We start from the raw sequence: 72,089 nt of genomic DNA on the forward strand, positions 1-72,089 counted from the left end.
TAATGATGGTCAATTAGAAATTCACAACACCCCAGAACAGTAGATTAGATGATGGTTGCTGTGGTTATGTGGTTGCTGGTAATGGTGATCACAGGGCCCACAGAGATGCATCCCCCGGGGCATTCCGCTGCTCCTGCTCTGCCAGCCAGAAGTGAGGTCAAAGATCCCCTAATGGACTAACCGGAAGTCCCAGAACTAGACGCTCTGTGCTGGACTTCTGTTGTTTTGGTCTACAGACCTCTGGCACAGAGTGTCTACACTATAGCAAATGTTTTATCCTTGGCTACTACACTTGGCCATGCAGGAGCTGAGGATGTCTGGTATGCGGCCACATACGCCGCATGTCATCGAAAATGGCTATGCGTGTCAGTGCCGACACACGTGTCATAGGTTCGCCATCAATGATCTAGATGCTGCTTCTTATCTCATAGTTCTCCTTGAATGTTTTCTAGCTTTCACTGCAAGGTCACTTGAGGAGATGAAGAGGCTCCCCACTCTCTGAGTTGGGTAGGAATGGGGACAGGATAGCCTAGGGCAGATTAATGACTCTCAAACTAAAATCTATGTCCAGATCACTGAGCATCTTGTTAAAATGCCAATGAAAAATCAAGGGAGCAGTAGTTTTTCTTACAGTCATAAATATCTCAAACCTATAATATTTTTACAGTTCTTAATTGGTAAAACCACGAATACTAAGAACCATGGATGACTTTTCTAGGGAGAAATAAGATCCCGTATACTAAATCATTATAAATTAGCCACATACAAAATTAGAGGTCCTGCTTTTCATTTACTTCAGAGCATGAGAACAAGAAAATATAAAATGCTACAAAGATATTTACCTGAAACCTATGTATGTATTTTATTGACCAATGTCACCCCATTAAAATTAACTTCTAAATAAATAAATAAAATAAACGTTAAGTTCTTCAAGATCATCTACTAATTTTTAAAATGTTAAAATGTTCTGAATTGTGTTATTCTAATGATTTGAATTAAAAATGAATTCAATTCCAAAATCTTAAATTTTCTCATTATAATCCTGCTCATTACCATAAGGAAAATAAAATGCTGTCTATTACAAAAGTTCCCACCAGTCTGCCTCATAATGTTTGCAATTATGGCATATTTTTCATTAGTGTACAAGGAGGAACAGATATATGCCAGCTGTGAAGTCTGTACTCAATAGACTTAACCAAGATTTTTTTTTTCAGTCTTACCATTGTGATAATTTTATTAGATTTCTACTTCATTTTCCTACTTTCAATCAATTAGGTAAATGCAAGGCCCTCTGCCCCATAGATTTATAGACAGAACACTCCCTTTTGCACTTGCAACCAATCCAAGCCCATCCACTCAAAGAGTGTATTTCCTTGAGCAAGTAAAACATTCAAGACTCATGTTTCCCCTCTGTGAAATGGGGATAATACTATCAACCTCAGCAAAGTTCAGAGGCATAAATGAGAAGGCACAAATATGTAAAGTGCTTAGCATTTTATATGGACACATTAACATTATCCTCTTATCTAGGCACTAAAATACTTAAATTCTCTTCATCCATTAACAGACCTTTGTGGGAGGTACTATTATCACCCCCCTTTAACAATGAGAACCCATCTGTAAACCACATTTCTGATTATTTTACAGGAGAACAGACCAGATGAAAAGGGATTAGCATTATGCTTTCCAGGGGCTTCAGCAAAGGAAGAAAACCCTAATGCTCTAAGGCAACCATTGCATGAACTGAATTTAAAATGTAGAAAAGAAAGGTTCTTAGCATAAGTAACTTTTATCATAGCTTACTTTCTCTACAGCAAAGAGAATTTTAGCAGAACTTACTTTTTCTAAAAGACTCCCCACATCTGGCCTTGAGGCTGGTTTCCCAGGCTGTGGCCTTGGGCTGGTTCTGCAAGGTTGCTGATGTTCCCAGAATGTTTCTCCCTGAATTAGTCCTGTAGACAAGCATTGTAAATGAGCTTGTTTCACTGCTTTGTTTTACTGCTAGTCTTCCCCTTCTCCCCATACCTCGATCAGTGTGTAATTTTGTATTTAAAAGCTGACTTCAAACTGTGTTTGGGGCCACATGATTTGAATGACTTAGGTCTCTGTGTGGTCGCTGCCTTTAAAATAAAGACTCCTTAATTTGGCTACTTAATTGTGTGGCAAAATGTCTGTTTCTTGCTGTTCCAATACAACATTTGGAGGTCCCAGCAATATCATGTTCTCTAGAAACATTCAGTTCTGCCACAAACGGGGGTCGCCAGCCTCCTCCGCCTGACTGCTAAGAACTGAAACCCAGCAGGGGAGTGCCCCCTGAGACGTTCCAGGGTCCACTAACCTTTACTGTCTGGCCAAAAGTCAGCTGTAGACAATTAGCATACCCATCCACCTATTTGGAGTCATTAGGAAAGCCTCCAGAGGTTAGTAGAGCAGATTTGCAATTTGCTTAATCTGTAATTTGTCTATAGCTATCAAGTCTGAAACTATTGTGATTGAGGATCAGATAAAATCACACCCACACAATAGGCTCTCCAAGGCCAAGATGTTGGCAGATAATAATCTGAAGTCTGTTTTGCCTGAAGAGTCCCGGAACACATTTAGATTTGTTCTCTCATATGTTTAACATCTGTTTGTTTTGTCGCTTTCATTTATTTTTACAAGTTATCCTAGAGGACATCTCCTGGTTTAGTCCTTCTCTAGGATCTCCTTTCTGCATTCTACACTGAAGAGAGGACCATTATTATCAAGGGTCTCTCTCTTTCTGATTTTGCTCCTGCCGAGATCATTCTTCACTTTTGTTTTGTTATTCTGTCTCTAAGCAGAAAAATCCCTGAGTGAATGGTGTGTGAATGACAAGCTCTGGTGCCTGAACCTAAGCTTCCTTTTTGTGGCTCTATGGTGAAAATTATGGGGTCTGAGTGGGCCCCAATCTGCAGTTCTGTGTTGATCCTCATAGGGCTTAAGGCAATTCAGACGTGGTCTGATCTGACTCAGGCCTTTATACTGACCTGCCAAATGTCAAGAGGTGCCTAAATTCCCATGAGGGACATGGCCAGGTGGGCATCTGAGTGGCTCCTCACAGGGCAAACCCTTCCCTTGTATGTCAAACTTTATCTAAACACTCTCTGTCCTTTAGTTCTCCAGGGTATGACCCAATGGGGGACATTTTAGAAAACTGGCACAAACCTTGGTTCATGATTCCTTTTGTGATCTTGGGAATCTCATTTGTACTCATATTGTTTGTAACAACGGGGAAAGAGCAAAGTAAGAGTCAAACTCCTCTTAAGTGTATGCTTAAGAATTTCAAAATTGGATTTTCTGATGATTATGGTGTAAAATTAAGCAGGGAGAGATTTCAAACTCTTTTTAAATTAGAGTAGCCCTCCCTTGGGGTAGGATGGGCAACACAGGGCTCATTAGATCCTAGAGATTTCAGAGCTGTATAGAATGTGGTAGCTAAGCCCCAGGATCACCCAGACCAGTTCCCACATATAAATCAGTAGAGGGCCCTAGTAGAGAATCCCCCTCCCTAGATGAAAGGCTGCACAGTCAGAGATGGTCATTATGTTTTATAAGCAATAGCCCCAAAATCAGAGAAGAAGGTCCCTGTTTTACAAGCTGTTCAGGAAGATTCAGAATTGTCCCCTCCATATAGTCCTCCTCTGTCAGCTCTACCCACCTCAGAAAGCCCAGAGCCACCAAGATGGACTAGAAGGCAAGGAAAGAAAAAGAAAGCAGAGTACTTTCTACCCTTAAGAGAAGCCCCACCAGCAGAAGGAAAGAAAAGAGAGAGCCTTATCTTGTTTAAGTTCCTTTTTCCTCTAGTTACTTATATAATTGGAAGTCTCAGACTCCCCCTTTCTCATAGAAGTTTAATAGGACTGCTAGAATCTGTGCTGTACACATATCACCCCACTTGGGATGACTGCCAGCAGCTTTTAGTCACCTTGTTCACTACTGAGGAGAGAGAAAGAATCAAATCAGAGGCAAAAGAAAGCTGTCATGCTAGGGAGAAATGACTCTGAAGAGGACAATCAGGACCTCCTTGAGAAGGTGTTCCCTATTGTCTGGCCTAAATAGGACCCCAACATCACAGTGGGACAGGAAGCTTTAAACACTTTTCAGCAGTCTCTGTTAGCTGAGATTAAGAGAGCTGCTAAAAAACCCATGAACTTATCTAAGGTGTTGGAAGTTATTTAAGTCTTAGGAGACTCCTGTAGCTTTCTTAGAGAGACTGCAAGAAGCTTACAGGGTCTACACACCTCTAGACCTTGAGGCTCCAGAAAGTGCTAGGGCAGTTAACTTAACTTTTGTGCCCCATTCAGCTCCAGATATCAGGAGGAAAGCATGAGTCAAGTAGAGATCAGTGTGCTTATTGTGAAGATAAAGGACATCAGAAGAAAGACTGTCCAAAAATAAAAGGAAAGTCACAGCAGACCTCAAGAGTCCCTAATCTAAAGGAGGATTGTTTGGGCCAGGGCTCCATACCTGTTAGCCCCCGGGAGCCCAAGGTAACATTGCAAGTAGAGGGCTACCCAGTAGACTTCCTCATTGACACCAAAGCTTCTTAGTCTGTTCTCACTGCCCCCCTCAGACTGTTCTCAGGGGAGCAAGTACCAATACAAGGTGCTACCAGGAATTCAATTCTTTGTCCATGGACTTCATGGCAGACTGTCAATTTAAGAGACAATACTGTCACCCATTCCTTTTTGATCATTCCAGACTGTCCTTATTCTTTACTTGGAAGACACATGTTAAGAAAACTGAAGGCTACCATCTCTCTTAGTCACAACTCTGCTGAATTCCATGCTGAGGCTAATAGCCAAGTGTGGTTTATGGTCCCTTGCTTTTTGTCAGAGGAATATCTATTAAATGTAGATACAAAGGAAGAACAAGAAGTTTCGAATGACTATTTACAGACTTACAGCATAGATTCCCTTCAGTCTGGGCAGAAAACAATCCACCTGGGCCTGGAAAGTAGTTGTTCAGCTTACCGCAAGTGCCATCCCCATATGGATGAAACAATACCCTATATCAAGGGAAGCTAAATAAAAGAATAGCCACCCATATTAAGAGACTTTTAGGCCCTGGTCAGTTGGCTCAGTGGTAGAGCATCAGCCTGGCATGTAGAAGTCCCAGGTTCAATTCACAACCAGAGCACACAGGAGAAGTGTCCATCTGCTTCTCTTCCCCTCCCGCAGCCAAGGCTCCATTGGAGCAAAGTTGGCCCGGGCACTGAGGATGGCTCCATGGCCTCCACCTCAGGTGCTAGAATGGCTCAGATTGCAGTGGAGCAACACCCCAGATGGGCCGAGCATTGCCCCCTAATAGGTATGCCGGGTGGATTCCAGTCAGACACATACGGGAGTCTGTCTGCCTCCCCCACCCCTGATTCTCACTTTAGAAAATACAAAAAAAAAAAAAAGAGAGAGAGAGAGAGAGAGAGAGAGACTATTAGAAGCTGGTACTCTTGTTCCTTGACAATCCCAAAGGAAGACCCTTTTACTGCCTGTTCAGAAGCCAGGTACCAATGACTATTGTCCAGTTCAGGACTTACGGGAATTAAATAAGCATGTTGAGACAATACACCAAACTGTGCCTAACCCCTACACTCTCTTAAGCCTGTTGTCACCAGACTTAAAATTTTACAGTCTTAGATTTGAAAGATGCTTTCTTCACTATTCCCCTGGCCCCTATAAGTCAGCCCTTCTTTGCCTTAGAGTGGAATGACCCAGAGGCAGGCATTTCAGGACAACTAACCTGGACCAGATTACCACAGGGCTTCAAGAATTCACCAACCCTCTTTGATGAGGCACTAGATCAAGACCTTCTTGCCTTACACCAGGAACATCCAGAATGCATGCTGCTACAATACGTAAATGATTTGCTTCTAGCTTAAAGCCCTAAGCAGAGAAATTATCAGGCAGCTACATCAAGCTACTCATCTAAGCCAAACTAAGCTAATAGAATTATTTAAGAAAAATTACTATTTGCCAGGCTTATAATCTATTATAGAAAGCATAGTGTCCAAGTGTTTAGTCTGTGCTCAAGTAAACGCCAAACAAAATAGAGAAGTTGCATAAAGAAATAGGGACAGAGGAGCTTTCACAGGTAAACATTAGGAGATAGATTTTACTGAAGTAAAGCCACCAGCACGGGGATGTATGTACCTATTATTTTTCATTGACACCTTTTCAGGATGGGTAGAAGCTTTTCCTACTAGAAATGAGACTGCAATAACAATCATTAAGAAATTGCTGTTTGAAATTATTCCCAGATTTAGCTTGCCCATTAATATTGGGTCTGATAATAGGCCTGCATTTGTGTCTAAGTTCTCACGGCTAGTAGGAGAGGCACTCAACATTAATTAGATGTTACATTGGGCTTACAGACCTCAAAGTTCAGGACAAGTCAAAAGAATAAACCAAACTCTGAAAGAAGTCCTGACTAAACTCATTTTAGAGATGGGTAAAAACTGCGTCAATCTCCTTCCCTTTGCTATTTTGAAAACACGATGTACCCCTGATAAAGTTAGGTTTACACCTTATAAAATTGTATTTGAGAGACCACCACCATTGCTCCCCAAGCTTAGAGCTGAAATGTTAGCAGAATTAAGAAACCAAGAACTCATTAAGTCTTTACAGGAGCTGCAGAAAACATAGGAGCAGATCCATAAGCAGGTGCGAGAAACTCTCACTTCGCCCAGTTCTGAGCCTGCTCCCCTATTCCAACCCGGTGACCATGTCCTCGACAAGAAGTTCATCAAGGAAGGACTGACTCCAGCCTATAATGGACCCTATTATGTCATCCAGACTACTCCAACTGCAGTGAAGGTTAACAGCATCCTGGCATGGATTCCACTCACAGATCAAAAAGGCCAACTCAGGATAGACCTTCACAGCTCCCAAGGACCCTTTAAAATTAAGATTAACTGGAGTCTAATCATTTTACTTTGCTTTTTGTATGTAATTGCCTATAGTATAGGAGGTTTATACAAAGAGGAAAAAATACAGGTTTAGAGAACAAAATAAGCCTCTATTGTGTATTCTAGTATATGTTATGCCTCAAATTTATTTGTATAGAGAAAATGAAGGAAGGCTATTAATGCAACCACCTAGCATGTTGTCTCATTAGAAATGAGTCCCAGGTCTTGTCCCCTTACTAGTAGGATTAGGGTTAGCAGGAACAGCTGCAATTGGGACTACAGCTTTAGTAAAAGGAGAAATACAAATAGGGCAATTAAGTAGTGTAATCAATGATGATTTACAAAATTTAGAACAATCTATCTCCAAGTTAGAAGCTCAAGTAGATTCCTTAGCTGAAATGGTTTTACAAAATAGAAGAAGCTTAGACTTACTTTTCCTTCTACAAGGAGGCTTATGTGCAGCATTAGGAGAAACTTATTGTTTCTATGCTAATAATTTTGGTGTAATTAAAGACAGTCTATCTTTAGTTAGGACAAAAAAAGAAAAGAGAAAAAAGAATTTGGACAATCAAAGAATTAGTTCCAGAGAATGTTTAATTAGTCACCATAGCTAACTACCCTATTGTCTGCTGCAATTGGTCCTCTTACTTTAATTTTATCTTGTCTGATATTGGGACCATGTTTAATCAATTTTATAACAAGGTTTCTTCAAGAAAGAATAAACTCTATTAAATTAATAGTAATAAGAAGTCAATATACACCTAACAAAAAAAATAGCAACAAAAATGAATCAATGATTTGATTAAAATTTAATTAAAACCAGTAGGGAATAAAATGTAGAAAAGGAAGGCTCTCTGCCTAAGTAACTTTTAGCACAACTTACTTTCTCTAAAACTGAGACTTTTAGTATACCTTACTTTTTCTAAAAGACTCCCTACACCTGGCCTTGAGGCTGGTTTCCCAGGCTGTGGCCTTGGGCTGGTTCTGCAAGGTTGCAGATGTTCCCAGAATGTTTCTACCTGAATTAATCCTGTAGACAAGCATTGTAAATGAGTTTGTTTCACTGCTTTGTTTTACTGCTAGGCTTCCCCTCTTCCCCATACCTTGATCAGTGTGTAATTTTGTCTTTAAAAGCTGACTTCAAACTGTGTTTGGGGCCGCATGATTTGAATGACTTAGGTCTCTGTGCGATTGCTGCCTTTAAAATAAAGACTCCTTAATTTGGCTACTTAATTGTGTGGCAAAACATCTGTTTTTCACTATTCCGATACAACAAATTAACTTCTATCAAACTAGAAAGTACCAGCTATGGAGAACTGAAAAAGCTCAAATAGCTTTCTGTATAGCCTGACCAGGCAGTGGTGCAGTGGATAGAGCATGGGCCTGGGACATAGAGGTCCCAGGTCTGAAACTGCAAGGTCACTGGCTTGAGTGTAGGCTCACCTGGCTTGAGAATAGTCTCACCAGCTTGAATGTGGGATCGCTGGCTTGAGTGTGGTGTCATAGACATGACGCCATGGTTGCTGGATTGAGCTCAAAGGTTGCTGGCTTGAGCCCAAGGTCACTGGCTTGAGCAAGGGGACACTGGCTCAGTTAGTGCCCCCAATCAAGACACATATGAGAAACAATCAATGAACAACTAAGGTGATGCAACGAACAACTGATGCTTCTCATTTCTCTCCCTTCCTGTTGGTCTGTTCCTCTCACTGTCTCTCTCACAATATATATATATATATATATATATATATATTTTTAAACTTTTATATATATATTTATTTATTTTTTAATATATATATATATATATATTTATAAACTTTTTGCTACATTTCAAAGTGAAGGCCAGGAAAACAATAAGCGAGAGAATAGTAAGCAAATTAACTGCAATCTTACAGTAGGGGATAGGAATTTTCTGTTTTGAGCCCAGGGAAGAGGTTGAGTGAGGGCAATTTGAGTTTTACAGGGGCTAATTTAACCCTAACACTTATGCTTTACCCCTACGTTCTGAGAAGATTGCCAGATATGCTACACTCCTTTGCCAGAAGGTAGTCTGCAGGGGTAAAGCAGAAATGGCTTGAAAAGAACCTTTCTTCCTTGCTATAGTTTTCCAAAAGGCTTGTGCTATGAAGACAAAAAGAAACATTTGGTATAAGAGTAAAGGACAAATAGGGTGACAGGTGTGGCACAAGTGGTAAAAGGAAGAAAAAGATTTTTCCCAGCATAAGAGCTGGAGGTCTCTGGAATGTCCTGTGAAGAGACCCACAGCTTCCCCCTTACATAGTTCCAGTAAAGAGGTTGGATTTCCATATTAAATGACAGAAAGGTAGCCATATAAGTCTCCATTTAGAGCACCTGAGCTCACAAGGTCCCCACATAATGAAGGACACAATAGCCCAAACACCATCAGATTTCAAGGAACTGGCTGGGGAGATAAAAGCAGGTCATCCATTGGTGGCTCAATTAAGAGGCTTTGGAAGGTGGTGAAGGCTTTTTTTGATTGTCAAAATGAGTGGGAGTCACGGATATTAAAAACACCCTACAATGTACAAAACAATCCTATACCACAAGAACTGTTCCAACTGAAATGCCAATACCGCCTGACCTGTGGTGGCACCATGGATAAAGCATAAATCTCAAATGCCAAGGTCACCAGTTGGAACCCTCAGGCTTGCTTAGTCAAGGCACATCCGAGAAGCAATAAGTTGATGCTTCCCACTGTTCTCTCCTCCCCATCCCCGCCTTTCTCTCTCTCTCAAATCAATCAATAATTTTTTAAATTTAAAAATAAAAATAAAAAAAGAAATGCAGGTATACTATTAAGAGAAACTGGTGGACAATGGACATCAGTAGAAGATAATTGGGACTAAAAGACCAAGGATCACTCTTACACTCTGTTTTATGCAACACTTCCTCAGCCCCACAACTTTGTGAGCAAGAGGACAAGTCCCAATATGACTGAGGTTGAATTCCCTTCACGGTGGTGGGATGAGACCTCAGAGTTGGATTTTGGCTGATTTAAAAGAAATAATACAGTATTTCTTACACATTTGAGCTTATTGAGAAGATTGGTATGCACTCCAGATATCCCATTTTGAAGAGTGTAATGAAAGGGGTTTCCTACAAGCACAGCCACCCTCGCCTTGCTGTCTCCCCATGCTGAGACTGCAATGGTGCTCAGGGTGCTTTCCTGACTGCATATGCTTCCCATGCAAAGAAGCCAATCCACCACATATTTCCATATTATGACATTTTTGTGAAAACGGCAGCAGTGATTATATTTTTTAAGTTTTATTTTTAAGCTATTTTATTTATAATCAATAAAATCTGGTTAAGCATGTGTATAAGCATCCATCCCACCTAACAATTGTCACATGTCACAACAAGATTGTCAAGAAAAGATTTTAGCATGCCATAAAAAGTGATATAAATTATTGCTTTAATGAGAAATGCCCACACACCACCTTAAAAGCTAAGTAAACAGCCACATATATTTAAAAAATAGAATTAGAGACATAAAGCATTTTCAACTTTTGTAGAAAAATATATTTGAGAAAAGAAATAAAACACTATTAATATAACACCTTCTTTAAAAAGTTTTAAAAAATGTTAAATTAAACCCTAAAGTCATAGTCAAAAAACTACTAAACCTGATAAATTAATTCAGCAAGGTTGCAGGATATAAAATTAATACTCAGAAATCAGAGGCATTTTTATACACTAACAATGAACTGTCAGAAAGAGAAATTAAGGAAACAATCCCCTTCACTATTACAACCAAAAAAATAAAGTACCCAGGAATAAATTTTTTTTTATTTTTTTTATTTTTCTGAAGCTAGAAACGAGGAGAGACAGTCAGACTCCCACATGCACCCGACCAGGATCCACCTGGCACGCCCACCAGGGGTCGACGCTCTGCCCACCAGGGGGTGATGCTCTGCCCCTCTGGGGCTTTGCTCTGTTGCGACCAGAGCCACTCTAGTGCCTGGGGCAGAGGCCAAGGAGCCATCCCCAGCGCCAGGGCCATCTTTGCTCCAATGGAGCCTCGCTGCGGGAAGGGAAGAGAGAGACAGAGAGGAAGGAGAGGGGGAGGGGTGGAGAAGCAGATGGGCGCTTCTCCTGTGTGCCCTGGCTGGGAATCGAACCCGGGACTTCTGCACGCCAGGCTGACGCTCTACCACTGAGCCAACCGGCCAGGGCCCCTAGGAATAAATTTAACCAGGGAGATTAAAGACTTGTACTCAGAAAATTATATAAAACTGATAAGAGAAATCAGGAAAGATACAAACAAGTGGAAGCATATACCATGCTCATGTTAGAAAGAATAAACATCATTAAAATGTCTATATTACCCAAAGCAATTTATAAATTCAATGCAATACTGATTAAAATACCAATGACTTACTTCAAAGATATAGAACACATATTCCAAAAATTTATATGGAACCAAAAGAGAACACAAATAGCCTCAGCAATCTTGAAAAGGAAGAATAAAGTGGGAGGTATCACACTTCCTAATATCAAGTTATACTATAAGGCCATTGTACGCAAAACAGCCTGGTACTGGCATAAGAACAGGCATATAGATCAATGGAACAGAACTGAGAACCCAGAAATAAACCCACAGCTTTATGGACAACTGATATTTGACAAAGGAGGTAAGAGCATACATTGGAGTAAAGACAGCCTCTTCAACAAATGGTGTTGAGAAAATTGGAAAGCTATCTGCAAAAAAAAAAATGAAACTAGACCACCAACTTACACCATTCAAAAAAATAAACTCAAAATGGATAAAAGACTTAAATGTAAGCCATGAAACCATAAGCATCTTAGAAGAAAACATAGGCAGTAAGCTCTCTGACATTTCTCACAGCAATATATTTGCCGATTTGTCTCCACAGGCAAGTGAAATAAAAGAAAGGATAAACAAATGGGACTTTATCAAACTAAAAAGCTTCTGTACAGCTAAAGACAATAAGAACAGAATAAAAAGACAAACTACACAATGGGAGAATATATTTGACAATGTGTCTGATAGGGGGTTAATAACCAAAATTTATAAAGAACTTGTAATACTTAATACCAGGAAGACAAACAATCCAATCCAAAAATGGGAAATGAATAGACACTTCTCCAAAAAGGGCATACAGATGGCCAATAGGCATATGAAAAAATGTTCAACATCACTAATTATGAGAGAAATGCAAATTAAAACCACAATGAGATATCACCTCACACCAGTCAGAATGGCGCTCATCAACAAAACAACACAGAATAAGTGCTGGTGAGGATGTGGAGAAAAGGGAACCCTCCTGCACTGCTGGTGGGAATGCAGACTGGTGCAGCCACTGTAGAAAACAGTATGGAGATTCCTCAAGAAATTAAAAATCGAACTGCCTTTTGCCCCACTATCCCAGTGTTAGGAATATACCCCAATAACACCATAGCACTATATGAAAAGAAGAAATGCACCCCCATGTCTATGGCAGCATTGTTCACAATAGCAAAGATCTGGAAACAGCCCAAGTGTCTGTCAGAGGACAAGTGGATTAAAATGCTTTGGTACATATATACTGTGGAATACTACTCAGCCATAAGAAATGATGACATTGGATCATTTACAACAACATGGATAGACCTTGACAACATTATGCTGAGTGAAATAAGTAAATCAAAAAAAACTAAGAACTATATGATTCCATACATAGGTGGGACATAAAAATGAGACTCAGAGACATGGACAAGAGTGTACGGGTTATAGGGTGTGGGGGAGGAGAGGGAGGGGGATGGGGGAGGGGAGAGGCACAAAGAAAACCAGTTAGAAGGTGACAAAAGACAATTGGACTTTGGGTGATGGCAATGCAGCATAAGCAAATGGCAAAATAACCTAGAGCTGTTTTCTCTGAACACATGTACCCTGATTTATCAATGTCACCCCATTAAAATTAATCAAAATTAAAAAAATAAAAACTGTTAAAAAATTTTTAATTAATAATAACAGATTATATGGTATAATTTATCTTTAGACCTTGTTATTAAAAAAAAAAGGAAGCAGCAGCATGAGTTCAGATTTCTGGCCTAAGGACAGTGGTCAGTAGAGAAAGGTGAAAATTCTACATGGAGATTAAGACCTTAGTTAAGTCCCATTTTTTAAATAAGCACTATACTTATTCTTTTAAAGTAGCATTCACTGAACACTTACTAATAAAAGATAGTATACTTTAAATACTGTTCTCACTTATATCTTCCTACTCTAAGAGGGAGATATAATTTTCCCCATTTTACAGTTAAAGAAATTGAAGACAGTGACATTAAGTAGCTTACACAAGATCACAAGGCAAATAAGTACTGAATCAATGTCAGCCAAGACTATTGGATTCAAAGCCCAGGATTCCAGCATGAGTCCTCCTTTCAAGCATCTCAGAATCAATATGGATTATTCCTAGTAGCCATTGAAGACTCTGGTAGTGACAATTAATATATGAACTAATAGGGCTATGTTTATTGAAAAGAGTCTTGGCTTCACCTTCCATACTACTTAGTATCTATTCCTTATCATTAATACTAATCACACCTTATTTTAATTGCTGTTTAACATGTCCTCCCTGCCAGCCAGCAAGACCACTGAAGGCAGAAAAAAGGCCTATCTTTACTTACCATTAGCCTCCACACCTAAGTACAGTGCCTGACACATAATAGGCTCCCAGTAAGCCTTTGTTGAATGAATAATTGCAGGAGCTAGGGCAGTCTTTGAGCTAAGGAAAGCATTGCATAGTGGTGGCACCTGGCTTAGTAAAACTTCATTGTCAATAGTTGGATCGATCACAATTAACTTGTAGATACCTATCGGTCAAAAATAAAAGACAGGTTCAGAGATTAACAACAACTAAAATGCCACCTACCTACAAAGCCATTGAAAACTTTACACAGAACTAATGGTTATGCCCCAAGTTAGGCATGAAATTCTTATAGAAATCTTTCTCCATGTTTCTTACATCACACTTACTTCTATTTCTAAATTGCATATATTTATCCTTTATCCCTGCCCACTGTAAAGCACCAATACATTCAACCTTTCTTTATCTTATTCCACCCAATGCACTTAGTATTGACTTGGAGCTATTATTAGTTTATGTAGTTTTTAATAATGGTTCTCCTTTATCTGTAGTATTGATTCAACCTTCAACTCATATTCCAAATTTATTTCCCACTATCCCCTCCCTTCACCTATTTTAATGTCATATAAAAGAAACTATCTGCTGATACCATGACAGTCTTTTTTACTTTGACCATACAGTTTATTTTGTACCAAATACATTTCATTTTCATGCTTAAACCCAGCTCAATTATCATTTCCTCCAGGAAGCCTCATTTTAATTTTCTGAATTAGGATATTGCTTTTTATTCTCTATGAAAGGTAAACTCCCAAAAGGCAAATGCCACATATCAATCACTACTGTGTCTTGTACATTGAGTAATACAAGACTTTCTACATAGTGGTGCTTCATAACTATAAGTTGAATAAATAAATGAATAAATAAAGTTTAAGTGAATTTCTATTCTGTTGTTCTTCTGTCTTCAACCTGGCTAAATGGAAATGGCATTAATCATAAATCCTAGTTCAAGTTTTCTCACAAGCTAGCTTTGAAATTTATGCAAATTAGTTAACCTCCATGTGTTTTAATTTCCTCATTTGAAAAAAGACATCACTCAAATGTAAATATATTATATAGTATAAAACACAAGGATAATTCCAAGTAGAGGAAATACAATTTCCTCTATTCTTTATAACGTTCAATCAAAGGATGACATAAAATAAGCCAAGGTCACTTTCACTTTAAAAATAGCTCTTCACAGCCTTGGCCTGGTTGCTCAGTTGAGTAGAATATCGTCCCAATATGCCAAGGTTGCAGGTTGCACACCCACTCAGGGCACATACAGAAACAACCAATAAATCCATAAATTAGTAGAATAACACATTAATATTTCTCTCTCTCTTTCTCCTTCTCTCTCTCTGTAAAATCAATCAATAAAAAAAACAAAATGGCTTTTTATTTTTATTTATTCACTTATTTTTATTTCAGTGAGAGGAGGGGAGGCAGAGACAGACTCCCGCATGTGCCCTGACGAGGATCATCCAGCAAGTCCACTAGGGGGCTATGCTCTGCCTATCTGGGACCATTGTTCCACTGCTTCAACCAAGCTTTTGTTAGCACCTGAGGCAGAGGCCATGGAGCCATCCTCAGTGTCTGAGGCCAACTCACTCCAATGGAGCCATGGCTGCAGGAGGGGGAGAGAGAGAGAGAGAGAGAGAGAGAAGAGCAAGAAGGGGAAGAGTGGAGAAGTAGATGGGAACTTCTCCTGTGAGCCCTGATTAGGAATCAAACCCAGGACATCCACACACTGGGCCAATGCTCTACCACGGAGCCAACTGGCCAGGGCCAATTTTTATTTTTTTAATCACATGTATAAATGTGTGAAGAGTAAACCTACAATGAATAAAATTCTATTCCTCGAAACATAAATCTGAGAGTCACTAGATTATGCAAGATTCTGAAAAACAAATTCAGTAATTCAGAAAAACCACTCTTAAAACAATTAGGCTATACAGAGATACATGAAAAATATACTAAATAGTGGTGCTTATATTTTCAATTATATTAGGTATTTTTTGAAAAATAAAAGCAGCACTATTAAGGAAGAATGCATATGTCTTAATTACCACACTCAAGAAATGTCTAGACGCGCACAGACATCCCAACCTTGATGGAAGGAACTACATTTACTCCAGTTCTGTGTAATCAGCAGTACCTGGCATGACATGTTGAATGAATAAGTAAAATTCACCAACTCATTATAATAAAAAATAAATAAATTTAAGCAGAAATGACTGATATGAAAAAAATCACTCATAATTTGAATACTTAACCAAAACTGACATTTCCCCAAATGTTATATAGTTATTTAGTTTGATAGGACTTTTGTGTGTCTGTGATTTTGTAATAATTTGAATTCTTGTTATAGTGAGAGAAGTTGGGGAGATAGGGAGAGATGGCATAAAGTTGACAACATATTTCTTATTGATGTATTGTTTCATTATATCTATACTAGCACTATGCCATGGGGTCTAGGGTGGCTCCTGAGATACAGACATCAGCTCATCATGCTAATTTAGAAATTACTGAATTTTATAAGTTTTTTTCTGAACCACTAGTCAAGAAATTTAGGTTATCTTTTTGTACAAAAGCAAAGAGGGTCATATAGACAGTTTTTAAAAGAATTGGAGTTTTAAAAAACATAAAATTGTAAGGGTTTTATAATCATATCTTATCCATGTGAACAAAAGAACAAATGTTATAAAATTTGAACCAAAGAACCTAAAAAATACAACTGCCTTATATTACTACACAAGTGAACTAAACATGCAATTTACATATTACTAAAAGTTTTCTATTATTACTACTATTTCCACTAATACTCCTACTAAATACTGCCACTATTATTTCTTATATATTGTTGTAGCCCAGTGGTTGGCAAACTCATTAGTCAACAGAGCCAAATATCAACAATACAATGATTGAAATTTCTTTTGAGAGCCAAACTTTTGAAAATTAAACTATATAGGTAGGTACATTGTTATTAACTTAATTAGGGTACTCCTAAACTGGCCTTTGCTAAAAACATCCTCAATCTGATTGAGCCACGTGTGGCTTGAGAGCCGCAGTTTGCTGACTACTAGATATGTAACCAGTCACATTCAGGGTTATACAGACCTGCCACATAATGCTATTATAAGAATCAAGTTTCCTGTCCTGTGGTGGTTCAGTGGATAAAGTGTCAACCTGGAATGCTGAGGTAGCTGATTCAGAATCCCAAGTTTGCCGAGTCAAGGCACATGTGAGAAGCAACTACTGCAAGCTGATGCTTCCTACTCTTACCCCTCCTCTCTGTCTCTCTCTCAAGTCAATAAATAAAATCATTTTTTTAAATCAAGTTAACTATTAAAGAATCAAATGATTCAATGGCTCTAGAGAAGAAAAACAAAATGGATTCTATCTCTCATCCTTTGCCACAAAATTAATACAAAAAGGAGAGTCAAATGTACCAGCAGCAAGCAAAGGAGGGCATGTAAAATCTGACAGGTGCCATCCACACACATCATAACTGTCAAGAAGTATTATGGGAATGAGATCAAGCAAATCCAGAAAACTCTGAAAATTCTCACAATAAACCCAATTAATTAGGAAGGAAGTAGAATCTGGGGGGTAAGATTAACCCAAAAGAAAAGGCAAATAATGCCACTCAAAAGCACAGTGTCTTGACTAATCTGAAGTGAACCACGGAATGACTCAAAGGACTTGCATTTGGCTATTCTCTTGTTAGGAGGCAGGCTGCACTCCTTTATCACCTCAAAAAAGGGGGGGGGGGAATTTATGAAAATTAAATTGAAAGAAAAAAACTAAAAAGAACTAAAAGTAGAACATAGTGAAGTTGTAGTGCAAAGATATCTTTTAGTAACACTTTAGCAAAAAGTCACATGTTGGATGACATTAGCAAAAATGAAAGAGTAAGGACCCCATAAATCATCTTCTCCATAAAACAATAAGAACATTGGCAAAAATAGTCAATTTATTCAGAACTCTGGAACTTAATCAAATTATTTCAGCATTGCAGAGATCATTTATTGAAGGAAAAAGAGAAAACACCTGAATTTCAGTAAAAACAGTGTAATTTATGGCATTTTAACCTGACCTGTTCCCATCGCCCTGTGGCCAACCCCAAAGTAGCCTTGAAAATCAACAGTCTGCAACCACAGTGAAAACCAGCAGTCCAGCAGCTACTAGAGGATACAAAATAGGGCAGGAACACTTTCAAAACTCCATTAATAAAGAATTGCCATTATTTGATCAATCTGGAACACCCCACTTATTAGGCTTCATTTTTTTACCAGACTCAGAGTTGTCCCAGTCTTCCTGGGGGCATTTTTAAGTTGTTTAATATTGTTGTTGACTAAGGAAGTGAATAACACTTGGGGTAAACAATAGTCTAAACAAAAAGCTTACTAAGGGAAATCAGGGGAATGAAATGTCCACAAGGAGCTTTGAAAAGCTTGAAAATAAATCTGGAAATCTAAATAGCCTATTAACATGTGTGGGGCTGTTTGCAAGACCAGCACTATGCACATATTCAGGAAAAATCTGAGAAGGCCCTAAGTTATCATCTTTGACTAACCTTGAAGCTTGGTGTAAGCAGGAAGTAAAGACTAAGGTGGAGTTATCAAAGGCCTCCTTGAGTATGGAACACATACATTACCACAAACATAGACAGCCTCTTGGCAGAGACTTGGAGACTTTCACTGCTTCCAGGCATTTAAGCAAATCTATCTAATTATTAGCTGGCCACTAAGCTAACTAAGAGACTCAATGGTCACACAATAAAGAATACAGCCTTTACAGATTTAGTTCAGAAGAATTGTTAAACAAACAACAAACACTGAAGAAGGGGGGAAATCTGATTTCCAGACTTATCACATAATATTATTTTGAATGTGTAATTTTTTAGGTGAGAGGAGGGGAGATAGTGAGGTAAAATCTTGTATGCGCCTGTCGAGGATCCACCCAGCAACCCCATCTAGGGCCAATGTTCCAGTATGAGCTATTTTTAGCTCTTGAGGATAACATACTCCAACATAGCTATCCTCAGCACCTGGATCATGCTTGAATCCATCAAACCACTGGCTGCATGAGAGAAAAAGGGAGAGAAGGGACATGAAGAAGCAAACAGTCACTTCTCAGGTGTGCCCTGACTGGGAATCAAAGCTGAAACGTTCATAAACTGGGCTGACTATCCACTGAGCAACCAGCCAGGGCCTTGAATGTGTAATTTTTAAGAACGACAATAAAAATATGACATTTAGAAACAGTTATGGGCCATAAACAGGAAACAACCAGTCAATAGAAACCATCCCAGAGAAAGGCCAGACATTGGACATACTAAACAAAGTCTGTATTAGTTTCCTAAGGTTGCCATAACAAATAATGATAGACTTGGTAGCTTAAAACAAAAGGTATTTAAGGAATCCAAGATGGCCACAGAGTAGGCAGACGCTCCAACTCCTACTTCCCAGAACCAAGGTGGATTACAATTTAAACCTGAGAACACTCATCATGAAAGACAAACTTTGGACTAAACTAAGATGATTCTATAGCCAAGGACCACCAAAGAACCCACACTGAGTCTGGTAGGAAAGGCAGAGATGTGAAAAAGGCTGCCCGGATCCCGAGAGTGAGGGGTGCCCTGGAGGGACTTTCACGATGAGAGGGCTTTCCAGTGAGTTGTAGGTCCTTCTCCCCAAAACCAGAACCCCAGCCTGGAGCTCTGGAGCCTGGAAGGGGCTTACAAACTATATTTGGTGGAGAAAAAGGCCTAGACACAGTTTGATAGAAGGAGGCAGGACACTCAGACCCAGGCTCTGTATTAAAGGAACCACACAGAGAGCGTCACTCACAGCCACATTCCCGGAGCTCCAGGAGGACACCCTAATCCCTGGGCTAAGTCACTCCCCAAATTTAAAGTGAACATTTTTCCTAGGAACAGCATCAACAGCAAAGAAAAGAAAGTGCCCCATCAACCCAAGGCTCCCCTACCTGAGCTAGAACAAAGGTGCTTAGAGCCAGGTGTCATGGTAGGAACACAAATAGGGCGTGCAGAGGTCTAAGCTACACCACTCATCGCATTGCTGAGTGCTCGCCGGGGGCAGGCAGGCCAGAGGCAGCTGGGCAGGGCTGCGGAAGTTTGATCGAGCACGGGCAAGCCAGCCCACAGAACTAGGAACCGCTGCTGCCGCTAGAGAAGTCCAGGCTCACACACAGTCCAGCTCATTGAGTAGGCACACCCTTTGTTGGGGCAGAGGCTCGAGCATCGGAGGAGTAGGTACACACGGGCACATGCAAGCCTGCCAGCGGGGCAGTCGCACAAACCTGCCCAGGGTGGGGTGCACTCTCAGTGTTGATCAGAGCCACCACGCAAACCAACCCAGGGTGGGCCGTGCCCTCGAAGGCGGTGATCTCAGCGAGTGCGTAAGGCCCGCTCTGCAGCAGATACAGAAGTCTGAGCCAACGTGTAGACCTCCAGAGATGAGGCAGTCGTAGAAGTGGTCCGAGCGGGTGTGTGCTGCCAGATCCACGGGGGTGAGACAGAAGCAGATGCCCAAGCCCGTGAGCAGGGGAGCCCGCAACACACACCGGCTCTCAGGGGTAGCAGAGGCTAGGGCAGCCACAGAAGCAGTACAAATGGGCATGCAGGCATGCATGAGCCAGATCAGAGCAGCGGAATTCCCTGAGGCAGGCTAAAGCCAGCAGCACCTGAGCTCAAAAGCACGGGACAACAGCAGCATTGGTGCCCTGGGAAATAGACCACGCAAAGGGAGCACAGAGGCCACATCCACTGGACCTCTGAAACTACACCATACTGAATGCTACCATACCTAATCACTGAATTACAGTACTGAGCCCAACAAGTAGCCAGCAATAAGAGGCAACAGAAATCAGATTTTAGGGAAACTTGAACTTTCAAAGAAACTTCTCCTAGGCCAAGAGTAGATGAAAGCAAACCTAGGAGTGCACCTGATATTTACAATGGCACCTGAACCCAGCAGAGGAAGCCACAAGGTCTGGATAACCTGTAGCTATCAAAAGGTGGATAAGAACCAGTCACAGGCAGTGACCCCCACTGATCTACACCAGGCTTGGCCAGGGAAGTCCAGGGAAACACAGACAAAATGAGAAGACAGAGAATTGCAATCCAAATGAATCAACAAAAGAAACATCCAGCAAATGAACTAAGTGAGACGAAAATCAGAAAATTACCAGATACAGGGTTTAAAATAATGATTACTTGAAATTGACACAAACCAACAGCAAAGAAAAAATTCTCAAAGCAGCCAGGGAAAAGAAGAATACAACATATAAAGGAAGGCCCATTAGATTATCATCAGATTTCTCAGCAGAAACTCTACAAGCTAGAAGAGAGTGGACCCCAATATTTAAAGTCCTGAAAGAGAGGAACTTTCAGCCACGAATACTATACCCATCAAAGCTATCCTTCAAATATGAAGGAGAAATAAAAACATTCACAGATACAGAAAAGATGAGGGAATTTATCATCAGAAAAACCCCACTCCAGGAATTACTAAAGGGGGTTCTCCAATCAGATAAAAAGAACAAAAAAATTAACAGAGCAACAAGTAAAAGCTCCAAGAAGAACACAATACAACCAAATTTAAACTGTGACAACAACAAAAAGAAAGAGGGGGAGAAGATGGAGATTAACAGTAGCAAAGGACGATGGAGTGCAAAAGTACTCACAAAATAGTTCGCTACAATGAACAGGGTAGGGACCCTTTTCATTACTCAAAGGTAACCACCATTGAAAAAACCACCACAGAAGCACATGAGATTAAAAAGATAGCAACAGAGGAAAGATGTATGGAATACAACCAAAAAAAAACAAAAGATAGAAAAACAAAAGAGAAGGATCAAACAAGACACAAAACTAACAGAAAGCAAGATATAAAATGGCAATAGGGAACTCACAAGTATCAATAATTACACTAAATGTAAACGGATAAACTCACCAATAAAAAGGCACAGAGTAGCAGAATGGATTAAAAAAGAAAATCCAACTGTATGCTGCCTACAGGAAACTCATCTAAGTAACAAGGACAAAAACAAATTCAAAGTGAAAGGCTGGAAAACAATACTCCAAGCAAATAACATCCAAAAAAAAGCAGGTGTAGCAATACTCATATCGGATAATGCTGACTACAAAACAGGAAAAGTACTCAGAGACAAAAATGGCCATTTCATAATGGCTAAGGGGACACTGAATCAAGAAGACATAACAATTCTTAATATATATGCACCAAACCAAGGAGCACCAAAATATATAAGACAGCTACTTATTGATCTTAAAACAAAAACTGACAAAAACACAATCATACTTGGAGACCTTAATACACCGCTGACGGCTCTAGATCAGTCATCCAAACAGAGAATCAACAAAGACATAGTGGCCTTAAACAAAACACTAGAGCACCTGGATATGATAGACATCTACAGGACATTTCATCCCAAAGTGACTGAGTATACATTTTTCTCCAGTGTACATAGATTATTCTCAAGAATTGACCATATGTTGGGCCACAAAAACAACATCAGCAAATTCAGAAAAATTGAAGTTGTACCAAGCATATTTTCTGATCATAAAGCCTTGAAACTAGAATTCAACTGCAAAAAAGAGGAAAAAAATCCCACAAAAATGTGGAAACTAAAAAACATACTTTTAAAAAATGAATGGGTCAAAGAAGAAATAAGTACAGAGATCAAAAGATATATACAGACTAATGAAAATGACAATACGACATATCAGAATCTATGGGATGCAGCAAAAGCAGTAATAAGAGGGAAGTTCATATCACTTCAGGCATATATGAACAAACAAGAGAGAGCCCAAGTGAACCACTTAACTTCCCACCTTAAGGAACTAGAAAAAGAAGAACAAAGACAACCCAAAACCAGCCGAAGAAAGGAGATAATAAAAATCAGAGCAGAAATAAATGAATTAGAGAACAGAAAAACTATAGAAAAAATTAATAGAACAAGGAGCTGGTTCTTTGAAAAGATCAACAAAATTGACAAACCCTTGGCAAGACTTACCAAGGAAAAAAGAGAAAGAACTCATATAATCAAAATCCAAAATGAAAGAGGAGAAATCACCATGGACACCGTAGATATACAAAGAATTATTGTAGAATACTATGAAAAACTTTATGCCACTAAATTCAACAACCTAGAAGAAATGGATAAATTCCTAGAACAATACAACCTTCCTAGACTGAGTCAAGAAGAAGTAGAAAGTCTAAACAGACCTATCAGTAAAGAAGAAATAGAAAAAACGATTAAAAACCTCCCCAAAAATAAAAGTCCAGGCCCTGACGGCTATAAAAGCGAATTTTATCAAACATTCAAAGAAGACTTGGTTCCTATTCTACTCAAAGTCTTCCAAAAAATTGAAGAAGAAGCAATACTTCCAAACACATTTTATGAGGCCAACATAACCCTCATACCAAAACCAGGCAAGGATGGCACAAAAAAAGGAAACTACAGACCAATATCTCTAATGAATACAGATGCTAAAATACTAAACAAAATACTAGCAAATCAAATACAACAACATATTAAAAAAATAATACATCATGATCAAGTGGGATTCATCCCAGAATCTCAAGGATGGTTCAACATACATAAAACGGTTAACGTAATACACCATATCAACAAAACAAAGAACAAAAACCACATGATCTTATCAATAGACGCAGAATAGGCTTTCGATAAAATACAACACAATTTTATGTTTAAGACTCTCAACAAAATGCGTATAGAAGGAAACTTTCTCAACATGATAAAGGCCATATATGATAAACCATCAGCTAACATCATATTAAATGGCACTAAACTGAAGGCTTTCCCCCTTAAATCAGGAACAAGACAGGGTTGTCCACTCTCTCCACTCTTATTTAATGTGGTACTAGAAGTTCTAGCCAGAGCAATCAGAAAAGACAAAGAAATAAAAGGCATCCATATCGGAAAAGAAGAAGTAAAGGTATCACTTTTTGCAGAAGATATGATCCTATACATCGAAAACCCCAAAGAATCCACAAAAAGACTACTAGAAACAATAAGCCAATACAGTAAGGTCGCAGGATACAAAATTAACATACAGAAGTCAATAGCCTTTCTATATCCCAACAATGAAACAACTGAGAAGGAACTCAAAAGAATAATCCCCTTCACGATTGCATCAAAAAAAATAAAATACTTAGGAATAAACATAACAAAGAATGTAAAGGACTTATATAATGAAAACTATAAACCATTGTTAAGGGAAATTGAAAAAGATATAATGAGATGGAAGAATATACCTTGTTCTTGGCTAGGAAGAATAAAAATAATCAAGACGGCCATATTACCCAAAGCAATATACAAATTTAATGCAATTCCCATCAAACTTCCAATGACGTTTTTTAAAGAAATAGAGCAAAAAATCATCAGATTTATATGGAACTATATAAAACCCCGAATAGCCAAAGCAATCCTAAAGAAAAAGAATGAAGCTGGGGGCATTACAATACCTGACTTCAAACTCTATTATAGGGCCACGACAATCAAAACAGCATGGCATTGGCAGAAAAATAGACAATCAGACCAATGGAACAGAATAGAAAGTCCAGAAATAAAACCACATATATATAGTCAAATAATTTTTGATAAAGGGGCCAAGAACACACAATGGAGAAAAGAAAGCCTCTTCAATAAATGGTGCTGGGAAAACTGGAAAGCCACATGCAAAAGAATGAAACTGGACTACAGTCTCTCCCCCTGTACAAAAATTAACTCAAAATGGATCAAAGATCTAAACATAAGACCTGAAACAATTAAGTACATAGAAGAAGACATAGGTACTCAACTCATGGACCTGGGTTTTAAAGAGCATTTTATGAATTTGACTCCAATGGCAAGAGAAGTGAAGGCAAAAATTAATGAATGGGACTACATCAGACTAAGAAGTTTTTGCTCAGCAAGAGAAACTGATAACAAAATAAACAGAAAGCCAACTAAATGGGAAATAATATTTTCAAACAACAGCTCAGATAAGGGCCTAATATCCAAAATATACAAAGAACTCATAAAACTCAACAACAAACAAACAAACAATCCAATAAAAAAATGGGAAGAGGATATGAATAGACACTTCTCCCAGGAAGAAATACAAATGGCCAACAGATATATGAAAGGATGCTCATCTACTTTAGCTATTAGAGAAATGCAAATCAAAATGGCAATGAGATACCACCTCACACCTGTTCGATTAGCTGTTATTAGCAAGACAGGTAATAGCAAATGTTGGAGAGGCTGTGGAGAAAAAGGAACCCTCATACACTGTTGGTGGGAATGTAAAGTAGTACAACCATTATGGAAGAAAGTATGGTGGTTCCTCAAAAAACTGAAAATAGAACTACCTTATGACCCAGCAATCCCTCTACTGGGTATATATCCCAAAAACTCAGAAACATTGATACGTAAAGACACATGCAGCCCAATGTTTATTGCAGCATTGTTCACAGTGGCCAGGACATGGAAACAACCAAAAAGCCCATCAACAGATGACTGGATAAAGAAGATGTGGCACATATACACTATGGAATACTACTCAGCCATAAGAAATGATGACATCAGAACATTTACAGCAAAATGGTGGGATCTTGATAACATGATACGAAGCGAAATAAGTAAATCAGAAAAAACCAGGAACTGTATTATTCCATACGTAGGTGGGACATAATAGTGAAACTAAGAGACATTGATTAGAGTGTGGTGGTTACGGGGGGGGGGGGATGGGAGAGGGAAAGGTGGTGGGGAGGGGCACAAAGAAAACAAGATAGAAGGTGACAGAGGACAATCTGACTTTGGGTGGTGGGTATGCAACATAATTGAATGACAAGATAACCTGGACTTGTTATCTTTGAATATATGTATCCTGATTTATTGATGTCACCCCATTAAAAAAATAAAATTATTATAAAAAAAAAATTCAACAAAAAAAAATAATAATAATGATTACTAGAATGCTGAAAGATCTTAGAACAGTGGATTGACAGAGTGAGCACATAAATAAGGGCATAACAAGCATCAAAAAGGATATTGAAATAATAAAGAAGAACCAGTCAGAAATGCAAATACAATATCAGAAATGAAGAATAAACTACAAACAATTACAAGCAGGCTAGATGAAACACAGGATCAAATAAGTAATTTAGAAGACAAGATGAACAAAAAAACAGAAGCAGAGCAGCAAAAAGAAAAGAGGCTAAAATAATCTGAGGAAACTCTAAGAGAGCTCTGTGACAACCTATAGAGAAACAACATCTGCATCATAGGAGTTCCTGAATAAGAAGAGAAAGAACAAGGGATAGAGACCTTGTTCAATCAAATCATACCTGAAAACCTCCTTAAATTGATGCAAGAAAAAGTCACACAAGTTCAAAAAGCACAGAGAAGTCCATTAAAGAGAAACCCAAAGAAATCCACACCAAGCCAAATAATAATTATAATACCAAAGCAAAGAGATAAAGAGAAAATATTAAAAGCTGCTAGAAAAAAAAAAAAGACTATCACCGACAAAGGAGCCCCCATAAAGATGATATCCAACTTCTCAACAGAAACACTTGAGGTCAGAAGAGAATGGCAAGAAATATTCCCAGTAATCCAGAACAAGAGTCTACAACCAAGACTACTTTATCCAGCAAGGCTTTTGTTTAAAATTGAAGGAGAAATAAAAAGCTTCCCTGACAAAAAACAAAAAAACAAAACAAAACAAAAAAACGTCAAGGAATTCATTACAACCAAACCATGCTGCAAGAAATGTTAAGCAGCCTGTTGGAAACAGAGCAAAGGGAAAAAAGAATATGGTAAAGAGGAATATAGTTTTAAAAAATAACATTATAGCCCTGGCCGGTTGGCTCCGTGGTAGAGCGTCAGCCTAGCGTGCGGAGGACCCGGGTTCGATTCCCGGCCAGGGCACACAGGAGAAGCGCCCATTTGCTTCTCCACCCCTCCGCTGTGCTTTTCTCTCTGTCTCTCTCTTCCCCTCCCGCAGCCAAGGCTCCAGTGGAGCAAAGATGGCCCGGGCGCTGGGGATGGCTCCTTGGCCTCTGCCCCAGGTGCTACAGTGGCTCTGATCACAACATGGCGACGCCCAGGATGGGCAGAGCATCGCCCCCTGGTGGGCAGAGCTTCGCCCCTGGTGGGCGTGCCGGGTGGATCCCGGTCGGGCGCATGCGGGAGTCTGTCTGACTGTCTCTCCCTGTGTCCAGCTTCAGAAAAAATGAAAAAATAAAAAAATAAAAAAAATAAATAACATTATATTGAGCGAAAGAAGTAAATCAGAAAAAACTAAGAACTATATGATTCTATACATAGGTGGGACATAAAGATGAGACTCAGAGACATGGACAACAGTGTTGGGGTTAAAGGGTGGGGGAAGGAGAGAGAGGGGGTTGGGGGAGGGGAGGGGCACAAAGATCATGGCTTTTCAGCATTGGCCATGTTCCCCCTTTAATCTATAGACAGACAGCAAATATTTACTTATGGTGTTTTCACTATAAAGATTGCTGTCTTATGGACAAATGATGATGAACTATTTCAGCAGTTCCTCCTTCTTCAGAGACTTATATGTCAACATAGAGCTCCATGTTTCATAGGACATACTCAAGCTCACTCCATGCTCCCTGGAGCTTTAACACAAGGGAATGCCCCCTTTTTTTTTTTTTTACTCTTTTATTTTCTTTTTGTTGTTGTTGTTGTATTTTTTCTTTTATTTATTTATTTTTTGTATTTTTTTAAATGAATTTTTATTAATGGTAATGGGATGACATTAATAAATCAGGGTACATATATTCAAAGAAAACATGTCTAGGTTATTTTGTCATTAGATTATGTTGCATACCCCTCACCCAAAGTCAGATTGTCCTTCGCCATCCTCTATCTAGATTTCTGTGCCCCTCCCCCTCCCCCTAACTCTCCCCCTGTCCTCCCTTCCCCCACCCCTGGTAACCACCACACTCTTGTCCATGTCTCTTAGTCTCATTTTTATGTTCCACCAATGTATGGAATCATGTAGTTCTTGTTTTTTTCTGATTTACTTATTTCACTCCTTATAATGTTATCAAGATCCCACCATTTTGCTGTAAATGATCTGATGTCATCATTTCTTATGGCTGAGTAGTATTCCATAGTGTATATGTGCCACATCTTCTTTATCCAGTCTTCTATTGAAGGGCTTTTTGGTTGTTTCCATGTCTTGGCCACTGTGAACAGTGCTGCAATGAACATGGGGCTACATGTGTCTTCACGTATCAATGTTTCTGAGGTTTTGGGGTATATACCCAGTAGAGGGATTGCTGGGTCATAAGGTCGTTCTATTTGCAGTTTTTTGAGGAACCACCATACTTTCCTCCATAATGGTTGTACTACTTTACAGTCCCACCAACAGTGAATGAGGGTTCCTTTTTCTCCACAGCCTCTCCAACATTTGCTATTACCCGTCTTGTTGATAATAGCTAATCTAACAGGGGTGAGGTGGTATCTCATTGTAGTTTTGATTTGCATTTCCCTAATAACTAATGAAGCTGAGCATCTTTTCATATATCTGTTGGCCATTTGTATCTCTTCCTGGGAGATGTGTCTATTCATATCCTCTTCCCATTTTTTTATTGGATTGTTTGTTTGTTTGTTGTTGAGTTTTATGAGTTCTTTGTAAATTTTGGATATTAGGCTCTTATCTGAGCTGTTGTTTGAAAATATCATTTCCCATTTAGTTGGCTGTCTATTTATTTTTATATCAGTTTCTCTTGCTGAGCAAAAACTTTTTATTCTGATGTAGTCCCATTCATTTATCTTTGCCTTCACTTCTCTTGCCATTGGAGTCAAGTTCATAAAATGTTCTTTAAAACCCAGGTCTATGAGTTTAGTACCTATGTCTTCTTCTATGTACTTTATTGTTTCAGGTCTTATATTTAGGTCTTTGATCCATTTTGAATTAATTTTAGTACACGGGGACAGGCTGTAGTCGAGTTTCATTCTTTTGCATGTGGCTTTCCAGTTTTCCCAACACCATTTGTTGAAGAGGCTTTCTTTTCTCCATTGTGTGTTGTTGGCCCCTTTATCACAGATTATTTGACCATATATATGTGGTTTTATTTCTGGGCTTTCTATTCTGTTCCATTGGTCTGAGTGTCTATTTTTCTGCCAATACCATGCTGTTTTGATTATCGTGGCCCTATAATATAGTTTAAAGTCAGGTATTGTAATGCCCCCAGCTTCATTCTTTTTCCTTAGGATTGTTTTGGCTATTCGGGGTCTTTTATAATTCCATATAAATCTGATGATTATTTGTTCCATTTCTTTAAAAAATCTCATAGGAATTTTGATGGCAATTGCATTAAATTTGTATATTGCTTTGGGTAATATGGCCATTTTGATTATATTTATTCTTCCTATCCAAGAACAAGGAATATTTTTTCAACTCATTGTATCTTTTTCGATTTCCCTTAACAATGCTTTGTAATTTTCATTATATAGGTCCTTTACATTCTTTGTTATGTTTATTCCTAGGTATTTTATTTTTTTTGTTGCAATCGTGAAGGGGATTATTTTTTTGATTTCGTTTTCTAATATTTCATTGTTGGCATAGAGAAAGGCTATGGACTTCTGTATGTTAATTTTGTATCCTGCGACCTTACTGTATTGGTTTATTGTTTCTAATAATCTTTTTGTGGAGTCCTTCGGGTTTTCGATGTATAGGATCCTATCATCAGCAAAAAGTGATACCTTTACTTCTTCTTTTCCGATATGGATGCCTTTTATTTATTTGTCTTGTCTGATTGCTCTGGCCAGAACTTCTAGCACCACGTTAAATAAGAGTGGAGAGAGTAGACAACCCTGTCTTGTTCCTGATTTAAGGTAGAAAGTCCTCAGTTTTATGCCGTTTAAAATGATGTTGGCTGATGGTTTATCATATATGGCCTTTATCATGTTGAGATATTTTCCTTCTATACCCATTTTGTTGAGAGTCTTAAACATAAAATTGTGTTGTATTTTATCAAAAGCCTTATCTGCATCTATTGATAAGATCATGTGGTTTTTGTTCTTTGTTTTGTTGATATGGTGTATTATGTTAACCGTTTTGCGTATGTCGAACCATCCTAGAGATTCTGGGATGAATCCCACTTGATCATCATGTATTATTTTTTTAATATATTTTTGTATTCGGTTTACCAGTATTTTGTTTAGTATTTTAGCATCTGTATTCATTAGAGATATTGGTCTGTAGTTTTCTTTCTTTGTGCCATCCTTGCCAGGTTTTGGTATGAGGGTTATGTTGGCCTCATAAAATGTGTTTGGAAGTATTGCTTCTTCTTCAATTTTTTGGAAGACTTTGAGTAGAATAGGAACCAAGTCTTCTTTGAATGTTTGATAGAATTCACTAGTATAACCGTCTGGGCCTGGACTTTTATTTTGGGGGAGGTTTTTAATAGTTTTTTCTATTTCCTCCCTGCTGATTGGTCTGTTTAGGCTTTCCGCTTCTTCATGACTCAGTCTAGGAAGGTTGTATTGTTCTAGGAATTTATCCATTTCTTCTAGATTGTTGTATTTGGTGGCATATCATTTTTCATAGTATTCTACAATAATTCTTTGTATATCTATTATGTCTGTGGTGATCTCTCCTCTTTCATTTTGGATTTTATTTATTTGAGTCCTGTGCCTTTTTTCCTTGGTGAGTCTTGCCAAGGGTTTGTCAATTTTGTTGATCTTTTCAAAGAAATAGCTCCTTGTTTTATTGATTTTTTCTATAGTTTTTCTGTTCTCTATTTCATTTATTTCTGCTCTGATTTTTATTATCTCCTTTCTTCGGCTGGTTTTGGGTTGTCTTTGTTCTTCTTTTTCTAGTTCCTTAAGGTGTGAAGTTAAGTGGTTTACTTCGGCTCTCTCTTGTTTGTTCATATAGGCCTGAAGTGATATGAACTTTCCTCTTATTACTGCTTTTGCTGCATCCCAGAGATTCTGATATGTCGTCTTTTCATTTTCATTTGTCTGTATATATCTTTTGATCTCTGCGCTTATTTCTTCTTTGACCCATTCATTTTTTAGAAGTATGTTGTTTAGTTTCCACATTTTTGTGGGTTTTTCCCCTCTTTTTTGCAGTTGAATTCTAGTGTCAAGGCTTTATGATCAGAAAATATGCTTGGTACAATTTCAATTTTTCTAAATTTGCTGATATTGTCTTTGTGGCCCAACATATGGTCAATTCTTGAGAATGTTCCATGTACACTAGAGAAAAATGTATACTCTGTCGCTTTGGGATGAAGTGTCCTGTAGATGTCTATCATATCCAGGTGTTCTAGTATTTCATTTAAGGCCACTATCTCTTTATTGATTCTCTGTTTGGATGACCGATCTAGAGCCGTCAGCGGAGTATTGAGGTCTCCAAGTATGATTGTATTTTTGTTAGTTTTTGTTTTAAGGTCAATAAGTAGCTGTCTTATATATTTTGGTGCTCCTTGGTTTGGTGCATATATATTAAGGATTGTTATGTCTTCTTGATTCAGTGTCCCCTTAATCATTATGAAATGACCATTTTTGTCTCTGAGTACTTTTTCTGTCTTGTAGTCAGCATTATCAGATATGAGTATTGCTACACCTGCTTTTTTTTGGGTGTTGTTTACTTGGAGTATTGTTTTCCAGCCTTTCACTTTGAATTTGTTTTTATCCTTGTTGCTTAGATGTGTTTCTTGTAGGCAGCATATAGTTGGATTTTCTTTTTTAATCCATTCTGCTACTCTGTGTCTTTTTATTGGTAAGTTTAATCCATTTACATTTAGTGTAATTATTGACACTTGTGGGTTCCCTACTGCCATTTTATAAATTGCTTCTGTTAGTTTTGTATCCAGTTTGATTCTTCTCTTTTGTTTTTCTATCATTTGTTTTTGTTTGTTTGTGTTCCATACTTCTTTCCTCTGTTGCTACCTTTTTTAAGTCAAGTGTTTTTGTGGTGGTTTTTTCTAGGGTGGTTACCATTAAGTAATGAAAAGGGTACCTACCATATTCATTGTAGTACCCTATCTTATAAGTATTTCTGCACTTCATCGTTTTTTGCTACTGTTAATCTCCATCGTCTCCCCCCTTTTTTTCCTTTGTTGTCACAGTTTAAGTTTGGTTTTATTGTGTTCTTGGTGGAGCTGTTACTTGTGGTGTTGTTTTCTTTTGTTCTTTGAATCTGGTTGGAAAACCCCCTTTAGTATTTCCTGGAGTGGGGGCTTTCTGGTGATAAATTCTCTCATCTTTTCTGAATTTGTGAATGTTTTTATATCTCCTTCATACTTGAAGGATAGCTTTGATGGGTATAGTATTCTTGGCTGAAAGTTCCTCTCTTTCAGGGCTTTAAATATTGGGGTCCACTCTCTTCTAGCTTGTAGAGTTTCTGCTGAGAAATCTGATGATTATCTAATAGGCCTTCCTTTATATGTTGTACTCTTCTTTTCCCTGGCTGCCTTGAGAATTTTTTCTTTGTCATTGGTTTGTGTCATCTTTATTATGATGTGCCTTGGAGTGGGTTTGTTGGGGTTAAGAAAACTCGGTGTTCTGTGTGCTTCTTGAATTTGAGGCTTTAGTTCTTTCCACAGGCTTGGGAAGTTCTCGTCTATTATTTGTTTGAGTATATTCTCCATTCCATTTTCTTTCTCTTCTCCCTCTGATATACCTATTATTCTTATGTTATTCTTTCTGATGGAGTCAGACAATTCCTGTAGGGCTTTCTCATTTTTTATTATTTTTGAGTCTCTTTATTCTTCTCTCTGTTGTGCCTCAAGTTGTTTGTCTTCTATTTCACTAATCCTATCTTCAATCTGGGCTGTTCTGCTAGCTAAGCTTGTTACCTCGTTTTTCAGCTCGTGAATTGAGTTTTTCATTTCTGTTTGATTTGTTTTTATAGTTTCAATTTCCTTGGTAATATATTCTTTGTGTTCATTGAGTTGTTTTCTGATCTCACTATATTGCCTTTCTGTGTTTTCTTGTATATCTTTGAGTATTTTTAAGATTTCTATTTTCAATTCTCTGTCATTTAGCTCCAAGGCTTCCAATATGTTAAGTCTTTTCTCCATAGATTTTTCCACATCTATTTGTGTTACCTCTCTTTCTTTTGTATCCATAATATTCAATTTCCTCTTTCTTATTGGCATCTGAGGGTGGTCTTGTTGATAGCACTAATTAGAATTAATAAAGAGTAAAAAGTAAAAAAAAAAAAAAAAAGGTAAAACACCCCACAAAAAAAAAACAGTAATAATTTATTATTTCCCCCTTTTTTTCCTTCTTCTCTTTCCCTCCTCTCCCCTCCTCAGGGAAATATCGTGCCTATAATGGAGGGCCTGATTTGGGGTGAAGAGTTCAAGGGGCAAAAAAAGGGGAGTAGGGACCTACTAAATGCAAAAAAAAAAAAAAAAAAGGAAGAAAATCTTAGACAAGCATAAGATGATTTGCTTGTGAGTGATGGTCAACTAAGAGATATAATGAGAGGAATAAGAGGGAACCAGAAAAAAGGAGAAAAAAAGGAATAATAAAGACGAAAAAAATAAAAATGATAAGTAAAAATCTGTTGTATTAATTGGAGCAAAGACTAAATACAATGGAGACCTTGGGTTGGGAGGACCCAAAATGCCACAAAAATAAACAAACAAGAAAAAAACAAAAACAAAAGCGAAAAAGAAAAATAAAGCCAAAAAAAGCCTTGAGTCCCAAATTAACTAATTTGTTCATGATTGAGGATTAAATGGGATGAAAGTAAAACGAGAAAAGAAAACACGAATAGAAAGGAAAAAATAAGAAAAAGAGAACAACGAAGGAAGAAATAAAAAAGGAAGAGAAAAAAACAAGATAAAGCAAAACAAAATAAAACAAAAGAGGAGAGAGTGAGAGTTAAGTGTTTTGGAGTATAACCTTAAAGGAGGGTGAGGATGAAGAAGAGAAATAAAATGTAACACTTATGGGTAGTGTAGTTCAAGAAAAGGGAAGCATAAGATGGGCAGAGAATAGAAGGACCGAGGTGGAGGAAATAAAGGCAATAAGATAGAAGAAACAAACAACAACAACAACAAAAAAAATTAGTGGAACAAGTTGTAAAGTCTGTGGATTTTTCTTGATTTTGAGATGTTAACTTCTTCCTTTTTCTTTTCTCTCCCTCTTCCTGGTCGGTGACTCTACCCCAGGCTCTGCCCCTGTGTCACACTTAGGTAGGGATTTGCAGTTGATGGGATTCTATGGCAATGTCATATAATTGGCTTTAGTCTTGCTGGTATTCAAGGCTTTTTGCGTTTGCATAGTCCAACGATGAGAGAGTTTGCTTTCCTGGATTCTCTCTCCTAGTCCCCCCTTTCTGAATTAGCAGCCTGGTGATCCAGCTATAAGGCTGCAACTGCTTCTGCCTGGGGAGTAAGAGGCTCAAAGAGCTGGGAAATCCCCACTCTATCCCCACTCAGTGCAAGGCTTTGGGAAAGGCTCTGGCAGGCAGGGCTTCCAGTGTAATCAGGCGGGGGTGGGAGTCAATTGTTGTCAAGGTGACTGTTCAGCGCCTAGCATTCAGTTGGACCACTCAACCCAGGCTTTCCACACTTTGTAGCCTGTTTCGGCTGGGAAGAAGAGGCACTAGTCTCTGCTTGTGACTAGTGTAGTATAGATCTTATTATCTGCCAAGTCCTTCTTGTTAGCGTTTATCCCTGAATATGGAGGCTCTATCAATCTTGCCCCCGCCCCTTTAGCGAGAGGCACTAAAAAATATCACGCCTCTTGTCTTGGGTCGCTGAACTGAGAGAGATCTTATCAATTAGAACCGAGGGTGCGCAGATTTCACGGGTTAAGCTAATTTCAGTGATTGGGTCGCAGCTGTGCTCCCGAAGGTATTTCAGGCTGCCTGCGCACGCCCCTCCCCCAACGCTTGATTGTTAGCTTGAATGGCTGGGTGAGGTGCCCCACCCACGGAGAGAATCTCCCAAGTAGGGAATACCGCCCTGGGGCCTCTCCCGCTCCCCCCGCTGCTGGCGGCTGGAGCGCACCGGGCGCAGGATGATGGGGCACCGTGGGTGTGTGGGCCAGCAGGGCGCTCTGGGCGCATGGAATGCCCAGGGTATACGCGCGAATGGGGTGCTCCGGGCACCAGTGGCTGGCGACTCTCACTCGCAGTGAGCGGGCCGCTGGGAACGTTAGTGGTGCTCGCTCTGCAACTGGACCGGGCGCGCCAGCGGCTGCTCGCGGCTGCTGCTCATGGCTGCTCGCGGCTGCTGCTCGCGGCTCCCGAGTGTGGGCTGACTCACCACAGGCGCACTTCCTCGCGGCTTGAATGAACGTCCCTGCAGTAGCTTCCTCCACACCCTCGTCTCTCAGATTCAAATGATAACAGTCCTTTCGCTTTCAGTTTGTGTGGAACTCCGGAATGCTCCGAGGATAAATTTTCCTGTTTCTAGTTGATAAATTTGTTGTGATTTTGGGGAGATCTGTTGGACGCTCTGCTCATGGCGCCATTTCCGTGACGTACTATTTTTTGTATTTTTCTGAAGATGGAAGTGAGGAGGCAGTCAGGCAGGCTCCCGCATGCACCTGACCGGGATCCACCTCGCATGCCTACCAGGGGGGGATACTCTGCCCATCTGGGGTGTTGCTCTGTTGCAACCAGAGCCATTCTGGTGACTGAGGTGGAGGCCATGGGGCCATCCTTAGTGCCCGGTGTGGCTTTGCTCTGGTGGAGCCTTGGCTGCGGGAGGAGAGGAGAGAAACGGAGAGGATGGAGAGGGGGAGGGGTGGAGAGGTAGATGGGCGCATCTCCTGTGTGCTCTGGCCGGGAATCGAACCCGGGAATCCTGCACAACAGGCCAATGCTGTAACGCTGAGCCAACTGGCCAGGACCTAGGAATGCTCTTGTAGATCAAGCTACCCAAAAGAAAATTATATGAAGCAACCATGACAGACCGAGCAAGTCAGTCTCATACTATTCATCACCAGAACGCTGCAGCCCGGTGTAAACAGTTTCAACTTTCTCGGGAAGCAGCATGGCAGATTGGGAAATCCTGTCCAAGGGGTCCTATACTGCCCCTTCATTTAGAGTTAATCCTCAAGGACCCCTACCAGGACAACTTTGGCAGATGGATGTTACTCATATACCTTCATTGGGCAAACATTCGTATGTCCACATTACAGTGGATACATATTCCGGATCTATAGGAACCTTTGTCAGAACAGGAGAGGCTGCTAAGCATGTTATAGCTCATGATCTGTATGCATTGTTCTATTATTGGATTTCCTAAACTGGCTTAACTGAAAATGCTCCTGCATATGGAGCAAAAGCATTTACTGTATTTTGTCATGCTTACAGTCTTTAAAGTTAAATTATTATTAAAGTGTACTCAGCAAACATTTTAAGGTAAATTAAAAAAAATTTTTAAAGGGGGGAGTCATATTCTGGAACTTCTATGGGTCTACCATATCATGCATTTTACTTAAAAAAAATTAAAAACTACATTTCTTTTGAATCCTGATGAACAGGAGACACCAAATCTTTTTCGCCTGTAAACTACTACCTTCTTTATTAGATCTAGCTAATAACACTGTTCTGTCTTTTTTCCAAATAGCTCCAGATATATGGAAAAGATTTATATAGGCGAATGGTGATCCTCAAACCCCTCAGTGAGATCTTCTGAGCATGGCTTTTAAGATACCTAGAGGCAGAAAAAGCCCAATAGAGATCAGGGGAACTACCAGCTTTTAGGATACATCCTTAAAGGCTCCAACGCCCCAAAGGGGTCTCCTAGGATGCCATCTGGGTCCTGCTTCAATAGTGGAAAGGAAGGTCATTGAGCTAAAGCCTGCCAGGCTTACATGCATCTGCTGTGCGGAAACAGGGATACTGGAAGGTAGGCTTCCCCCTCGCTCCTCTAAAGGATGTTCAGTCTCTTCCAGCCCTGCTCCAGCCACCTATGACCTAACCTTGCCCAGAAAGCTGGGGTTTGCCACTGAAGGCTGAAGGTGCCCAGGGCCGTCGGCCCCATCTATGACACTGTGGATGAGCCTAGGGTATTTCTTCCAAGAAGCAGGTAAACTGATCTCACTTGCACAAGGGCCACTAAACTATGTTTTGCCTGAATAGTCAGGTTTTTTATTCTTCCTTCAAAGATCTCTGTTGTGGGTGTTCATAGTCCTATTTTCTGCTGCTTTGCTTAATATATAGTGTTTCCTTTATCCCTCCTACCTCAATGCCCCACTCATATTTCAGGCTGGGACCTACTCCTAATTTAGAACTCTCTTTCCTCCTTTTGCCAACTTCTATTATGAAGCTACCTTTGCCACCCAGCTTAGTGTATCCCAAGGTTCTCTTTACCATGCCACAGTCGCAGAGCTCCAGGGAAAAGCAACCTGGTCTCATCTCTCCAGGCAGAGGAGAACAGAAGCTCCATATCCACGCATGCTGCAAATGGCTTCACCAGTCTACCTGATTCATTACCAGCTAGAAGCAGCAGTCATTGGGACTTGGACATGAGCTGCAAAGTATAGAATGGTGACAACAATTCCAGTGCCATGCAGACCTTTCCTGGATGTGGACTTTTCCTGGACTCCTGCTCCCTGTGACAGCTCCTAACAGACTGAACTGTGGTTGGGTTGCATTTTTCAGGCATTTGGCATGGTGATGGGGCCAATTTGGACTTGGTGAACATGTTAAGGACACTAATCTTTTATGGATTTTTGCTCTATTGGCCAAGTGTTTGCTTAAAGGCTTTTAATCACTGTAAAAAAAAAATAGAAGGCTGGATAAAGAAGATAGGGCACATATACACCATGGTATACTAGTCAGCTAGAAGAAATGATGACATCGGATCACTTACAGCAGAATGGTGGAATCTTGATAACATTATGCAGAGTGAAATAAGCGAATCAGAAAAAACAATAACTGCAGGATTCCATATATTGGTGGAACATAAAAGTGAGACTAAGAGACATGGACAGGAGTGTGGTGGTTACGGGGGGTGGGGGGAGGGAAGGAGGGAGAGGGGGAGGGGGAGGGGTACAAAGAAAATTGGATAGAGGGAGACGGAGGACGATCTCTCTTTCGGTGATGGGTATGCAACACAACTAAATGACAAGATAACCTGGAAATGTTTTCTTTGAATATATGTACCCTGATTTGTTGATGTCACCCCATTAAAATAAAAATTTATTTATAATAAATAAATAAATAAAATGGCAATAAACAACTATATATCAATAATAACCTTAAATGTAAATGGATTAAAAAATCTGATCGAAAGATATAAGGTAGCTGCATGGACAAAAAAACGACACATACATATGCTGTCTATAAGAGATCCACCTCAAAACAGAAGATACACATAGACTGAAGGTAAAAGGATGGAAAAAATCATTTTATGCAAATGGAAATGAAAAAAAGCTGGGGTAGCAATACTTATATCAGACAAAATGAACTTTAAAACAAAGGCTATAGTAAGAGATAAAGTAGGTCATTACATAATGATAAAGGGAGCAATCCAGCAGGAACATATAACCATTATAAATACCTATGCACCTAATATAGGAGCACCTAAGTATATAAAGCAGATTTTGATGTATATAAAGGGTGAGATCAACAGCAATACTATAATAATAGGAGATTTCAATACCCAACTAACATCACTAGATAGATCCTCAAGAAAGAAAATTAACAAAGAAACAACAAACTTAAAGAACACACTACATCAACTGGATTTAATACATATCTTCAGAACCTTTCACCCTAATGCAGTAGGATATACATTCTTTTCAGGTGCACATGGTACATTTTCTAGGATAGACCACAATTAGGGCACAAAAGCGGTCTCAACAAATTTAAGAAGATTGAAATCATATCAAGCATTTTCTCTGATCACAATGGCATGAAATTAGAAATCAATCACAACAGAAAAACTGAAAAATACTCAAATACATGGAAAATAAATAGCATGTAATTAAATAATGAATGAGTTAACAATGAGATCAAAGAAGAAATAAAAATATTATGAGAAACAAATGATAATGAACATACAACAACTCAAAATTTATGAGACACAGCAAAAGCAGTACTGAGATGGAAGTTCATAGCACTTTAGGCATACATTAAGAAGCTAAAAAAACCTCAAATAAACAACCTAACCTTGCATCTAAAAGAGCTAGAAAAAGAAAAGCAAGTAAATCCCACAGGTAGTAGAAGGAAGAAAATAATAAAGATCAGAGCAGAAATAAATGACATATAGGCTAAGGAAACAATACAGAAGTTCAATTAAACCAAGAGCTGTTTCTTTAAAAGGGTAAATAAGACTGATGAATCTTTAACCAGATGCACAAAAAAAAAAAAAAAAGAGAGAGAGAGAGAGAGGATTCAAATAAAATAAATTACAAATGAGAGTGGAGAAATAACAATTGACGCAACAGAAATACAAAATATTTTAAGAAAATACTATGGAGAACTGTATGCCAAAAAATTAACCTAGATGAAATAGACAAATTCCTTGAAACATATAATCTTCCAAAAATCAACCTGGAAGAAATACAAAAACCTAAACAGACCGATTACAACAAATGAGATAGAATTAGTTCTAAAAAATTTCCCAACAGGCCCTGGCCGGTTAGCTCAGTGGTAGAGTGTTAGCCTGGTGTGCAGGAGTCCCGGGTTTGATTCCCGGCCAGGGCACACAGGAAAAGCGCCCATCTGCTTCTCCACTCCTCCCCCTCTTCTTCCTCTCTGTCTCTCTTTTCCCCTCCCACAGCCAAGGCTCCATTGGAGTAAAGTTGGCCCAGGCACTGAAGATGGCTCTGTGGCCTCTGCCTCAGGTGCTAGAATGGCTCTGGTTGCAACAGAGCGATGCTCCAAATGGGCAGAGCATCGCCCCCTGGTGGGCATGCCGGGTAGAACCCTGTCGGGTGCATGCGGGAATCTGTCTGACTGCCTCCCTGTTTCTAACTTCAAAAAAATACAAAAAAAAAAATTTCCCAAGAAACAAAAGTCCTGGGCCAGATGGCTTCACTGGTGAATTCTACCAAATATTCAAAGAAGAACTAACTCCTATCCTTCTCAAGCTATTTCAAAAAATTCAAGAGGAAGGAAGACTTCCAAGCTCCTTTTATGAGGCGAGCATAATTCTGATTCCAAAACCAGGCAAAGACAACACAAAGAGAAAAGTTATAGGCCAATATCCCTGATGAATTTAGATGCTAAAATCCTCAACAAAATATTAGCAAATCGAATCCCGCTATACATGAAAAAAATCATACATCATGATCAAGTGGGATTTATTCTAGGGAGGCAAAGATGGTAAAATCAATCAATGTCATTCATCACAAAAACAAAAGGAAGAAGAAAAACCACATGATAATTTCAATAGATGCAGAAAAAGCATTTGATAAAATCCAGCAACCATTGATGATCAAAACTCTCAGCAAAATGGGAATACAGGGAACATATTTCAACATGATAACAGCCATCTATGAGAAACTCATGGCCAACATCATACTCAGTGGGCAAAAATTAAAAGCAATCCCCTTAAATCAGGAACAAGGGAGGGGTGAACCTTTACACCACTATTATTCAACATAGTTCTCAAATTCCTAGCCACAGCCATCAGACAAGAGAAACTAATAAAAGGCATCCAAATTGGAAAAGAAGAAGTAAAATTATCATTATTTGCAGATGATATGATAATGTATATAGAAAACCCTAATGTCTCAGTCAAAAAACTACTGGACCTGATAAATGAATTCAGCAAGATGGCAGAAAATGAAATTAATACTCAGAAATCAAAGGCATTTTTATACACTAACAATGAACTGTCAGAAAAAGAAATTAAGAAAACAATCCCTTTCACTATTGCAACAAAAAAAAGTACCTAGCAGTAAATTTAACCAAAAAGGTTAAAGATTTCTCCTCAAAAAATTATAAAACATTGATAAAAGAAATCAAGGATGATACAAACAAGTGGAAGCATATGATGTGTTCAAGGATAGGAAGAATAAACATCATTAAAATTTCTAAACAACCCCACGTAATCTATAAATTCAATGCAATTTCTATTAAAATATCAATGGCATACTTCAAAGATATAGAACACATATTCCAAAAATTTATATGGAACTGAAAAAAAATATGAATAGCCTCAGCAATCTTGAAAAAGAATAATAAACTGGGTTGTATCACACTTCCTGATATCAAGTTAAACTACAAAGCCACTGTACTCAAAATAGCTTGGTACTGACATAAGGACAGGCATATAGATCAATGGAACAGAACAAAGAACCCAGAAATAAACCTACACCTTTATGGATAACTGATATTTGACAAAGGAGGTAAGAGCATACAGTGGAGTAAAGACAGCCTCTTTAACAAATGGTATTGGAAAAATTGAACCGCTATCTGCAAAAAAATGAAACTAGACCACCTACTTACACTATTCACAAAAATAAACTCAAAATGAATAAAAGTCTTAAATGTAAGTCATGTAACCATAAGCATCTTAGAAGAAAACACAGGCAGTAAGGTCTTCAACATCTCTTGTAACAATATATTTGCCGATTTATCACCACAGGCAAATGAAATAAAAGACAGGAAAAAAAATGGAACTTTATCAAACTAAAAAGCTTTTGCACAACCAAATACAATATGAATAAAATAAAAAGACAAAACACACAATGGGAGAATATATTCGACAATACGTCTAATAAGAGGTTAATAACCAAATTTTATAAAGAACTTGTAAAACTGAACACCAGGAAGACAAACAATCCAATCAAAAAATGGGCGCAAGAAATGAATAGACACTTGTCCAAAGAGGACATATGGCCAATAGGCAGATGAAAAAATGTTCAATATCACTAATCATTAGAAAAATGCAAATTAAAACCACAATGAGATACCACCTCACACCAGTCAGAATGGTACACATTAATAAAACAACACATAATAAGTGCTGGTGAGGATGTGGAGAAAAGGGAACCCTCCTGCACTGCTGGTAGGAATGCAGACTGGTGCAGCCGCTGTGGAAAACAGAATGGAGATTCCTCAAAAATTTAAAAATGGAACTGCCCTTTGACCCAGCCATCCCACTTATAGGAATATATCCCAAGGACTCCATATCACTGACTGAAAAAAAAGAAATGTACCCCCATGTTTATGGCAGCGTTGTTCACAATAGCAAAGATCTGGAAACAGCCCGTGTCCGTCAGTGGACGAATGGATTAAAAAGTGTGGTACATATATACAATGGAATACTATGGGGCTATGAAAAAGAAGTAAATATTACCTTTTGCAACAATATGGAGGGACCTGGAAACTATTATGTTGAGTGAAATAAACCAGGCACAGAAAGAAAAATATCATATGACCTCACTCATTTGAGGAATCCAAGGAATAATGAGAACTGAGGAACGGAATTGAGACAGAGGAGGGATCAAAGGGATCAGAGGAAAAGAGGACAGAGGGAAAAGGGATGGTAGGATAGGATAAACATGAAGGGAAGGGGGGAGGGCATTGTAGGGAGAGGGGCAAGGGAGATGTTGAGGGGAATATGGGGGTGGGGGGATGCATTCGTGGTGACCTTAGAATCTATGTAAACAGAATTAAATGAGGACAAGCTAATGGATGGGAGTTTTGACAGTGATGAGGAGTTGTATGAATTTTATGACAAATAAAACTTGAGTTCAATAACTTTATGTTATACATTTTTTTTCAAATTTTAGGCCTCAAAATTAAGGTGTGTCTTATACATGGGGAAATATGGTCTGTAAGATAATAAATCACTCATTTATTTTATTTATCTAAGAGATATTTATAAGCCTATCATATATCAGGAATTGTCTATCATTTACTTACTCAAAAAATATATTACTGAGTATCTATGCATTTGGGATATGATGCTAAACATGATAGCAAAAGTTTCCTAACTTTGTACACCAAGTCTTAAAGCAGAACCTACAGATCTGTATTTTCAGTGTCTCTGAGGTACTACTGATTATCATAGCTCAGTTGCAAGTGTCAGCAATCAATGATGTGCAGGCTAAATATAGCCACCTGACCATTTTTATATGAATAAGAAACTAAAAATAATCTTTACACATTTAAGTGGTTTTAAATATCAAAAAAGATATTTCAATAGATAAAAATTTACATGAAACTCAAACTTCAGTGTCCATAAATAAAGTTTTATTAGAACACAACGACATTCATCTGTTTATATCCATGGTTGTGACAGAGACCACATATGGTATTCTCATGCTGATTGCTTCCCACACCTGCCTGGTGCACTACAAAATCAGGATGACACAGACATAACATGATTGCATTTCAAATGTCATGTAGTGCTTTAACTCCAGTGTTTTATCACCAGTACAGACCAACACATCAAAACAAGAAGAATGTATGCCATAGGTACAGCACACACTGAAGATGGATGACGTTGTTACTGAACTGGATGGCACAGCATTCTGCTTCTTGTTCAATGACATTATAGCCATATTAATGTATATAATTATGCCCCATTAACAGTCATTATATTTCCAACTCATGGGAAAATCAATGGTCAGAAAAATTACAAAATTTAAAACAGAGTATTTCATCACAGCACAATTTCTTCAAAAAAAGTAAAATTACTGAAAAAGAGATTATAATCAAAGTGTTACATTTGTTAGCTAAGCAAGGAAAACCATTTACAAATGGTGAGTTAAATAAGTCATATTTCAGTGATATCAGAGATATGGCGGTGTGAGAGATACTCCTAATCTTTCCACTTGAAATTTCAACAAATTCTACAACTATACACAGAGAAGAAAACCCAGATGAATATGGAATGTACATACACCAGATAGACAAAGGTATGATTGTGCAAAAAGGCAGGCCAAAGGTAGAATCTGGTCACAGAAGAAAAAAATGCCAAGGACTGAGTCTTTCTCTTTCCTCACGACCTTACAGGCTTTGTCTCGGGTGGGAGCCTGGAGAAGAGGAGAGTCGGGGAAAGAGCTTAACTACGGGCAATGACCAAGAATGGGGAGCAGGGCCCTTTCCCAGTGTCTGCCATACCCGTGATTGCAGGCTCTGGGCGCAGGTAGGTGTTGGGCGCACACGAAGCTTGTGTCAGGCTCCCAAAAACTGCATGCGAACAGCTTGTAACTATTGATGCACAGGGCACTGGGGCGCAGATGATCTGCCTGCTGGACAGGCACAATTTAGCCTTGTGGCACCAGACACGCTTGATTTGGGATCTGCACCCCATCTGCTCTGAAGCTCGGCACTGGCTTGCCCGGGGGAGTTTAGCGTGTGTGTGGGCGGGATGCTCTGAATCTGCGATTTCTGCCACAACTTCTCCTGGTGCTCTGACACTGGCTTGTAGCGCGCAGACCCTGCCCTGCCCAGGGCTGCACTTTGAGTGTTTAGAGTGGTATTAGAGGAGGGACTGGACCATGTTACCCCAGCCTCCAGGTCTCACATTGCTCCCCTTGCTGCGAGAACACTGGCGGTGGCGGGCCTCCATCAGCTGGGTCTCCAGGCTGCTCTCTTTGGTGAGAAAGGATGGTGAATGGGCGCTTGATCCCCTCCTCTGTTGGAATGTGGGGGAGGGCCCTGGAGAACCCCTGGTGGGACAATGCTGGAGTCATAAAATTGCAAAGTCCTAACAAAAAGCCCCTCTTACCAACACAATTGCCTGGCCTGCATTATTTTGACAGTGACACCTCAGAGGAGCTCCACCCAAAAATCTCACAAAGGCAAACCTTATAGAAGAAAAAGAAACATTATCTCTCAAAACTGGAAAAAAATACATTTTTCCTTTTTTTTTTCTTTTTCTGCTTTATCTCAGTTTATCTTCTTTCCTATTTCTTCTTTCTCCTTTTCCCATGTGAACTTCATTATTTTTAGTTATATTTTTTATTCTTCATTTTTACAAGGATTTCATTTCTGATACTTTCTTTTTCTTTCTCTCTCTTCCCTTCTCCTTTTAACATCATTTTTTTCTTTTTCCTTTTCCTTTTTATCTCTCTTTTTTTTCTGTTCACTTGAACATTATTTTTCACCAAATTATTCTATTTTAGATGTATACTTCTTTTTGTGGAATTTTGCTTATTTTTTAACTTCATTTCTGTTTTTTAAAATTTTTGTTTCTCATTTTTATTATCTGTAGTTTTTATTTACATAACATTAATTATAGAATTTTTATTTTTTAATTGTATTTTTTTCATTTTTTTAAAATTATTTTTCAGTTATCTCTTGTTAGGTTTATTAACACCACTCGCAAATGCCTTCAAGGAAAATAAATCAGTATGGATATACAAAACAGATGTAGCTCAGATAAATGATAAAAAATCTCCAGGAAAAGTCTCAATTACATGGAAGCCTTGGAGCTTAAGGAAAGAGAATTCAAAATTGAAGTTCTAAAAATACTCAAGAAAACAGTTAAAGGCAATTTATTGAGCTCAAAAAACAATTTAATGAACAAAAAAGTACTTCACCAAGCAAATTCAAACTATAAAAAAGAACCAAAAAGAGATGAAAAACTCAATACATGAACTGAAAAATTGTGTAACAAGCTTAGCTAACAGAACACAGGCCAGATAGAGAAGAGAATAAGTGACAATGAAATCAGGCAACTAGAGATACTACAGAGAGAAGAAGAGAGAGACTCACAAATTTAAAAAATTGAGAAAGCCCTAAAAGAATTGTCTGACTCCATCAGAAATAGCAATATAATAATAATGGGTATATTAGAGGACAACGAGAGGGAAAAGGGAATGAAAAACATATTGAAACAAATAATCAATGAGAACTTCCCAAGCCTGTGGAAAGAATTAGAGCCTCAAAACCAAGAAGCAAACAGAATGCCAAGTTAACTCAACCCAAAAATACCTACTCCAAGGCACAGTGTAATGAAATTATCACAAGTCAATGACAATAAAAGAATCCTCATGACAGCTAGAGAGAATATAACATATAAAAGAAGGTCCATTAGGCTATCATCAGATTTCTCAGCAAAACCTCTACAAGTCAGAAGAGAGTGGAACCCAACATTTAAAGCACTGAAAGAGAGAAATGGCCAGCCAAGAATACTATATCCATCAAAGTTAACCTTCAAATATGAAGGGGAAATGAAAACATTTATAGACATACAAAAACTGGGGTAATTTATCACCAGAAAAATAGAGACTACAGGAAATACTAAAGGGGATTATCCAACCACATACAAAGAACAAAACAAAATTACAAGTAAAAATTTTTAAAAAATAAAAACAAGGATAATTGGTGACAGCAATAACATTAAAGGGAAAAGGATAAAGATCAGCAGTCACAAAAAAGATGGAGTACAGAAGCACTCAAGAAATAATGGACTCTAATAAATATGTTAATTTTTCTTTTAATAACCTAATGGTAACTACTCCTGAAAATGTCTCTACTGAAATGCATAGCTTAAAAAAAGAAGAAACAGAAGATAGAAGTATGAAATACCACCAAACAAAAGCAAATGACAGAAAAACAAAAAATAAGAACTAAACAAGACACAAAGCTATCAGAAAGCAGTATATAGAATGGTGATAGGAAGTCCTCAAGTGTCAATAATTACACTAAATGTAAATTAATTGAACTTACCAACAAAGAGGCACAGAGCAACGTATTGGATTAAGAAGTAAAATCCAATAATATGTTGCCTTCAAGAAGCAAATCTAAGCTACACAGATAAAAAAAGATTCAAAGTGAAAGGTTGGAAAATGATTCGCCAAGCAAATAATATCCAAAAAAAAGCAGGTGTAGCTCTACTCATATCTGACAATGCTGACTACAGAAAACAAAGATAACCAGAGACAAAGATGGACATTTCATAATGATAAATGGGACATTGTATCAAGAAGACTTACGACTTTTTAATATAAATGTACCAAATCTGGAAGCACCAAAATAAATGAGACATGATCTAAAAGCACAAACCTAAAAAAATATAATCATACTTGCAGACCTCAATACACTGGCTTTAGATCATTCATCCAAACAGAAAATCAATAAAGAAATATTGGCCTTAAATGAAACACTAAAACAAATGGACATAATAGACATCTATAGGACATTTCATCCCAAAATGTCACAGTATGCACTTTTCTCCAGTGTATGTGGCATATTCTTAGGAATACACCATATTCTGGGCCACAAAACTAAATCAACAATATCAGAAAAACTGAAATTACATCAAGCATATTCTATAACCATAAGCCTTTGAAAATAAAATTCAACTGCAAAACAGAAGTAAACAAACCCATAAAAATGTGGAAATCAAACAACAAACTTCTAAAAAAAATGACTGAGTCAAAGAAGAAATAAAGAAGGTCAAAAGATATATACAGACAAATGAAAATGACAACACAACATATCAAAATCTCTGGGATTCAGTGAAAGCAGTAATAAGAGAGTTTATATCATTACAGGCTTATATAAAATACAAGAGAGATCCCAAGTACACAACGTAACATCACATCTTAAAGAAAGAAAAAAAAAGAAAAACAACAGAAACCCAAAACCAGCTAAAGAAAAGATATAATAAAAATTGAAGCAGAAATAAATGAAATAGAAAACAGGAAAACTATAGAAAAAAATTAATATAACAAAAAACTGGTTCTTTGAAAAGATTGACAAACCCCTGTTAAGACTCACTAAAATAAAAAAGAGAGAGAAAGAACTCATATAAACAAAATCCAAAATGAAAGAGGAGAAATTACCACAGATATCATAGATAAACAATTATTGTAGAATATTATAAAAGACTATATGCCACCAAATTCAACAATCTAGAAGAAATGAATAAACTCCTAGAACAATACAATCTTCCTAGACTGAATTATGAAAAAGTAGAAAGCCTAAATAGACCAATAAGCAGGGAGGAAATAGAAACAACTATCAAAAACCTCCGAAAAAATAAAAGCCCGGGGTCAGATGGCTATACTAGTGAATTCTACCAAACATTAAAAAAAAAATTGGTTCCTATCCTTCTCGAAGTCTTCCAAAATATTGAAGAAAAAGCAATATTTCCAAACACATTTTATGAGGCCAACATAACCCTCATACCAAAACCTGGCAAGGACAACATAAAAAAAAGAAAACTACAGATCTATATCTGTAATAAATACGGATGCAAAAATCCTAAACAAAATACTAGCAAATCAAATACAACACATTAAAAAGAAATTCATCATGATCAAGTGAGATTGTAAAACCAATCACATTATGATGAAGAACAGTGAGAGGAACACAAGCAAGGTTGAGCTTCAACCTGGGAAAAAGTGCTGTCAAATTGTTTCATAGATGTGTGTCCATTCAAGCTGAATGTATAAATCTGATCAAGAAGTGTCTAGGCAGATATGCCCTAATAGTTCAAAGTGAAATACTACATATACAGTGTAACAGGTGGCAAAGAAGGACTGGAGAGGAAGAAAGGGTGGAACTGTAGGGAAAACAGCTGTATTAGACTTGCTTGCTTGCACTTTGCATAATTAGTGTGTGAGTAGGTGGCAGAGCTACATGTGTATAGTCTATGGAAGGCATGGGTGCTTGTTCTCAGGGCAGATTTGGCCATTTACTTGCCTGCCGCTGTGAGGGGCCATGTGGCTTTTTGCTCACCTGCTGCCATGAGAAGGAGTTTTCCTCTGCCTGTTTGCTCCTCTGATGTTGTGAGAATCTATTAAATGGAAATTGTCCAACGACTTCCAGCTCCACAGTTCCTCTACCATCTACCTGCCTTGCCTCAGTCACTGGCATTACAGCTGGCATAGAGGGCAAAATTTGTATCAGATCTGTATGGAGCCGCCAACACCCTTGAAGAGTGGAATAGAGAAATGGCCATTCTTGAGAACATGGTTCCCTGTGGCTACCCTATTGGGGCTGAGGGCTGGGTGTTTTTTAAAGCCCTGTGAACAGAAACTGAAAGCTCTGTGCAAGAGGCCACCCAAGTTCAAAAACTCCAGTTGGCCCTAGAAGTTGAATGCTGGCACTGGCAGTTGTTGGAGACACAGCTGTGGGTTCAAGAGCTCAAGTTTCAGCTTCAGGCCAGAACCAGCAGCTGCAAGAGTCAAAGCAGTTGTGAAAAAGGAGCTGCATTTGTACCTTTTTGGAGGGATTCTGAGTCAGTGGTTGTAAGTATTTCCAATTCCTCGTCCCCTGAAGAGGAGGAGGTTTGGGTTGAAACTGCCATCAGCATACTCAGAGCCCAGCTGGTGGTCACCCAGAAGATAAAAACCCAGCAGCCAAGAGCACCTCAGGGGCAAGCACAACCCCCTCCACAAGTAGTGGAGCACTCTGTCATCTGACCCTAATCCAGACAGAGTTGATGGGGTTAGGCATTGTGGGGAAAACAGCTATGTTAGGCTTGCTCACTGGTTTCCCAGCTGCAAGCACTTTACCTGATTAGTGCATGTGCACATGGCAGAAAGAAAGCCACATGTGTGTGTCTGTGAAAAGATATGGGTGCTTTCCCTTGGTGGTGATTCTCCCAGATCACTCTCCTCCCATTGCAAAGCATGGTTCCCTGATTCCCTCAACCACCATATGTGGCTCAGCAATTGACATGTAAAAAGAGAGAGAGAGAGAGAGAGAGAGAGAGAGAGAAAGAGAGAGAGATGGGGAGAAAGAGGTTCAGACACATTTTTGTTTAGTACTGATGAAGTGAAGCTGATTATGTTTCTCATATTTCTTGTACTTAAAACATTGCAATATTAATGCCTGATCATGAGGTGGCCCGGTTGATAGAGCATTAGGCCTGGGATGCTGAGGCCCAGGTTTGAAACCGTGAGGTCACTGGATTGAGCATGGGCTCATCTGGCTTGAGCATGGGGTCATTGACTTGATCGTGGGATCATAGACAAAATTCAGTGCTCCTTGGCTTGAGCCCAAATATGGCTGACTTGAAGTCCAAGGTCAGTGGTTTGAGCCTAAGGATGCTGGCTTGAGCAAGGGGTCACTGGCTCAGCTGGAGACCCCTGGCCAAGACACACATGAGAAAGCAATCAATGAACAACTAAGGTGCTGCAACTATGAGTTGATGCTTCTCATCTCTTTCCCTTCCTGTCTGTCTGTCTTTCCCTCTCTCTTACTAAAATAAAAAGAAATGGAAAAAAATCTCTAGAATAAATAAGGCTTTATTTTGTTAACAAAACATTGCAAGCAGTCTTTAATGACTAGCTCACATCACATTTAGAGTTGGGGATAAAAACATACTTCTATTTAATAACAACTTTGCTAGTTGATCTGTTTTCTGTCATTTTTTAGTCAATAGAAAATTGACTTCATGGGGGCTTCACCCAAACCAGTGACCCCATACTCAACTGGCAACCTTGAACTCAAGCTGTTCAGTCCTTGCTTAAGCCAGTGAACCCAGGGGTGTTGAACCTGGGTCCTCAGCATCCCAAGCCAATGCTCTATTCACTGTGCCACTGCCTAATCAAACTAGAGATTTTCTAAAAGCAGTATGTGCAACTACAATCAGAGTTTTTACCTAACCCACAAGGATGTTGTTTTTAATATATAATGTTTGTAAAAGCTTGGAGAATCTTGGAAGTGTAGTGAAAAAAATCATTATTATTAGCATATTATTCTGCATACCAAAATAAATCTAATAATTCATTTAAGGAAATAGAAATATGATTGAATTTTTTCCAAGAGGAAAAATATATATATAAATTTTTTACTGTGAAAAGAATTGAGCCAAAAGAGATCAATTACTGTCATATTTCAGAATTTAAAAAAGCTTTTTAATCATAAAACCAATAAAAGGTCACAAAAGAAAAGTTATTACATTTAATATATAAACATAACCTTTTATGAATTAAAAAAGAAACTGGTAAAAATAGTTACAACAAGTCAGATAGGTATAATATTGTAATCTGCAAAAAGTTCTTAAGATGTACATCACAATAGATAAAGAATATAAACAATTCATTACACATTTAATAAATAAACATTCAAAATCATTAATAATATAACAAATGAAAACAATGAATATGATTCATTTATCACACAGGCAGTTTCTTTTAAACAATGTATAACTTATAAGTAAAAAGTTGACATGAAAAGTATTATCTATTACTCTTCATAGATAACCATTTAAATGGATTTATTTATTTACTTAAAATTATTTTTTTAAGAAAAAAACAGTACTAGAATAAAGGACACTGGAACAGATATTTTGAATATTTTCTGCTAGGTATATTCTAAATGAACCAAAATAAATGAAATTGTGAGAGGTCCATTGATAACACATACAATTAAAAAAACAACATTGGGTCCTGACTGGTTGGTTCAGTGGTAGAACCTTGGCTCAGCATGTGGATGGCCTCGGTTTGATTCCTAGTCAGGGAAAACAGAAAAAGAGATCACTGTTTCTCCACCCCCCCTCAACCTTCTCTCTCTCTCTTCTCCTCCTGCAGCCATGGCTCGATTGATTTCATGTGTTGACTCTAGGTGCTGAGGATGGCTCAATGGAGCCTCCACCTCCACCACTGGCACTAAAAATAGCTTGGTTGCAAGCATGACCCCAGATGGACAGAGCATTGCCCTCAGATAAGGGTTGCTGCATGGATCCCATCAGGGCATATTCAAGAGTCTATCTCACTATCTCCCCTCTTCTCACTTTGGGGGGAGGGCCCATTGGTGCCTGACCTATGGTGGCATAGTGGATAAAATGTTCACCTGGAACACTGAGGTCACCAGTACAAAACCCTGACTTTCTCCGGTCAAGGCACATACAAGAAGCAATTGCTATGAATTGATGATTCCTGCTCCTCCCTCTATTTCTCTCTCTCTCTCTCTCTCTCTCTCTCTCTCTCTTCTCCGTGAAATGAATAAAATCTTAAAACAAAACAAAAAAGATTTGAAAATATATAAAAGACCTTGCCAAAGGAATGATGAAACAGTAAATGGGGACCAAAGAGTGGCACAGCCTCCATTTTGTAACTCAGAATAAACAGTATTTCAAAGCAAGGCTCTAAGGGGAGGCCCCAAAATTTGTGCAATGAAAACATCAACTAGAGAGTAGAATGACAAGGGTTAGATTCAAGGATTCCAGACCCAGTTTATACTTAGAAAAGACTCCTCTAATGTCAAATACCAAATGATAGTCCCTAGAGCAATAGCTAAATCAAATGCACAGGAGAAAAAGTGAGATATCATTTTCCCAGTGAGACTACCAAGTCCTCTAATGCCACCTGAATCAAATTTATGTCAATAAGTATTTCATATTAAGATTTAAATTCAAGCCTGACCAGGTGGTGGCACAGTGGATAGAGCATCGGGCTGGGATGCAGAGGACCCAGGTTCGAGACCCCGAGGTCGCCAAATTGAGCGCGAGCTCATCTGATTTGAGCAAAGCTCACCAGCTTGAACCAAAGGTCACTGGCTCAAGCAAGGGGTTACTCAGTCTGCTGAAGGCCCACAGTCAAGGCACATATGAGAAAGCAATCAATGAACAACTAAGGTGTCGCAACAAAAAACTAATGATTGATGCTTCTCATCTCTCTCCATTCCTGTCTGTCTGTCCCTATCTATTCCTCTCTCTGACTCTCTCTGTCTCTGTAAGAAAAAAAAAGATTTAAATTCAAGATTTTGAACCTCAACTAGACTGTGATGAATACAAAACAGAAGTGAAGCTATCTACCTTGTTTACCAGAAAACACCAGACAACAGAGATGAGAACTTAGTTCTGATATACAGAGAAGAGATGGGGAGGACCTAAAAAATATTCTACAATATAAAAGACAGAACACAGCACAGCAAATACATGAAAAAAAGAATTTGAAAAAAATTTATGTAGGGAAAATAAGTAAATTATAGATGACATCTGCTTTATTAACTTAGAATTCAAATCAATACTGTCTTCCTGAAATAAAAGATAAAACATGAGATAATGAGACAACAGCACTAGCTGAGAGGTCAGACAAAATCACAATAGAAGAGGATAAAAAAAATATGACACAAATGTATTAAAAGCAAAAGACAAAATTCAGCACTGCAGATACTGAAATGTTATGCTGGAGACAAACTTCCAAAATTCTTTTAGAGAGTAAAATGAGAGTGAAATTGAAGAGACATGATAACTGTAGAGGACAGATAGAGACTCAAAATAAAAATAATCATGTTTTTCTAAAAAAGAGATAAAAAGACAATGGAAGTATATATTCCTAAATAAAAGAAGACATGTTAGTAAATTTTAAAAATTCAATAAAAATTATTAAACATACACCAACTTGAAAATATCTTGCTGCTAATCTTAATTTTAAGAAAAAGAAACCACTATTTTGATAAATCAAAAAAGAGGTTCTTCTTATTCAGCATAGTTCTGGAAGTCCTAGCCACAGCAATCAGATGAGAAAAAGAAATAAAAGGCATCCAAATTGAAAAAGAAGAAGTAAAATTATCATTATTTGCAGGTGATATGATATTGTATATAGAAAACCCTAAAGTCTCAGACAAAAAACTATTAGACCTGATAAATGAATTCAGCAAGGTGGCAGGATATAAAATTAATACTCAGAAACCAGAGACATTTTTATACACTAACAATAAACTATCAGAAAGAGAAATTAAGGAAACAATTCTTTTCACTATTACAACCAAAAAAATCAAGTACCTAGGAATAAATTTAACCAGGGAGATTAAAGACTTGTACTCAGAAAATTATAAAACATTGATAAAAGAAATCAGGAAAGATACAAACAAGTGGAAGCATATACCGTGCTCATGGTTAGAAAGAATAAACATCATTAAAATGTCTATATTACCCAAAGCAATTTATAAATTCAATGCAATACTGATTAAAATACAAATAACTTACTTCAAAGATATAGAACACATATTCCAAAAATTTTTATGGAACCAAAAGAGAACACGAATAGCCTCAGCAATCTTGAAAAGGAATAATAAAGTGGGAGGTACCACACTTCCAGATATCAAGTTATACTACAAGGCCATTGTACTCAAAACAGCCTGGTACTATCATAAGAACAGGCATATAGATCAATGGAACAGAACTGAGAACCCAGAAATAAATCCACACCTTTATGGACAACTGATATTTGACAAAGGAGGTAAGACAATACAATGGAGTAAAGACAGCCTCTCCAACAAATGGTGTTGGAAAAATTGGACAGCTACCTACAAAAATATGAAACTAGACCACCAACATACACTGTTCACAAAAATAAACTCAAAATGGATAAAAGACTTAAATGTAAGCCATAAAACCATAAGCATCTTAGAAGAAAACATAGGCAGTCCAGCGGTTCTCAACCTGTGGGTCGCCACCCCAGCGGGGGTCAAACGACCAAAACACAGGAGTCGCTTAAAGCCATCGGAAAATACATATGTATTATAAAATACATTTTTAAATAAAATATGTATTTCCGATGGCTTTAGGCGACCCCTGTGTTTTGGTTGTTCCTTTGACCCCCGCCAGGGTCGCGACCCACAGGTTGAGAACCGCTTACTGAGTAAGCTCTCTGACATCTCTTGCAGCAATATATTTGCCGATTTATCTCCATGGGCAAGTGAAATAAAAGACAGGATAAACAAATGGAACTATATCAAACTAAAAAGCTTCTGCACAGCTAAAGACAATTAGAACAGAATAAAAAGACAAACTACACAATGGGAGAATATATTTGACAATACGTCTGATAAGGGGTTAATAACCAAAATTTATAAAGAACTTGTAAATCTCAATACCAGGAGGACAAAAAATCCAATCAAAAAATGGGCAAAAGAAATGAATAGACACTTCTCCAAAGAGGACATACAGATGGCCAATAGGCAAATGAAAAAAATGCTCAACCTCACTAATCATTAGAGAAATACAAATTAAAACCACAATGAGATATCACCTCACACCAGTCAGAGTGACGCTCATCAACAAAACAACACAGAATAAGTGCTGGCTAGGATGTGGAGAAAAGGGAACCCTCCTGCACTGCTGGTGGGAATGCAGACTGGTGCAGCCACTGTGGAAAACAGTATGGAGATTCCTCAAGAAATTAAAAATCATACTGCCTTTTGACCCAGCTATCCCACTTTTAAGAATATACCCCAAGAACACCATAGCACTGTTTGAAAAGAAGAAATGCACCCCCATGTTTATGGCAGCATTGTTCACAATAGTGAAGATCTGAAAACAGTCCAAGTGTCCATCAGTGGACAAGTGGATTAAAAAGCTTTGGTACATATGTACTATGGAATACTACTCATCCATAAGAAATGATGATATCAGATCATTTACAACAACAAAGGTGGACCTTGATAACATTATACTGAGCAAAATAAGTAAATCAGAAAAAACTAAGAACTATATGATTCCATACACAGGTGGGACATAAAAATGAGCATCATTTTTATAATTGACAAGAGTGTGGGGGTTATAGGGTGGAGGGGAGGAGAGGGAGGGGTTGAGGGAGGGCAGGGGCACAAAGAAAATCAGTTAGAAGGTGACGGAAGACAATTGGACTTTGGGTGATTGGAATGCAGCATAATCAAATGTCAAAATAACCTAGAGATGTTTTCTCTGAATATATGTACCCTGATTTATCAATGTCATCTCATTAAAATTAATTTTTAAAAAATCTTTAAAAAAATGAGGCTCTTTTGACCGGTTGTGGCACACTGAATAGAGCATCCATTTAGGGTGCTGAGATCCCAGATTGGAAACCTGAGGTTGCCAGCTTGAGTGTGGGCTCAACCGGCTTGAGTGCAGGCTTGCCACCTTGAGTGCAGGGTTACTGGGTTGAGCATGGGATCATCGATATGGCCCCATGGTCACTGGTTTGAGCCCAAAGGCCAGTGGATTAAAACTGGAGGTCGCTGGCCACAGCAAAGTATCATCAGCTCAGCTGGAACTCCCCAGTCAAGGCATATATGAGAAGTAATCAATGAACAACTAAAATGACACAACTACAAGTTGATACTTCTCATCTCTCTCCCCTTCATTCTCTCTCTCACACAAACTAATTAAATTACTTAATTTTAAAAAATGAGGTTCTTTAAAAAAAAAAAACTAAAACTAAGTAAGTTAAACTGATGTAAGAACAAGAGGGTCAATAATCAAATACACAGCCTGATCAGGCAGTGGTGCAGTGGATAAAGCATCAGATGAGGATGCAGAGGACCCAGGTTTGAAACCCCAAGGTTGCTGGCTTGAGTGTGGGTTCATCCAGCTTGAGCGTGTGCTCACCAGCTTGAACACGAGGTTGCTGGCTTGAGTGTAGGACAGGGGTCCCCAAACTTTTTACACAGGGGGCCAGTTCACTGTCCCTCAGACTGCTGGAGGGCCGGACTATAAAAAAGACTATGAACAAATCCCTATGCACACTGCACATATCTTATTTTAAAGTAAAAAAAAAAAAAAAAAAAAAAACCAAAACAAATATAATATTTAAAATAAAGAACAAGTAAATAAAAATCAACAAACTGACCAGTATTTTAATGGGAACTATGGGCCTGCTTTTGGCTAATGAGATGGTCAATGTCCGGTTCCATATTTGTCACTGATAGCCGTAACAAGTGATATGATGCACGTCTGGAGCCATGAGGCATGCGTCCCGCATCACTGGAAGTAGTACTGTACGTGAGCGATGCTGCACTTTGCGGTGCTGCCACATACAATACTCCAGGAGCACAGGATGCATCCGCATGACCATCAATGAAAGAGGTGACCCTTCTGGAAGTGTGGTGGGGGCTGGATAAATGGCCTCAGGGGGCCGCAGTTTGGGGACCCCTGGCGTAGGATATAGACATAACCCCATGGTTGCTGGCTTGAGAAAGGGGTCACTTGCTCTGCTGTAACCCCCAGGTCAAGGCACATTTGAGAAAGCGATCAATGAAAAACTAAGATGCTACAATGAAGAATTGATGTTCCTCATCTGTCTTCCTTCCTGTTTGTCTGTCCCTGGCTGTCCCTCTCTCTATCTTTCTGTCTCTGTCATAAAAAAATAAAAATAAAAAATAATCAAATACACAAAATTAGAAGAAGACATGGTGACAAATAAGAGGTAATTAATAAAACTCTGAGAAAAAAATTATATAATTGAGAGCTATGATCATTAATTAAGCTGAACAGCTAAATAGACAAAGTACTATTATTAAAAATTACTCCCCAAGGAAAGGTACTGGAACCAGCTAGTTCTTATAAAACCTTTTATCAAAAATTCAAAGAAAATATACTCTTGTTAAATAAAGAAGTTCAACCTCAAATTTGTAGAAGACTAGTTTTAAATGTTCCTACCAGAAATAAAGAAATAAAAAAGAAATGGCCTGACCAGTGGTGGCTCAGTGGAGAGGGCATCGACCTGGAAAACTAAGGTCACTGGCTCCAAACCCTGGAGCAGCTTACTACAATGCTTCCTGCTCTTCCCTACCCTTTCTCTCTTTCTCTCCTCTCTCTGTAAAATCAATAAATAAGCCTGACCAGGCAGTGGCGCAGTGGATAGAGCATCAAACTGGGATGCGGAGGACCCAGGTTTGAGACCCCGAGGTCGCCAGCTTGATCACAGGCTCTTCTGGCTTGAGCAAAGCTCACCGGCTTGGACCCAAGGTTGCTGCAGGTTTGAGGCAAGGGGTTACTCAGTCTGCTGAAGGCCTGCAGTCAAGGCACATATGAGAAAGCAATCAATTAACAACTAAGGTGTCCAACAAAAAAATAATGATTGATGCTTCTCATCTTTCTCCGTTCCTGACTGTCTATCTCTATCTATCCTTCCCTCTGACTCTCTCTCTGTCCTTGTAAAAAAAAATTTAAAAAAATAAAATTAAAATCAGTAAATAAAATCTTCCTAAAAAATGATAATGACATGATATGATAGAAGTGTTGGCTAACAGTACAATGGCAATCATATTACAATTTACAAATGCATGAAATCAACACATCATACACCTTTAAGTTACATGATGTTATATGTCAATTACATCTCATTTAAAAAATAATAAAAATTTCAAGGCTTAGTATAATTTAAAACTGCCTAATTTAATTCCAAAACCTATCTGCACTCAAGCCAATTGAGCCCACACTCAAGCTGGCAACCTCAGGTTTCCAATCTGGGGTCAACCTAAAACACAAATAAAGAAAACTCATAATTCAAAACACTTAGAAAAATACATGCAAAAATGTTAAGTACAATACTACCAAATAAAATCAATATTTAAAAAATAAACTATGGTTAAAGACAATTTAAACCCCAGAAATACTTGAATAACTCAATATTAAGAATCTATTGCACAAATACATTAAACAGTAAAGTAAAAGGAAAAATTATTACCAAACAATTGATATATTTAATGCAATTCCTAATAAAACCACAAAAGGATATTTTTTCTTCTTTTTCAAATGAAAGTAGGAGAGATAGAGAGACAGACTCCCACATGCACCCCAACCAGAATCTACCCAGCAACCCCCATCTGGGGCCATGCTCGCAACCAAGCTCTTTTTAGCATCTGAGGCAGAGGTATCCACAGAGCCATCCTCGGTACCCAGGGCTGATGCGCTCAAACCAATCGAGCCATGGCTGTGGGAGAGGAAGAGAGAGAGAAAGAAAAAGACAGAGGGGAGGAGGAAGGTAGAGAAGCAGATGGTAGCTTCTCCTGTGTGCCCTGACCAGGAATCAAACGCAGACTACCTACATGCTGGGCTGACACTCTACCACTGAACCAAGTGGCCAGGGCACAAAAATATATTTTTAACTTTACAAAATAATTTGATATATTTTGAAGAAAATCACCAACAAATATAGCTAAGTAAATAATGAAAATGAAAAACAAGGTGTAGATGTTTAATACAGAATATTAGAGCATATTATAGAGTCACAGTATGACCCAGGTTTAGAAGCAGACATTAAAAGAATAAACAGAATAGAGGGGCCAGAAAAAGATTTATAACAAGAAACAAAAGAGGATCCAGCAATTTTACTTCTGTGTATTTATCTAAAGAAACACAAAACATTAAACCAAAGAAAGAGCCTGACCTGTGGTGGCGCAGGGGATAAAGTGTCGACCTAGAATGCTGAAATCACTGGTTTGAAACCCTGGGCTTGCCTAGTCAAGGCACATATGGGAGTTAATGCTTCCTGCTCCTCCCGCTACTCTCACTCTTTCTCTCTCTCTCTCCCCCCTGTCTAAAATGAATAAATTTTAAAATTTTTAAAAAATTAAAAAATAAACCAAAGAAATGATAATAATAATTATATATATATTAATATGTTCAAATCAGCATTGCTTTTTTTTTAACTGAGAGGAAGGGAGATAGATTCTCACATGTACCCTACCAGGATCCACCCAGCAACCCTGTCTGGAGCTAATGCTTGAATCAACCGAGCTATCCTCAGCGCCCATGGCCAACACTCGAACCAATGAAACCTCTGGCTACAGGAGGGAAAAATGGAGATAAAGGGGTAGATAGAGAAGGAGATGGTCACTTCTCTTGTGTGCACTGACCAGGAATTAAATCTGGCACATCTATATGCCAGGCCGATGCTCTAGCCACTGGACAGGGCCCAAAGCAGTATTATTTACAATAACCAAGATAGGAAAGCAATCTAAGTGCCTGTCACTAAATGAAAGGATGAAGAGGTGCATATATACAATGGACTATATGACTCAGCCATAAAAAGAATGAAATCTTGCCATCTGCAACATGATTGGACCTAGAGGGTATTATGCTGAGTCAAATAAGTCAGAAAGAGGAAGACAAATGACACACAATTTCACTTATACGTGGAATCTAAAAAAAAACACAACAAAATAAATGAACAAGCAGAACAGAAACAGACTCAAAGATATAGAGAACATTTTTACAGTTGCCAGATGGAAAAGGGATTAAGGAAATGGGTGAAAAAGGTAAAGAAATTAAAAAGTGTAAATTGGTATTTACAACTGATAATAATAAAATAATGTACATCAACTGCTACTTAAAATTAAAAATGATTTAAAAACTAGGAAAACAAAATTATAAAGTAACAGAAAAATATAAATTACTCCAAAAATTTAAATTAAAAAAAAATACTTCCTGGCCAGTTGGTTCACTGGTAGAGCATCGACCCAGCATGAGGAAGTCCGGGGTTCAATTTCTGATCAGTACACACAGGAAAAGAGACCATTTGTTTCTGCTCATTTTCCCCTCTGCCTTCTCACTCTCTCTCTCTTCCTTTCCTGTAGCCATGGCTCAACTGATTCAAGCACGTTGGCCCCCAGTGCTGAGGATGGCTCCATGGAGCCTCTGCGTCAGGTGCTAAAAATAGCTCCATTGTGAGCATGGCCCAAGATGGGGTTGCTGGGTGGATCCTGGTTGGGCTGCATGCAGAAATCTATCTCCCTATCCTCTCACTTAAATAAAATAAAGAAATAAAAAAAGAAGAGAAAAGACTGATGGGTTTGACTACATTTTAAAAATCAAAATATTATAAATAAATAAAACCACAACATATAAAATGCACATTCAAAACAACATACAAAAAAACAATGCAATTATATGTCAAAAGATAAACAACTTCAACATATGAAAAGTTTTACAAATCAATGAGATTGAATCCACAAATGGTTAGCTAAACAAAAAGTGAAAATAAACTCACTAGCCAATAATCAACAGAAAAACAGCAGTGTAAGTAGAAGAACATGTAATCCTTACACTTAAGCTAGCATGTGGTCAAGTCTCAGTGTTGGAAGAAAGTGACAGGATACTAAAAATTTAAACAGGAAAGATAAGCAGAGGACAGATCCCTTCCATGACACGTTAAGGAATTTTAATTTAAACTTTTAATTTAAATTTTTTAATGAGATAGGTGAAAAAAAAAACAATAAATCCATACAAACTTTAGGAAAACAAACTGGGCAGGATAAAGAAAATGTTAGGAGATATAAGTATACACATATATCTAGCTAGATATACATATATAAATGTATGTATATTATATAATATATATATATATATACACATATACATCTCTCCAAATCTAGAGATAAAAATAAACACACAAGTATAATGCATACACAAAAAAGGACTAACTAGAAAATAATGTACACAAATTTTAGTAGTAATTTTATGGATGATAGATTTATTTTGTCTATAAAATCAATATTAAATTATTAAAATGTAGACAACATATTTTCAAAAATGTATAGAATTCTAATTACTGGCTATGATGTAAATGCTATTTCACTATAATTTTTGCAATTGAGGACCTAAGCACAGTTAAGATATATAAATTTCTCACTATCACACAACCAGAAAATTGTGGAACCTAGATTCAAACCTAGATAATTTGGCTACACAGTCTGTGTGTTTATCTACTAACTTTTTTCTATGTTAAGAACAAAAATAAAAAATAAAATAGCAATAGATATAACAGTGTTTTATTTTAATTATGAGAGAATATACTTAATTTTATGAAAAAAAATAGAATACTTAGAGTACAAGGGCAAAGTTCTAGGAAAAATATAACTCAATAAAATTTACTTAAAAGAAATAGAAAGTGGCCCTGGCCAGTTTGCTCGGGTGTAGAGAGTTGGCCCAGCATGTGGAAGCCCCAGATTCGATTCTCAGTCAGGGCACACAGGAGAAGTGACCATTTGCTTCTCCAACCCTCCCTCCCCTCCTCTTTTCCTTTCTCTCTCTTCTTCTCCTGCAGCCATGGCTCAATTGATTCAAACGTGTTGGCTCCAGGTGCTGAGGATGGATCCATGGCCTCACCTCAGGCACTAAAATAGCTCAGCTGCAAAGCAGCGGAGAAGTGGCCCCAGATGGGCACAGTATCTAGGGGGTTACCAGGTGGATCCTGGGTGCATGGGGGAGTCTGTCTTTCTACCTCCCTGCCTCTCAATTGATAAGGAAAAAAAGAAAATAGAAAGTTTGTGTAGATCTTTAAACTTAAAAAATAATAAGTCTGTAATTTAAAATCTAGCTATCCAAAAACACTAGGCCCATATTGTCTAACAGATTGTTTCTACCCAACTTTTAACATATAGATAATTCTAATCTTCTTAATAACTAATGTTTTTAGAACAGCAAAAAAAAAATGAGTATTCCCTATCTCATTATATGCGACTTATATAATAACATAAAAATCAAACTCAAACAAGAAAAATATAAGAAAAGAAATTCTACACTAGCTTTCTTATGAAAATAGATGTAAAATCCTGAGAGAAAAAGACATAAGGGAAAATACAGAGTGATGCTGATTGGGTCTTTGGAGACACTTGATAGCAAGTGTTGGAAACTTTTCCCATAAAGAGCTCACCACAAATATTTCCAGCTTTGCAGGCCATATAGTCTATGTACCAACTCTTTGGTTATAGTACAATAGCAGCTATAAATAATACATAGTCAAATGAGCATGAATGTGTTCAATAAAATTTTATAAACATTGAAATTTACATTTCATATAATTTTCATGTGTTAAAAATATTCTTCTTTATTTTATTTTTTAACTACTTAAAAATGTAAAAACTGATCTTGGCTGGATCTGGCCCATGGGCCACTGTTTGCCAACCCTTACTCTAAAGGACTACAATATAGAAAAGGAAATGTCAGGCCGAGGTTAAGTAGCAAAAGCTAGTAATAAGTGCTAAAATAATAAAAGGTCAAGGTAGGTATGGATATTAGGGGCCCACTATATAGGATATTAGAATATTAAAATAAAAATACTAATAACACAAACAGAAATATCACTGAAGCAATGTTTTATGACTCATGTGGGTGAAAATATATCCCAACCTGGCAATTTAAATTTGTAATTTCTCAAGCTTTAGGAAGTAAGAATGAGAATAAAGTGTCATCACTGAGTTGGACTGTATCTCACTTGCTGGAGCCACCACAGTGAGTTGGAGACCACGCAAGCATGTTGACTGATCAGCTATCACAGAGCCTCCTGGTACAGGCCTAGGGTTTGCATAAAAACAGGAAGGGAAAGGTGATCAAACTTTCCACTAATGGAAATGTTTATACATAAAAAAGGGGCCTGGAGTAGTGAGAAGCAAAAAACTTATTTTCAAGTTTGAGGATTAGCTCAGATTATGCTTTTGACAGTTCTGTGAATATCTTTTTTTGTTCTAAAAGAATTCATGACCAGAACACCAAATGGGTTTCTGATTCTTCAGCTTTGGGAAGAATTGGAACCAAGTCTCTCTAATTTTCTCTTTAAACTTGGCCAGCACAGTATGTGATATGGCATGCTCATAATTATTATAGATAAATGTCATGAATTATTAGTATACAAATTTATATTATGCAAGTAATTATAACAGCTGTGAGTTAATGAGCTAATGGTAATTTCTAACAACTATATCAATAATAATCTTCGGAATGAACAGATGAATGAGGATACAAATTTGAGATAAACTGAAGAGTAAAAGGCTGATGTAACTGTGTATATACAGTATAACTATGGGATTTACTTTATAGCTTAGCCTTAAGTTGTACCAAATAAATAAATAAAAAAGCAAAGATCTTATCAACAGTCATTACTTCACATAAAAAGATTCTTATTATTCCATGCTTTTAAAAACATATTTCAGGATGATGTCAGAGTAATGGCACAGTAGGAAGTGATACTGATAAATCTCCCCCAAAACTCAACAAGATCTTCAAGCTGAAACAGAAAAGTCTATCCTTGGAGCCTCCAGATGTTCCAAAATACACCAGAAGGTATGGTTGAGTGAAAAATTGGCTAAATATATAATCAAACCCTGAAGGAAATAGGAAGTAAGAAACACTCCGCCTTCCTCACTAAACTAAATAGGGCTGCTTTCACTGGGAACTGAGAGTATAGGAACTAAGGCGGGCAAAAAGGGGTGAATAGATCCAGGCTGTGGCACAAACGGCCAAACCAGGCTGTGGCATGGAGATCCAAGCCTAGAAAAAACTGTGCTTGTAGCAACCCAGTCAATACAAGCTAGCACTCACGCCAAATCCAGACAAAGAAAGACAAGTGGGGCAGCCATTTGCCCTGATCTCCTGGTCAGCACGCACAGATAGTGGGCGAGAGATTCCTGCTAGAGCCTCAGGAGTGGGCGCCCATGTTACCCCACAGAGAGGCAGAGTCAGGGGCCTTTGTATGGGCTGAAAGCAGAATCACCGAGCCGCCTCAGTGCCCTGAAAAAGCTGCGCATGGGGAGTGAGCAAGAGCTAATTCCAATGATGGAACTTTTCCATGCAGGCGGGGTCTCTCTCAGAGTGTGAGATGGCCGGCCTGATATCCTGGTCGGTGCGCATGGACGTTGGGTAAGAGATTCCTCCAAGTGCCACGGGAGTGGGCACTCATGTTCCCGGAAAGAGTAGCAGAGTCAGGGGCCTTTGTGTGGGCCGAAAGAGGAATCTCAGACTGACCCAGCACCCTGAAAAAGCCGCACATGGGGAGGCAGCGAGAGCTAATTCCAACACTGGAACTTTTCTGTGCTGGCACGGGTCTCATTCAGAGTAAGAGACGGCCAGCTCCATACCCTGGTCTGCGCTCACAGATAGTGAGCGAGTAATTTCTCCAAGCACCCTGGGAGTGGGCACCCACCCATGTTACTGGACAGAGTGGCAGAGTCTAAGGTCTTTGTGTGGGTGGAAGCCCCACCTGATTATGCTAGCAGCTCTGACTGACTGAGCCTTACCCAGAGCCCTGTGCTGAGTGGGAATAGAGTGGGGATTTTCCAGCTCTTTGAACCTCCTACTATACAGGCAAAGGCAGCAGCAACACATAGCTGGATTATCAGGCTACTAATTCAGGAAGGAAAGACTAGGAGAGAGGCTCCAGGAACATGGACTCTCTCACTGTTGGAGCCTACAAATGCTAATGAGCCTCAACTGCCAACGAGACTGAAGCCCAATACATGACATCACCATAGAGACTTATCAACTGCAAACCTCTACCTGAGCATGCCACAGGGGCAGAACCCGGGGTACAGAGTCACTGACCAGGAAGAGGGAGAGAAAAGAAAAAGCAAGAAGATAACCTCTCAAAATCAATAATAATAATCCACAGACTTTATAACCTATCCCATTTTATTATATTTGTTCGTTTGTTTCTCTTATCTTCATGTCTTGATTATTTTTTTTCCTCTTCCAACTTGGTTGTTTAATTCTCTGCCAGTCTTACTCTCTCCTCTCATTGAACTACACGATCCATAAGTGTTACATCTCCCATTATCTTCTCTTTCTTCTTCCTTTCTCTCTATGAGGGTTGCACTCCAAAACCCTTAACTCTCTCTCTCTCCTTTTTTTCTTTTTTCTTCTTTTAGCAGTTCCTTCTTTTTTTTCTCCTCCCTCTTTCTTTTCTCCTTCTATATTAGTTTCTTCCTTGCTCCTTTATGTCTCCTCTCATTCAACACTCAATAATGAACAAATTATCTTATCTGGGATTCAAACTTATGTTTGTGGCATTTTGGGGGGTTTTACTTGCTTTTTTAATTCACTAGCAGTGCTCCCAACCCTGACTCTTCATTTTATCTAATTCTTCTTCCACTAAATACAATAGTATTTTTTTTTATTCCCCCCCATTTTTCTGTTTCCCTCTTATTCCTTTCATCATATCTCTTAGTCAACCAACACCTAAAAGCAAATCATTTTATTCTTGACCGAAATCTTTTCCTAATTTACATTTTGTGGGTCCATACCCAATTCTTTTGCCCCTTTATTACTTCTCCCCAACTCAGGCCCTCCATTATAAACATTGTTTGTTCTATTTAGCATAATATAATTTGCAGTTTACCACAAGATTTTCTCAAGAAGGAGGGGAATAATATTTTATTTTTTTATTTTTTTAATTATTTTCCATTTTTACTTTTTAACTTTTTATTCTTTATTAAATCACAATACTATCAACAAAACCACCCTCAGATGCCATAAAGGGAGAGAAAATCAAATATCATGGATACAAAAGAAAGAGAGGTAAAACAGCTAGATGAGGAAAAACCTATGGAGAAAAAATTTAATATATTGGAAACCTTGGAGCTAAATGACAAAGAATTTAAAATAGAAATCCAAAAATTACTCAGAGATATACAAGAAAACACAGAAAGGCAATTTAGGGAGCTCAGAAAACAACTCAGTGAACACAAAGAATATATTACCAAGGATATTGAAACTATAAAAACAAATCAAACAGAGATGAAAAAAATAAATCCAAGAGCTGAAAAATAAGGTAACAAGCTTGGCTAATGAAACAGGCTAGATAGAAGGTAGGATTAGTGAAATAGAAGACAAGCAACATGAGGCACAACAGAGAGAAAAAGAAAGAGACTCAAAAATTTTAAAAAATGAGAGAGCCAGATGACGTCAGAGTAATGGCGGGGTAGGAAGCGATACCGATAAATCTCCCCCAAAACTCAACAAGATCTTCAACCAGAAACAGAAAAACCTATACTTGGAGACTCCAGATGCTTCGCAATACACCCGTAGGTATGGTTGAGTGAAAAATTGGCTAAATATATAACCAAACCCCGAAGGAAATAGGGAGTAAGAAATGCTCCGCCATCCTCACTAACCTAAACAGGGCGGCTTTCTCTGGTAACTGTGAATATAGAAACTGAGGCGGGCAAAGTGAGTGAATAGATCCAGGCTGCGGCACAAACGGCCGAACCAGGCTGTGGCACGGAGATCCAAGCCGAGGAAAAACTGATCCTGTGGCAACCCGGGCAATACAAGCTAACACTCGCACCAAACCCAAACAAAGAAAGACAAGCGGGGCAGCCATTTTATCCGATCTCCTGGGCGGTGTGCAGTTAGTGGGCAAGAGATTTCTTCCTAAGACCGGGAGTGGGTTCCCGTGTTACCCCACAGAGAGGCAGAGTCAGAGGCCTTTCTGTGGGTCGAAAGCAGAATCTCTGGGCAGCCGCAGTGCCCTGGGAAAGCCGCGCATGGGAGGGAGCGAGAACTAATTCCAACGGTGGAAATTTTCTGTGCTGGTGGTGGTTTCACTCAGAGGGAAACGCAGCCGGCCTCATATCCTGGTTTGCGTGCGCAGATAGTGAGTGAGAGATTCCTCCGAGTGCCTCAGGAGTGCGCGCCTGTGTTATCGCACAGAGGGGCAGAGTCAGGGGCCTTTGTGTGGGCCAAAGCGGAATCTCTGCAGCTCCAGCGCCTTGCAAAAGCTGCGCATGGGAACAGAGCGAGAGCCAATTCCAACACTGCAACTTTTCCATGAGGTTGGGGGTTTCACTCAGAGCGTGAGACTGCTGGCCGAATATCCTGGTCTGCACACGCAGATAGTGAGGAGAGTTTCCTCCAAGCACCCAGAAGTGGGCGCCTGCCTGTGTTACCGGACAGAGTGGCAGAGCCAGAGGTCTTTGAGTGGGCGGAAAGCCCGCCTGATTATGCTAGCTGCTCTGACTGACTGAGCCTTACCCAGAGCCCTGTGCTGAGTGGAAATAGAGTGGGGAGTGGCCAGCTCTTTGAGCCTCTTACTATCCAGGCAGAGGCAGCAGCAACCCCATAGCTGGATTATCAGGCTACTAATTGAGGAAGGAAAGACTAGGAGAAAGGCTCCAGGAACACGGACTCTCTCACTGTCGGAGCCTATAAATGCTAATGAGCCTCGACTGCCAACGAGACTAAAGCACAATACATGACATTGCCATAGAGACTTATCAACTGCAAACCTCTACCTGAGCGTGCCAAAGGGGCAGAACCCGGTGTACAGAGTCACCGACCAGGAAGAGGGAGAGAAAAGAAAAAGCAAGAAGATAACCTCTCAAAATCAAGAATAATCAGCAGACTTTTTAACCTATCCCATTTTATTATATTTGTTCGTTTGTTTCTCTTATCTTCATTCTTGATACTTTTTTTCCTCCTCCAATTTGGCCGGTTAACTCTCTGCCGGTCTTACTCTCTCCTCTCCTTGAACTACACTACCCATAAGTGTTACATCTCCCATTATCTTTTCTTTCCTCTTCCTTTCTCTCAATGAGGGTTGCACTCCAAAACCCTTAACTCTCTCTCTCTCTCTCTCCTTTCTTTTTTCTTCTTTTAGTGGTTCCCTCTTTTTTTCTCTCTCTCTCTTTCTTTTCTCCCTCTATATTAGTTTCTTCCTTTCTCCTTTACATCTCCTCTCATTCAAACCTCAATAACAAACAAATTATCTTATCTGGGACTCAAACTTCTGTTTATGGCATTTTGGGGTTTTTTTACTTCACCTTTTTAACTCACAAGCAGTGCTCCCATCCCTGGCTCTCCATTTTATCTAGTTCTTGTTCCACTAAATACAATAGTAATTTTTTAATTTGTCCCCCCATTTTTCTGTTTTCCTCTTATTCCTCTCATTATAAGTCTTAGACAACCAACACCTAAAAGCAAATCATTTTATTCTTGACCCAAATTTTTTCCTTATTTGCTTTTTGTGGGTACATACCGTTTTTTTTTTCTTTGTTTTTTTTTTGCCCCTTTATTACTTTTCCCCAATTCAGGCCCTCCATCACAGTCATTGTTTGTTATAATTCACAGTTCACCACAAGATTTTCTCAAGAAAGAGGGAAGAGGAGAAGAGAGGAAAAAAGGAGAGGGGCAATAATTTCCTTTTTAAAAATTTTTATTTTATTTTATTTTTATTTATTTCATTATTAATTTTTATAAAAAAAACAACTCTTCGATTTTTTATTTTTTTATTTTTCTTAACTTTTTATTCTTTATTAAATCTCATTAATACTATCAACAAAAACACCCTCAGATTCCATTAAGGAAGAGAAAATTGAATATCATGGATACAAAAGAAAGAGAGGTAACACAGCTAGAAGAGGAAAAATCTATGGAGAAAAAATTTGATATATTGAAAAACATTGAAGCTAAATGACAGAGAATTCAAGATAGAAATCCTAAAAATTCTCCAAGATATACAAGAAAAAACAGAAAGGCAATTTAGGGAGTTCATAAAAAAACTCAAAGAACACAAATATATGTCCAAGGAAATTGAAACTATAAAAACAAATCAAACAGAGGTGAAAAACTCAATTCACGAGCTGAAAAACGAAGTAACAAGCTTAGCTAATAGAACAGGTCAGATAGAAGAGAGGATTAGTGAAATACAAGACAAGCAACTTGAGGCACAACAGAGAGAAGAAGAAAGAGACTCAAAAATGAAAAAATATGAGATAGCCCTACAAGAATTATCTGACTCCATCAAAAAGAATAACATAAGAATAATAGGTATATCAGAGGGAGAAGAGAGAGAAAATGGAATGGAGAACATACTCAAACAAATAATAGATGAGAACTTCCCAAGCCTGTGGAAAGAACTAAAGCCTCAAGTTCAAGAAGCAGACAGAACTCCGAGTTTTCTTAACCCCAACAAACCTACTCCAAGGCATATCATAATGAAATTGACATAAACCAACAGCAAAGAAAAAATTCTCAAGGCAGCCAGGGAAAAGAAGAATACAACATAAAAAGGAAGGCCCATTAGATTATCATCAGATTCCTCAGCAGAAACTCTACAAGCTAGAAGAAAGTGGACCCCAATATTTAAAGTCCTGAAAGAGAGGCACTTTCAGCCACGAATACTAAACCCATCAATTCTATCCTTCAAATATGAGGAGAAATAAAAAACATTCACAGATACAGAAAAGATGAGGGAATTAATCATCAGAAAACCCCCACTCCAGGAATTACTAAAGGGGGTTCTCCAATCAGATACAAAGAACAAAAATATTAACAAAGCAACAAGTAAAAGCTCCAAGAAGAACACAATACAACCAAATTTAAACTGTGACAACAACAAAAAGAAAGAGGGGGAGAAGATGGAGATTAACAGTAGCAAAGGATGATGGAGTGCAAAAGTACTCACAAAATAGTTCGCTACAATGAACAGGGTAGGGACCCTTTTCATTACTCAAAGGTAACCACCATTGAAAAAACCACCACAGAAGCACATGAGATAAAAAAGATAGCAACAGAGGAAAGATGTATGGAATACAACCAAATAAAAACAAAAGATAGAAAAACGAAAGAGAAGGATCAAACAAGACACAAAACTAACAGAAAGCAAGATATAAAATGGCAATAGGGAACTCACAAGTATCAATAATTACACTAAATGTAAACGGATTAAACTCACCAATAAAAAGGCACAGAGTAGCAGAATGGATTAAAAAAGAAAATCCAACTGTATGCTGCCTACAGGAAACTCATCTAAGTAACAAGGACAAAAACAAATTCAAAGTGAAAGGCTGGAAAACAATACTCCAAGCAAATAACATCCAAAAAAAAGCAGGTGTAGCAATACTCATATCGGATAATGCTGACTACAAAACAGGAAAAGTACTCAGAGACAAAAATGGCCATTTCATAATGGCTAAGGGGACACTGAATCAAGAAGACATAACAATTCTTAATATATATGCACCAAACCAAGGAGCACCAAAATATATAAGACAGCTACTTATTGATCTTAAAAAAAAAACTGACAAAAACACAATCATACTTGGAGACCTCAATACACTGCTGACGGCTCTAGATCGGTCATCCAAACAGAGAATCAACAAAGACATAGTAGCCATAAACAAAACACTAGAGCAACTGGATATGATAGACATCTACAGGACATTTCATCCCAAAGTGACTGAGTATACATTTTTCTCCAGTGTACATGGATCATTCTCAAGAATTGACCATATGTTGGGCCACAAAAACAACATCAGCAAATTCAGAAAAATTGAAGTTGTACCAAGCATATTTTCTGATCATAAAGCCTTGAAACTAGAATTCAACTGCAAAAAAAGAGGAAAAAAAACCCCACAAAAATGTGGAAACTAAACAACATACTTTTAAAAAATGAATGGGTCAAAGAAGAAATAAGTGCAGAGATCAAAAGATATATATAGACTAATGAAAATGACAATATGACATATCAGAATCTATGTGATTCAGCAAAAGCAGTGATAAGAGGGAAGTTCATATCACTATAGGCATATATGAACAAATAAGAGAGAGCCCAAGTGAACCACTTAACTTCACACCTTAAGGAACTAGAAAAAGAAGAAAAAAGACAACCCAAAACCAGCCGAAGAAAGGAGATAATAAAAATCAGAGCAGAAATAAATGAATTAAAGAACAGAAAAACTATAGAAAAAATTAATAGAACAAGGAGCTGGTTCTTTGAAAAGATCAACAAAATTGACAAACCCTTGGCAAGACTTACCAAGGAAAAAAGAGAAAGAACTCATATAAACAAAATCAAAAATGAAAGAGGAGAAATCACCACGGACACCGTAGATATACAAAGAATTATTGTAGAATACTATGAAAAACTTTATGCCACTAAATTCAACAACCTAGAAGAAATGGATAAGTTCCTAGAACAATACAACCTTCCTAGACTGAGTCAAGAAGAAGCAGAAAGCCTAAACAGACCTATCAGTAGAGAAGAAATAGAAAAAACTATTAAAAACCTCCCCAAAAATAAAAGTCCAGGCCCTGACGGCTATACCAGCGAATTTTATCAAACATTCAAAGAAGACTTGGTTCCTATTCTACTCAAAGTCTTCCGAAAAATTGAAGAAGAAGCAATACTTCCAAACACATTTTATGAGACCAACATAACCCTCATACCAAAACCAGGCAAGGATGGCACAAAAAAAGAAAGCTACAGACCAATATCTCTAATGAATACAGATGCTAAAATACTAAAAAAATACTAGCAAATTGAATACAACAACATATTAAAAAAATAATACATCATGATCAAGAGGGATTCATCCCAGAATCTCAAGGATGGTTCAACATATGTAAAACGGTTAACGTAATACACCATATCAACAAAACAAAGAACAAAAACCACATGATCTTATCAATAGACGCCGAAAAGGCTTTCAATAAAATACAACACAATTTTATGTTTAAGACTCTCAACAAAATGGGTATAGAAGGAAAATATCTCAACATGATAAAGGCCATATATGATAAACCATCAGCTAACATCATATTAAATGGCACTTAACTGAAGGCTTTCCCCCTTAAATCAGGAACAAGACAGGGTTGTCCACTCTCTCCACTCTTATTTAATGTGGTACTAGAGGTTCTAGCCAGAGCAATCAGACAAGACAAAGAAATAAAAGGCATCCATATCGGAAAAGAAGAAGTAAATGTATCACTTTTTGCAGATGATATGATCCTATACATCGAAAACCCCAAAGAATCCACAAAAATACTACTAGAAACAATAAGCCAATACAGTAAGGTCGCAGGATACAAAATTAACATAGAGAAGTCAATAGCCTTTCTATATGCCAACAATGAAACAACTGAGAAGGAACTCAAAAGAATAATCCCCTTCACGATAGCAACAGAAAAAATAAAATACTTAGGAATAAACATAACAAAGAATGTAAAGGACTTATATAATGAAAACTATAAACCATTGTTAAGGGAAATCGAAAAAGATATAATGAGATGGAAGAATATACCTTGTTCTTGGCTAAGAAGAATAAATATAATCCAGATGGTTATATTACACAAAGCAATATACAAATATAATGC

Source organism: Saccopteryx leptura, chromosome 6, assembly GCF_036850995.1.
Source record: "Saccopteryx leptura isolate mSacLep1 chromosome 6, mSacLep1_pri_phased_curated, whole genome shotgun sequence".
NCBI lineage: Eukaryota > Metazoa > Chordata > Mammalia > Chiroptera > Emballonuridae > Saccopteryx > Saccopteryx leptura.